The sequence below is a fragment of the Fukomys damarensis genome, unplaced genomic scaffold, assembly GCF_012274545.1.
Source record: "Fukomys damarensis isolate Sample0158 unplaced genomic scaffold, DMR_v1.0_HiC HiC_scaffold_37, whole genome shotgun sequence".
Taxonomy (NCBI): Eukaryota; Metazoa; Chordata; class Mammalia; order Rodentia; family Bathyergidae; genus Fukomys; species Fukomys damarensis.
The window spans coordinates 65,040,177-65,112,265 of NW_022900949.1; the positions used below are offsets into that span (position 1 = coordinate 65,040,177).

General features: G+C 36.6%; 1 long non-coding RNA gene across 4 annotated transcripts; it reads left to right on the forward strand.

Moving 5' to 3' along the window:
* Positions 1-24,231: 24,231 nt before the first annotated feature.
* Positions 24,232-39,418, forward strand: LOC104871060. 4 transcript variants are annotated; one of them, XR_004515573.1, is made up of 7 exons: positions 24,232-25,601; positions 25,971-26,154; positions 26,227-26,303; positions 27,097-27,287; positions 37,191-37,400; positions 38,494-38,670; positions 39,171-39,418. It is a non-coding gene; the product is annotated as an uncharacterized LOC104871060 (long non-coding RNA). The 4 variants fall into 4 exon arrangements; XR_002025779.2 differs by having other exon boundaries at positions 25,971-26,303; XR_002025780.2 differs by lacking the exon at positions 38,494-38,670 and having other exon boundaries at positions 25,971-26,303.
* Positions 39,419-72,089: the final 32,671 nt, after the last annotated feature.

Consider the following 72,089-nt stretch of genomic DNA (forward strand, 5'->3'; position numbering starts at 1 on the left):
ATGACTGAGTAGTATTCCATTTTATAGAAAAACCACATCTTCTTTATCCAGTCTCCAATTGATGGGCAAATGGCCTGTTTCCAAGTTTTAGCTATTACAAACTGTGCTGCTATATGTCACTGTGATATGATTCTTTTAATTCTTCTGGAAAGATACTCAGCAGAGCTATGGATGGGTCAAATAAAACCTCTAGTCCTACCTCTTTGAGGTATCTCCATATTGATAATGACATCTTGGCTCAATAATAGTGGATGATTTTGCTTGCAAGGGGAAATTTGGCAATGTTTACAGAGATTTTTTTAAAAAAATTATTTCTACAGGGACAGAGGGAGAGGGAGAAGGTGTTACTGCTCATATAGAGTAGGGATCAGGAATACTACTAAACATTCTGTAATGCCCCTGACCATCCTCAGGAATAAAGAATTCTTTGGACCCAATTGTCAGTAGCATTGATATTAAATCATCCTGCACTATAGGGTACTCCTTCGGGTTCAGACATTTAGTTGGAATAGACTTTAGATAGGATTAACAAAACTACTGACAGAAAAAATTAAAAATGTTGTTCACATTGGACCATAGAAAATTAAGTGCATTCTCTATAATTATACCAGCCTACATATTCACATTATAAACATTTATCTATGAATATTATTTTGTTGTTTCAGTTTTCCTTTTCATTCAGTAATTCTCATGTGATATATTTATGATCTAACTAGCCTGGCAGCTTTTCTGTGAGCTTCTAGAGGTCTTTGGTAACAGAACTTATGATTTAAAAGGACCTGCTTCAATGGGGTCATCACCCATATGATTTATATAGGTATATTGCACCTGTGATGTTGTGCTAGGGCTAAAAAGCTCAATTAAATATTGTTCTATAAAATCACATATTGTGATTTCTCATATATAAAGTCAGAGGGAAAGCTCTAACTCTACACATTAGACAGTACAGGTGTTTCTTTATGACAAAGTTTTCTGAGAGGTTTTCTAAATTAATTTCAGAAATGAATGTCAAACAGCAGCACCATTACAATTAAATCAGGTATTCAACTTTAATGATGCAGGTTCAGGGAAATAGAATGCAAGAACAAAACTTCTGATAAAGACTTTGATGTTCTCCAAAGCAATTTCTTATATTTAATTTTATGGGATTTGTTTTACTCATGTAATTTAAGATGAAAAAGTATCGCCTTGTCAGAAGGATCCTGTAGAAAGTTTTGAAAGCTGAAGCAATAAAGGTAATACCTTTTTCACCATCAAAAATAATCACATAAACTCACTAATAGATAACTTATGTGATTTAAAAATTTAAACCTTAGTGTATGCATAAACTGAATATAAAAATTTACTTCCTAGTTAATACCTGAGATAATTAAAAGTTAAAATGTAGTGTACTCATATTTTGTTTGTATGAAATATATTTTTGTTTTCTTCCAAGTGTCCAACGCTTTATCTTTATTAGTAGCAATTAAATTTAGCAGAAATAGGATAAAATCTTTTTCCCACTATGACACAGCAAAAGCACTTTGATACACTCAGAAGTAATAAAAGCATCTTTGACACTTATCCAATCTGAAAACTAATCAAATAAAAATTAAAATTTCTACTAGCATATTCGAATTAAAAAGCACTTTGAAGTTCAGGATTCATTTAATTTCTGTCACATATTCCCAAATGAAAAAAGAATTCTTCTGTAATCTTTTTTGCTGTTTTTAAAAAAAAGATCAACTTTATAAATAACAGCGAAAACTTTAGTAGCTCACATAATATTGTTAACAGTGCCAGTCCCCTATGGAGTAGTATATGTAGTAAAATATTCATACTTTACAACTCAAATCATGTCAGTTCTTAAGTGCTTTAAGCAAATAATTCTGCCGCTTTTATAGGTCAAAGTCCAAACTGGAATAAGCGTATTGTTCAATTTATCTTAATGAGACAGGTAGGAAAAATGTCATTTTTTAAAATGTTATGGGTGAAAAATTGAGATCAGAACCTTCCTTTGCTGAAGGTTTTCCACTGGGAAGGAGGAGAAAAGAGGGAAGATAATAAGACATGTATTAAATATAGAAGAATTCCATCACAGGGAGATGATCAGGAGATTTTAAAATAGATGTCGTTGAAACACTGCTTGAACACATTTGTTTATAGATACAATACCATGATTATATCTATTGATTTTGTTGTAGTTTTGTTAGTCTTTGCACACTTCGTAGGATGAAGTGGATCTGACTAGATGAAAGAAGGAGCTTACTTTCGCCAACTGGATCTGCATAGAAGCATCAATTATTCATCAGAAGAAAATGCATAAAACTCCCTAGCTGAATGCTTCCTAAGCTGTGCTATTCCGGTAGACCAATGGAGGAAGACAATGCAAGCGTGTTTTAGGCAATGTGGGCTTCATCCTGGTTCAGTCACTGCTTGCCTTCCGTTTTCTTGAAATATAAGATTATATTAAAAATACATTCAAATTTGCCATTCCACTTCATCAAATAGAAATGTTTTGGTGTCCCGGTTTAGAAAACATGGCTTACTAGTTAATGTCTTGGCAAAGCATGGCTGTTATGATTATAGATACTCTAAAAGGTATCTGGAACAGTAATTCAAAATGTTTTTGACAGGTTCAGGGTTTGTTCTTATCTTCCTTTGGTCTTTCTTTCTGTAGCACTGAATTATCCCACCACTCTGTGGCAATGAGTAAACCACTCAGTCTCTCTGGGCCTTTAATGTTACTTAATTATGAAACTAGGTGGTAGAATGGGGCAGCCATCCAGATCATGAATTCTGGCTCAAGCTTATGTATTATGCACTGTAATATTTCTTCATCATTGCAATTAGTTACAAAAAGCCTTATTGTAAGTAAAATATAATTTTTTTCCTCATTGCGTTTATTGGTACATTTTAGGTTGACAGTATAGTTACATTCATCATTGGGATCTGGTACCTTTACATGACAGGTCTTGTTTCTCATTTTTCCCCCTTGTCCCTACCCTCCCTTCACCCCTTCTTCCCCTCCCCTCTCATTTACAAACATTTTATTTCCATTTTTTCATTTTCTCACATTTTTTTTCTTTCCCTTATTACCTTTCCCCTACCCTTCCCTCTTTCCCTACACCTTTAGCCCTTTTCTTCCTATTTCACATTGTTAATTATCTCATTAGGATCTTATGTGTTATTATAGTTTTTCACACCAGAGAAACTATTCAGTATTTACATGTGTGACTTATTTATTTTACTTAGGAGTATATCCTCAATATGTATCCATTTTCTTATGAATGAATCTAATTTATCATTCTTTATGGCTGAGTAGTACTCCATTTTAAAGAAAAACCGCCACTTCTTTATCCAGTTTCCACCTGATAGGCAAATGGGCTGTTTCCAGGATTTAGCCATTAAAAACTGTGCCACTGTAAACACAGGTGCACATATATAACTGTGATATGATTGTTTTAATTCTTTTGGTAAGATTCCCAGCATGGGATGGCTGGGTCAAATGGAACTTCTAATCCCAGCTCTTTGGGAGCTTATGGGTATCTCCATAGTGATTTCCATAGTGATTGCACCAGTCTGCACTCCCACCAACAAGGGAAAAGGATCCTTTCTCCCCACAACCCCACCAACATTTGTTATTGTGTGATTTCTTGATGGTAGCTATTCTTTGTCGGGTGAGGTAGATTCTCAGCGTTGTTTTTATCTGCATCTCTCGAGTGACCAGTGATGTGGAACATTTTTTCATATATTTACTTGCTGCTTTTCCTACTTTGTCTGAGAAATGTCTGCTCATTTCCGATACCCCTTTTTGAATCAGGTCATTATATTTGGGGGGGGGGGCTGATTTCTTTGAGTTCTTTATATATTCTAGATAAGAGCCCTTTGTCTGAGGAGTGGCTGGTAAAGTTGTTTTTCCCACAGTGTAGGTTGTGTTTTAGTTCTGTTCATGGTTCCTTTTGCAGTGCAGAAGCTTTTTAATAAGATGAGATCCCAGTTAACACATGCACTAAAAGAGAAATTAGGAATACAATTCCTTTCACAATAGCATCCAAAAAATGAAGTATCTAGGAATCAATCTAATGAAAGAAGCAAAAGACCTCTTCACTGAAAACTACAGCACTCTGAAATAAGAGATCAAACAGGATACAAGAGAATGGAAAGATATCCCCTGCTCCTTGGTAGGAAGAATCAACATAGTGAAAATGGCCATACCACCAAAACTGCTATACAGATTCAATGCAAGGCAGATTGAATTTCCAACACTATATTTCACAGAACTAGAAAAAATAATCCAAAAATTCATTTGGAACCAGAGGAGACCTAGAATAGCATAAGCCATCCTAGGCAACAGAGACATGGCAGCGGGTACAACAATTCCCAATTTGAAACTATACTTCAAAGCCACTGTGATAAAAACAGCATGGTATTGGCAAAGAAACAGACCTGAGGATCAGTGGAATAGATTGGAAGATACAGAAACAACTCCAGACATGCTCAGCTACCTCATCTTTGACAAAGGAGCCAACCATCCTCAGTGTAGGAAAGATAGCCTCTTTAGTAAATGGTGTTGGAAAAACTGGATTTCAACCTCTCAAAGATTAAAACTAGATTCCCTATATTTCACTATGAACTAAACTAAAATCCAAGTGGATTAAAGATCTAAATATTAAAAAAGAGTCACTAAATTTGCTGGAAGATAAATTAGGCAGAACTCTTGAAGACTGGTATAGGGAAAGATTTTATGAACAAATCTGCAGTAGCACAGGAACTAGCAGAAAGGAAATGTTTTAGATGAAGAATCCCCAAAAGAAACTGAACAATGTCAAATACATTTTAAATCTCACCCTATATACTACGTCCTCAACTGCTTCATGGAGACATTAATTCCTATATTACAGAGACCCTCAGGAGCATATCAGATGCACAGACTGGTCCATTCCATAATATTTAAGGATTTTTTTTTATCTTAAGGTTGTTTCTTAGTCCCTAGAACATATTAAATATAGGTTAGAGATCGTATATAAGGAGTAGATTTTCTACTTTGAAGCCCTTGGAATAGCCCTAGAAATTGAGAATAATTTACGCAACATATTTTAAAACAAGCACCTACTAATATTCAGGTACTGATCTTGGTGGCAAGTACAGTAATAAAAAATTCTATCTCCGCGAAGTGAGGAATCATGTGCACGTGGCAAGAAAGAGGGCGCAAGGCAGAGTGAAGAGCAGGTCACGCTTTGTACATGGACAAATGACAATGAGAGTAGAGTATTTGCAATCGGGAGGTGGGAGGTAGGGAAGAAGGCACACACTGCTCAGATCTTCTGGTGTCTTTTAGGCTGCATTAGGAATCCACTGCTATACAACAAATCACACCAAATACCTAGTGTGTTTAAGCAGTGACTTATTGCTTAAAGATCTTGGACCAGGCAATGCTGCTGCTGCTCTCTCCCGGGCTTCCTCATGAGCTGCCACCAGCTCACAGCTCTTGTCCTCAAACGCTCAGGCCTCTATTGAGGTTTTTCCATCACGGGCTTCTTCTCATAGTGGCAGAAACAGGAGACTGAGTAGAATTCCAGCCCTCTTCAGATTTAGGTTCAGAGCTTGCTCAAGGTCCTTTCGAACACCTAATAATTGACGGAAGTCAGAATGTCAGCCCAGATTCAGGGGAAGGGGAATAGAATATTCTGTCCTCTTCAAAGTTGTATTTTTTTATCACTACATGTTTGCAATTCTTACAGTTTGATATCATGTTGGGTGTGGTTTCACGTACATAGCACACTTTTTTCTTTTTTTCTCATCCCTTTTTCCTTCCCTCTGCCTCCTGCCTTCCCCATTATCTCTCCATCCCCTTTTTCATACTTGTCGCTATTGCTTGTTATAGCATTTATAATAATTGCAGGTTCCTCTCCATGGTACATCTTCATTCTTCTCATTCCCCTTCCCCTCCTCTTCACCCTTGTTCCCTTAGATCACTTTTTCCTATTTCAAGAGATCCATCTCCTTGTCCCTTTCTGTGCATCTTATATCATCTTCTCTGTACTTTGCCTCGCTCAAATGAGAGGTACCATATTTGATTGTGTATCTGATGTATTTCACAACCTTAAGACTCCATCTTACTCTGGAAAGAATGGCAATCATCAGGAAATCAAACAATAGCAAATGCTGGTGTGGCTGTGGTAAAAATGGAACCCTCCTTCATTGTTGGGGGGAATATAAACTTGTACAACCGTTATGGAAATCAGTATGGAGATTTCTCAAAGAACTGAAATTACAAATTCCATCCAAGCCCACTATCATCCTGCTAGGTATCATTCCCAAAGAGCTTAAGTCATCATACAGTGATACTTGTATACCAATATTTATTGCAGCACAATTCGTAATAGCTAAATATTGGAAGTGGCCTGTATACCCACCAAGAGATGGTTGCACAAGCAAAATGTTCTATCTGTTTATAGTGGAGTACTACTCAGATGTAAAGAATGACAAATTTGAGATATTTGTAGGAAAATAGATACACCTGGGAAATATACCATGGCTCATTCTTTTGATGAGATGAAGATCAACGCACTTGTGGCTGTTTGAAAACCACCTCACACATATTAGTGTTAAGGTGCTTGCGTAGCATACACGAGGTCCTAGGTTCCTTATGAGAGTAGAGTTCAGAACTTACAAATAAATATAAAAGCAACAAAACCCAAACTACCTCCCTGAGAATTGTACAGCAAGAATCATGAGAAGTATTGGGAGTGTTAAAAGTAAGGCAATCATAGAGCAGACCTGTTTTCAAAGATCACACTGGTTTCTGTATGAAGAATACGCAAGAGACAAGTTAGCAGATCAACACTGAGTAGCATTCCTTCTGTAATCCATTCAAAATACAGAAAGAAGCCAACAGCTTTTCGTAGACAGAGTTGTTTTGGTCATAATCTGTGGTTTCCACGTGGTTCAATGTGCTTCAAAGTGCTACAAATCATTAAGGACACAAAACCAAAGCATTCTTTTCTAAACATGTACAATGGCTTCATGTGATGTATTTTCATCATATAGAAACTGCATTAAATCTCCTTTGTCACATTGGTATCACATCACTTAAAATAAGACTATCATGATTATCTCAGACAAAGTATTTGTGGTACTTCTTACTCCAGACATCTAACTCTCTAAAAGTACTTTGTGCAGGAAACAGCCCTGTGAATTAACTGGGCAAGTTCTTGAAATTTTGTGCACACTTCAGGAAAACACGTTATGCCTAACATCTGTAGTTACAGATTTCTACGTCAGAAGTTGTTAACATTTTGTGATTTCAAATTCATGTTTTGTTGTCTTGTTCTCATTACAGTAGTTTTCCATATTCTAAATGTAGGGAGGAAGGCTATATATTGAGTGTATGTTGTAAAGTGTGAATATAAGAAGGCCAGAAGGGATGTGAGTCAGAACAGAAGGGAGGACGGAGCTTGAGCCTCTCAAAAGGCTGCACCCCACTGCCCAGTTGTCTTAGCCATCATCTATTTCCATTTCTCCTTTAATAGGCAAGAAATGAGACATGGGAATATTAGGACCCCATCCTAAAGGTCTATGTGCACCACGCAGCTGCAAACTTGGTTTCTTTTTACCTTCAGTTTATTTCACATTTAGTTAAATTTAGTCTTCAACATTCTAAAAATAAGAAGCTTTCATATATGTTTTTTCTGCTAAAAAATTCTAGTTATTATAAAATATTAGATTTTTCACACTTTTCCCCACCAGACCTGCCTCACTCATTTTCAATTTCAGTATGAACTTTGGTGACGTCTTATTGCAAGTTGGGGCCATGCAAGACTTAGTGGTGGAGACGAGGCCATCAGATAAAGCTCTAATGCCACATTCCGACTAGTTTTTTCTTCTTTCCCTTCTTTCTGATTCTAATTTTAGTGATGCTTTTTTTTTAGGCAATCAATGTCCATTAAAATTCTGCTTCATTCTCTAAGTTGGATAACAAAGTGGATACTGTATTTTAATAAAGCTACTTCCCACTTCTTCAATTAAAGACAATGCTGTGACTCACTGAACAAAAGGCAGACCAACTCTGGCAAAGGGGGACCGCAGAGATCACCAGCTGACAGTGAAGGGGCAGAGCCCTGCCACATGAAGGCACAAGCAAGTGACTCTGGCTGAGAAACCCATGACAACCATGTCTCCCATCTTCTCATTTCAGATTCTACTCATTAGAAAGCGCCACATCCTCTTATTAATAAGCTATGAAAACCATCCACCTTCTTTGTGCAGAGGTAACTTGGGCACGATGAGGAATAAACATCCTGCTGCCAAGCAACACAATTAAAGCGAATAAAAGCCCCCCAGTAGAGCTTTAATTGTCTTCTAGAATACATATTAGACTTGATAAGTTATCGAATGCATTTTATGGACATAAGGATTCATTGTTGACTTTAAAATGCACCTCTTTTTAAGCAAAAGATCTGTAATAGAGTGTTGCAGATTAGATATCTTAACACTGAATACCTGCCAACTTTTTCCTTTTTGGAGATTTTAATTTTGTGTGAAATATACACATCTTACTACAGCCTCTCTACTTGTTATGGGATGATTTGTAATTAACAAACTGCATGCTGGGGGCCTATGTTTAGCAAAAACAATTTAAAGAGCAACTTCCCATTTTATGAAGAGAAAGTATGCAGAATAACAATACCCCACAGACTGTAGCTGCAGCAGTAAGTTGCCTGCTTCTCACTATAGCAAGACTAAGGAACATCATCAGCAAAATGACACACACTCGTCAAAACGACTGTCCCCATCATTCCTCCAGAACAGTCACTTACCACAACTGCAGAGCCATTAAAGCCTTACTGTTGACCAGAAAGAGCAGTCTGTGCTTTAAGAGATTTAGTCAATATGTATTCTGGCAAAAATGTTTGTCACTTCATTGAAATGCATATCCCTGTAAATGATGTTAGAATTAAAATGCTGTCAATCTGCGTTTGTCTTGCTATAATTGAAGGGACTAGTGGTTTGCAAACATCTGTCTCAGAGGATTTCTGAGATGTCTTTGGACAATTCCATTTGTTAAATTGAGCTTCTATTAGGCACACAATCAAACTCTGTTGTCCTGGAGACCTTACCCTGGAGCTTTCTTTGCCTGTATTCCTTGTCCTGCCAGATGTGAAGCTTATAGTGATCTTTTGTGCTCTGTTATCTGATTTTCTGTCGATTGGTTATTAAATTAATTTATCTGAGATTAACAGAATTATGTCTTTACTGTAAGTCCTCCAATAAATCCTAGATTATATTTAAGCACACAGAAAGTATCACTGAGTATATATAAGTTGAAGGAGAACAAACTTCTCCAAAGAAAGATGTGTCCCATACAATACCAATGTTCTCTTAAACCAGGCTCCTTCCGCCTTTAGAAACTGTTCTCTGTTTAAATCTCTGCTCTGGCCAAGCTGATCTATCTATAGCAGCCTAAGCATTCTTCAGCCTTCCTACTTTCTGAGACACTTCCTGGATTCCAAGCTGTGTCATTTCTACCTGCTGTTGCTCATTCTTTCAGACTCGGCTATGTCTTTACACGTGTATGAGATTGGCTTTTACCTTTGGACGGTCAAGCTAAACTCGAATGCTCATTTCCATGCCTGATAGGACCACTGGAATTCCAAAGGTGACAGCTATTTTCTGTTCCCAAGGATCTTGTGTCCAGTGGGAGAGATGATGGCCACCCTATGTATTCAGTGCCTTGAGAGAAAGTCAACAATTGTTAAGACAAATGGCTCATATTAATAAGAATTAAATCTCTTATTTTATGTTTTACTAGATTTCTTATGACAAGCCTACGAGGCAGGTATTCTTCATCCTTGTTTCAGAGACGAGAAATTGAGGCTCAAAGAAGACACTGTTAAAAGTCATACAGCTAAATATTGATCAACCTGGGATTTCGGTTGAAGTGCACTCACATCAAAGGGCTGAACCTTTTATCACCACAGCGTACTGATACTGTGTCAGCTATGAAAAGGGAAGTACTGTCCTTTGTGTTCTGGCCTCCTCCTGATGGAAAGGAGATAAGAGGCACAGACCCACCTGAAAGAGCCTAAGAACAGATATCAGAAAGGAAGTGAGCTGCAGCAGTTATGCTCAAAAGCACAAATCATGACATATTTTGTAGAGATTAAACTCTGGCCAGAAAAAAACATCTTTAACAGGCTAGGGAGCCTTGAGCATAGTAATGACTCAGTCAAAACATTAACTTGAACACTTGCTATACTGTTCCAGAAACAAAAATTTAATTGTCTTACCGTGTGACACTGCATTATCCAAATATTTCCTATTCCTGTCTTTTAAGTATAAACATAACGTGTACCATGCTATCTCCATAATTGCCTTCCCTTATCTCACCTGTTGATGATGTAAATCTGAGATGGGCTTCAGTATTTGCAAACTTATAGAGAAAGTGAGCTTCGAATTTAGGGCACCTTTAAGTTCTTTCCAAAGAATTCTGTCACTTCTTGATGATGGCTCCTCCTCTGTTGGCCAGGCCCCTCTGTGCCCTTACATTTCGCCTGTGTCATATTTTTCTTTGTAAATTCACAACCACTAAGCCCCAGTCCAGTATTCCCTCTACCTAGAGAGGCCCGTGCTTCAGAATTACTATCTGCCCTAACTTGGTCTGGAACTTACCTGGCCTACTCAGTAAGAAAAAAAAAAAAATAACACATTTTCTTTAAATTAACATAATTCACTTTATAGTGTGAATAACAAGCATTGTGGTTTTTTTGCACCTTTGAAACCAAAGGAGAAAAATCACACAGTGTGAGACAGTGCATCAAGCATCCTAGGAGAGACGGTCTATTCTGGATGAAAGGAGAGGCAGTCTTGGGAGAGTAGGGGGTGGTCTATGCATTACAAAGATGAGAGAAGTAGAAACTACTGAAGTGGTTTTGCTAATGCTGAGTGTTTGGAGGCCATGCAAGGAAGATATACTGGAAATCTGAGAACTGTGCATCAGTAATCACATTGTTTTCAAATCCAAAGAGGTTTAGATATGTATGTTAAGTAGTGATTCCCTGTAAACAGTTTGAAATAACAATATTTAGGGGTGTTTTCTGTTTTTTTTTAAACCAAAATAGCTAAAATAATAGCAAGGAACCATTTCTCTTGTGTTCCAAGTAAGTTTTGTTTCCAAGGAAACCTGAGAGGGGTAGGGAAGAAATCTTACCACAGATGAGCAGCTCCTTAGCCTGTGGCCGATTCCTGTTGGGCACAGTCCTCTTCGGCAGGTAAGATCTGTGGGGTGAACTTGGCTTACCACACACCTGCCAAGTCAGTTTCTCTGAATATCTATCTACCCTCCACTGCTGACATCATCCAGTTATTTGGGACCTCAGCCTGAAGAACTCTTTTCTTACCACTGCAAAGTGCAAAGTGCAGAGCCTGATGCCTAATTTGGAAGTCAGTGACGATCAGAACTTCAGGGTAGTTGTACAGCAGTGGCTGTAACTTCAAATGAAACTGGAAAATGCTTCCTCACAGTTTGCTGAAAGCCAATAAATAACTAGTCGAGCCATCACTCTGGAAAAGGAAAGGCATCGATTTTCATCTGCTTGTTCCAACTCTGCCTCTCCTTTTGAAGCCTCCTGCAAGTTTAAATCCTTAACAGCTAAGAAAAAAAAGAAACATACCCTTTCTGCCTCTGAGAACAAACAAACAAACAAACACCCTCACTGGATATTTTGATCCTTGTAAATTGCATACCCTATAATATACATTGTCTTCAGTAAAACATCACCTTCATGACTCCTCCTCTTCTCAGTGCCCTGTAAACTATGTTTGGATCCCTGGCTCTCTGCAAACTGAGAGGAAGTCATTCACAGGGTCTCTCATGATGACGCTGGCTCCTGGAAGTCTTAAAATTTTTCTATCAGCAGGGTAATTTACATTCTAATGACAAGTTTTCACTTTCAGAGTCTTTGTTTTTTATGCTATGGTGTCTGCTACAATTAACAGTGAGCTCAATTGTGTTCCGCTGACCAAGGATCGGGTTCTCTTCTGGTGACTTGCGGGCAAGTACAAATTGCTTTGCAATGAAATCTATGCCTGTTAATGCCCCATCTTTTGGGGAGAACAAGAGACTCTCCTTAGCACATTAAAATGATTGCACTGGCTTGAGTTTGTAAACAGCAACTTCTTTTTCTTTTCAACATTAACTACTTTCTTTTTTCATTTTCTTATTGTTATGCTAAAAATTCTGCACCAAGATACAGAGCTACTAGAAGCTGAACATTTTATGTGGTTACTTTGAAGTAAAAGATGACTCTTAGGACCTGTGTGATGATCTATTTTATCTTATGCACTGTAACTTGGGAAGGAGTATGACTTCAATTAAGATGATTTTGGTTCTGTCTGGTGTGCTGAGGACTCTCTGAGATGCTCTACAAGTATCTTGACTTGTGTAAGTGTGTAGTGGGTGAGTGAGCACAGGAGGCAGCACTGTGAGGGCACAGAACAAATAAATTCCTGGAGTTCTTAGGAAGAGATGTAGAAAGTACAAGTAAGGTGTCTGGACAGTCATGGGTGGCCTGTACAGTTACTGATATTTGTGAGACTTTTAAGTTCTGCCAACATCAAAATATATTTTTCACCTCAAAAGTAGAACTCGACTCTGTTTTTTTTTTGGTACTGGGGATCAAACTCAGTACGGTGTGCTTGCAAGGTAGGTATGGGCACCACTGAGCTAAATCCCCAGCAGTAATTTGATTCTTTTGAAAAGGACCAAATCTGGAAAGTTAGCAGAATAATTTTCTCATGTTTAAAGAGGTTTCTGATTTGTAATTAAAAAGCCTAGTAAATTTTTAGAATTTTAGAACTTTATAAAAATGAATTTTTAATAATTATTAATTGCTAAATGGTGCTAAGTTGCCTTCATCATGTTCTCACAAATTTATTTTGAGAGTTTTATTTTTTATTTCAACAATTTCCTGTTGAGACATAATGTCATATTAGCCAAATGTGCAAATACAATGTTTCATTCGAAAGGGATCAGTTCCTTTTCGTGTATGGGTTGACCTCTCTCTGTCAATAAGGTGGGTACAGATAGAACTGTGACATTGATCGTATCTGCAACAAAGTTCATCATTCTGCTTGCACATGTCCATTAGCAACTGAGTCTCTCAGAGTCCATTTTTTAATATATGTGCTTTCAAAGCAAGCACAGCATGTCCTCAATTTTATTTTGTTTTTGTTTTTGTTTTTTTTTGTGGTACCAGGGATCAAACTCAGGTCCTTGTGCTTGTGATGCAGGCCACCGAACCACTGAGCTAAATCCCCAGCCCATGTCCTCAATTTAAAAGACACCTTTACTTTTATCTTACAGCCAGTTTAAGCCATGTGAACAAAAAGTGCTTGGGCTATATCATGAGTGTGTAAACAAATGCTCAGGAACACAATTATTCTAAAGATTTCTTTTAAATGTATGACTTCTTACACAGTTTATATTTACAATCTCCTATTTCATTTTGACCTAGACTGACTGCTTTAAACAACATCCTCAAGTCATAGCAGACGAACCGAACTCTCATGAAAAAAAAAAAAATTCAACTTCCTTTTGAAAGTTAAGATTCAGAGCTCCACATGCCAGTAACCTGAAGACACTCCACCATTCAAACTGCGCGCCCTCCTAACAAGAAACATCATCACTCACCTTCTATTTCTATTCCTTCTTTAGAACTTACCTTGAAGAGTAACACTCCTGTTTGGGGTGGCTATGGAATTTGATCCTTGGCTTTTCTCCAACTGAGGAGTCAATGTTTTTATGTTCATCATCAATTAGAAAAAAGTTCTTGTAGATTTGACTGCTGCTAGATTTTCTTTTTTTCCCCCATCCCCTCTCGCTTACCCTTCACCCCTTTTCTTCCTATTCCATGTTGGCTATTATACCTTTTAGTTCTTATTTACATGTTCAGTTTCTCACCGCAGGGAAACTATTCAGTATTTATATGTGTGTCCAATTTATATCAAGGGTATGGCCTCAATGTGCATTCATTTAGCTATAAATTTATGCAATTTCTCATTTTCTCACACACACACACACACACACACACACACACACACACACACATATATTTTCTTTATCCAGTCTCCAGTTGATGGGCAATTGGGCTGCTTCCAAGTTTTAGCGACTACAAACTGTGCCACGATAAACATGGCTGCACACATATTGCTTTGCTATAATTGTTTTAATTCTTTGGGGAAGATACTCTGCAGAGGACTACCTGGGTCAAATGGGACTTCCAATACTAGTCAGAATCCAATCTTTGAGGTATCTCCATACTGATTTTCACAGCAGTTTCACCAGTCTACATTCCCACTGGCAGTGGAGCAGGGTTCCTCTTTCCCCACAGTTCTAGGAGCATTTGTGATTGGCTGATTTCATCGTTGTGTCCATTCTTTCTGTGGTGAGGTAGATTCGCAGCATTGTTTTCATTTATATCTCTCAAATGACCAGTGAGATTGAACATTTTTTCATATGTTTATTTTCTGTTTCTACTTCTTTGATGAGAAATGTCTGTTGACTTCAGATGCCCATTTTTAGATTGGGATGTTAAATTTGGGAGGTCTGATTTTTAAAAATTCTTTATATATTCTAGATAGTAAAACTTTGGGAAACAGCTAGTGAAATTTTTCCCCACATTTTGGGTTGTCTTTTCACTCTGTTGGTGGCCTCTTTTGCTGTGCAGAAGCTTTTCAATAAGAAGACAATTGTTGATTGTTTGTGCTAGTTCCCCTGTAACTGAGGTTTTCTTCATGAAATCTTTTCCTACACCAGTGTCTCCAGGAGTTCCACCTAGCCTCTCTTCCAGTCATTTTAGTATTTCTGCTTTACTATTTAGATCTTTAAACCATTTTAATTTTAGTTTAGTACATGGTGAAAGATAGGTCTAGTTTTAATCTTTGACAAGTTGAAACCCAGTTTTTCCCACAACATTTATTAAAGAGGCTGTCTTTCTCCTAGTGAGGGTGTTTGGCTCCTTTGTCAAAGATGAGGTGACTGAGTCTGTCTGGAGTTGTTTCTACATCTTCTAATCTGTTCCACTGGTCCTCAGATATGTTTGTTTGCCAGTTCCATGCTGTTTTGTTTTGTTTTTAAATCACAGTAGCTTTGTAGAATAATTTCAAGCTGGGGATTGTAATACCCCCTTACCTTGTCTTTGTAGCTTAGAATTGCTTTTGCTATTTTAAGTCTCTTCTAGTTCCAAATGGATTTTTGGATTGTTTTCTCTGCTGCTTGAATTTTAAGTGGGATTGCATGGAATCAACATAGGAGTTTTGGAAGTATGGCCATTTTCACTATGTTGATTCTTCCTCCCCAGGAGCAAGGGATGTCTTTCCATTTTCTAATATCATCTTCAATTTCTTTACAGAGTGCTATAGTTTTCAGAGCAGAGGTCTTTTGTTTCTTTGTTAGATTGGTTCCTAGACATTTCAAATTTTTTGGATGCTATTATGAAAGAAATTGTTTGCCCCATTTCTCTCTCAGTGAATCTGTCATTTGTAGAGGAAAGTTATTGACATTTGTGTGTTGACCTTGTATCCAGCTACTTTACTGAATTTGGTTATTAAGTTCAAAAGACTTGATGGAGTTCATGGGGTCTTCTAAATAGAGCATCATGTCATCTGCAAATCATGACAATTTGATGTCTTTATTTCTTATCTTTATTCCTTTTATTTTTATTTGTCTTTTCTAATCAGCAATTCTAAGTTTCTAAAACTATATTAAACAGGAGTGGTGATAGTGGACATCCTTGTCTTGTTCTTAATTTTAGTGTGAAGGATTTCAGTTTTGGACCATTTAGTATGGTATTGGATGTTGGTTTTTCATAGATGGCTTTTATCAGATTGAGATAAAGACCATTTATTCCAATTTTTTGTAGGTTTTTTTTTATCATGAATAAGTATTGGATTTTGTCAAATGCTTTTTATGTATCTATTGAGATAATCATATGGTTTCTATCCTTGATTCTGTTAATGTCATATATTACATTCATTGATTTACATATGTTGAGCCATCCCTGCATCCCTGGGATGAATCCCACTTGGATAGACTGTATGATCATCTTCATTCTGTTTGCCAGTATCTTACTGAAAAATTTTCATCTATGTTCATTAGTGAGATTGGCCTGTAATTCTATTTTCTGATTGGGTCTTTCTCTGCTTTGCCGGACAAAGGTGATGCTTGCTTCCAGGAATGAATTTGGGAGTATTGCTTCCCTTCCAATTTCACTGAAGAGTTTAAACAGTTGTAGCAGATGCAGCCTGCTCTGCCTTTGTGGAGGAAACTTTTTGCTCACTTAGTGGTCTTCACTTCTTAGCAAGCCACCAAGCAGCCTTTACTCTGATGCTCCCCAGTGTGCCAATTCCTGGATTGAGAATGGTGGCCTTCTATATCCTTGTGCTGACCTGTTGACTGGGTGGGCTTCTAGCTGGGATAGTATCTTGGCATGCCTCTCATGGGGACCCTTATGTAGCTGTTGTTGTCTGGGGCCTGTGATTCCCAGTTCCTGTTTTCTGCATAAGCTTCTGGCTAGGATCTCCATGCACTTGCTATTGATATCAGTGTAAGTCTTTGGCTATTGCTTGTTCACCTGCGAAGCTCTTTTCCAGGTGGACTCTTGGTTTTGGCCTGTGTGCCCAAGTGACTGGAAGTGGGATCTGCCTGCAGCTGTGCCACTCTGGTCCACACAACTGCTTTCCAGGATTTGTGTGCACTCACTGATGGTATGGGGCAGGCCTCTGGCTAATGCTGTGTGCCTGTGCAGCTCTTTTCTGGGCACGCCTCCGGCTGTATGCCTGAGCCTCTGGAATTTCCTTGCAGCTGTCCTGCACTGGTCCACACCATTGCTTGACAGGACCTGGGCGCACTTACTGATGGTATGGGGCAGGCCTGGTTTTTCTTTTCCCTAAATCATTCTAGGAAAAAGCCCATTTAGAGGAGTCTTGTCTTATTTGCATACCTAGGCAAATCCCCACATTGTGGCTATGTGGAAAGGGAAGGAAAACAATTATGTTTCATAAGCATCTGCTTTGAATTCCGCTCTGTGTTAGGCACCTTAAATAGAATATCACAGTCCTGACCATAATTGTACAAGGTAGAAAACTATGTTCCCAGCTTAAATATTTATAATTTATTTTAGGCATTAATTATTACATTATTAATAATTAGCAGTATTTTAGGCTTCAATACATTTAAGCAACATATGTAAGCTATCTCACTCAGTTCTGGCCATATCTGTACATTGCAAGGAATAATACTCCCATTGTGTATATTTATAGAACTGTAGTCCTAAGGGATTTAGTTCCTTCTCCAAAGCAAGAAGTAGTATCCACCTATTAAAGGAACTGTTTTCTTATTGTGGTACTAAGGAGGAGAGAAATCCTCTGCTCTACTTTTAGATTTAGGAGAAGGTAACTTGTGAAGAAGAAATGTGTCGACATTCAGAGAAGTGGTAAGTAGAGATTTAGGAAATGGAAGGATATTTTTTGCCCAAATATGGAATACAATAACAATGTTTATTTATTTACTTACTTAATTTTGCTTGTTAGTATCGCCCAAGGTAATGCTTCGGAGACTCAGAAGTCTTTTTAGTTAAAACGGACGCTGCTAGGACATGGTGTGTCACGGCATCAGAGGTGCCCTGCGTGGATTGGTCTGTAGCAATCATCTAGCACAGCCTTCCTCACTTCGGAGACGAGATCACTGAAATCCATGGACGCAAAGGGAACATTTGTCAGATTGGATATGCGTCAAATATATTCGTACTGTGAACAACTCTAAAAAATAATCGTGTGTTCCCATTCAATATGAGAGGAGTATTTAAACTCACTTACAGTTCTATTTAATGTTCTAATATTTTATGTAATATTGAATTATGGCTTATTTCTAGCTGAAGGTTGCTAGAAGTTGGAATGGAAGCTGTGGTAAAAAGAAAGTTGGCTTCTGCAACCTAACAATAAATAAACAAATAACTAGATTTAAAAAATGAGCAAAGGAAGAAGCTTTGCTTGAAGTTTGAGCCCAGCCTACGCAACACAGCAAGAACTTGTCTTAAAAAATTAAAATTGAATCTAAGATAATTAAACAATTTTTATAATCACTTCTCCAAAGATGATGTAATATGAAGAGCAAGTATATAAAAAGACACTCAACATTAGTAATTATTAAGGATATCCAAATAAAAACCACCATGAGATATCACTTCACCTATACTAAAAAGGCTACCATTCAAACGACAAAGTAAAAAAAAAAGTAACAAACACGATGAGTATAAAAATAAACATTTCCATGCATTCTTGGTGGAAATGTCAAGGGCAGCAGCTACTATGAAAGGTAGAGTGGTGGTTCTTCAAAAGTTGCAAAATACAGTCACCATACCACTCGGCATGTCTACATCTGTATATGCTCAACAGAACTGGAATCAAAATTTGAAGAGATCTGTGTTCATAGGATGATGCTATGTTCATAACAATATTATTCATAATAGCTCAAATGATGGAAGCAACTAAGTGCCCATTGACAGATTAAGGGATAAACAAAATGTGTTGTGTACATACAGTGGAATGCTGTGCAGCCTTAAAAAGGAAGGAAATTAAACAAAGGCTGCAACATGGGTGAACCTTGAGGATATTATATTAAGTGAGATGTTCCAGTCACAAAAAGCTAAATAAGATTTCATTTATAAGAGGTATTGACAGTAGTCACATTAACAGAAACTAGAATGATGATTGTTAAGGGCCAGAGGGAAGGAGGAAATTGGGAATTGTTTAATTGGTACAGTTTGTTTTAGTTTTACAAATTAAAAAAAATGTTCCGGGACTGATTGTACAGCAATGCAATTATATGAACAATGCCACTGACCTGTATACTCTGATATAAAGTAGAAAAATTATATATAAATTTTTTCTGTTATGACAGAACTATGGTTCTGCTTTTTTTCTTTCTTTCTTGCTTTTTGCTACTCGGGTCCTTGCCTTTGTGAGGCAGGCAGTGGCACCACTAAGTTAAATCCCCAGCCCACTATGGTTCTGCTTAATGACAAGGAAATGCATCGAACCTTCCTGGGGGCTCTCAGCATTCTGAGATTGAGCTGAAATATTTCTGTCAATCAAATTATCTATTATAATTTAAATAGTTTCTTCCCATACTCGTATATTTAAAAAGGTGTTCGTTAGCTTTCATTGTTATCTTTACAGAAAGCTTCATTTTCCATCAGTATTAACAATTTGATTATGGATCATCAATGTAGGAAATGGTAAGGCATTGAAATCAAACTTATATTTATGGCCTTTTATCTTGAAAATTGTGGCTAAGCCATTTGAGGTTTCTCAAACTCTGTTTATTCCAGTGTAAAATGGAGATGATCGCATTACCTGCCAAAGTTGTTGTGAGGACTACTGAAGATGGCATTTTCAAAGAGTTTTTCTGCAGTCCTTAGAACAGGATGAACTTGATAAATGACTTCTGTTATTATCAGACATGGCCAGATGTTTATGCTCCAATTATTTGCACAGTTTCAGGTCTGAATTTATAAATCCCCACCATTTTAATGCATTATCTTCTAGAATACATCTCTGAAGGATGGTATTTATGAAGGGATGAACACAATAGTAATCCAGATGGGTAATTCTAAGAGTTTCTGTCATGAAGGAAACAGTGATATCTAGAGCATTACTAATAATAGTATTACATGCATTGAGCAGCACTCGGTGCATAAAGTTCTTTAATCTTGAATGATGCCAATAACCAATGAGAACCATAACATGAAATGCAGCTCTTAATGGAATAATTTAACACTAGAGCCCCAGATCCCAAACTTTCAGGCTCTGAATTCCTATGGGCTCCTTTTGTGGATCTTCGATTTGTAGAAGTCCCTGGCCTTTAACATTTATGGACTTGCAAGTTCTGTGCTAGGTGTTAAGGCTGTAAAATAACCAGCACAAAACTACGAAGTTCATGAGATGTATTGAGAGCTGTGTGTTCAAAGAAGTCAAATATTATCTGAGAGAGAAATAGAAACTTAGGACTGGTTCATGAAACATGCATTTATGAACATTTAGACAATAAGGACTGTAATGCATAGAGACTACTTTAAAACCCTAGTCATCTAGTAAAGAAAACTAGAACCATCTCCACGGCAGTTTAAAAGCATTATTCCACAAGAAATAAGCCCCTTCATTCAAATATCTATACATGAAGGTGAGTGATGACATTTTCTAAGAATGAAGTTATCTGTTTAAAAAAAATATATATATATATGGCAAATATTCCTATAAGTAGATAAGACAAATGACCTTATGGTTCATTCTAATTCTGTATTCGTATAACTCTAAAAAAACCATTGTGGACATTTTTGTAATAATAATTCTCTAAATTCATGAATCTTTTAAGTATAGGTAAGTTTTTGGGCAATGATATAGAATCATTGAAAGCCTTAGGCTCTATGTACTCAAGAGGGAAATCTATCCCATGAATTTTTAATAAACCAAACAGTGCTATTTCCATGAAGAAATAAGGTATGCTAAATAAGAATGACAGGAATTCCAAGGGGAAAGACTGAAAAAAGATCACGTTTGACACTTTCATCTTTCAGTGGAGCTGGGGGAAAAGTGTGGGGGCTTTCGGTAAGAGAAGCAGGTTTTACGACATCAAAATTGAAGAAGCTTGTGATTTGCATGCCTTGCATACATTTACATTATAATTTGGAAACCCTTTCTACAAATATTAAAAAGATGTTTAACTAATATAAATTCTTCCGGTTGCATCTCATTTTAATAGTCAAGTACGGTACATAAAATAAAGATTATATGAAGTGTGATTGAAATATACAATGCATGTTTAAACTTTAAAAATCTGCAATAAAAGGGTGCCGTGAATCCCCCTTAAAATACCCCTCCCCTTTTGATCTGAGCAATTATCCCACTTGCTGCTTTCTTGCCTCTTTCTTTTTTCTTTTTTTTGAAAATCTTTTTTTTTTTTTTTTTTTTTTTTTTTTTTTTTTTTTTTTTTTTTTTTTTTTTTTTTTTTTTTTTGGTTTTTTGAGACAGGGTCTCACTATGTAGTTGAGACTGACGTAGAACTCGCTACGTCGTAGCCCAGGCTGGTCTTGAACTCACAGCGATCCTCCTGCCTCAGCCCCCCAAGTGCTGGGATTACAGGTATGCACCACCATGCTAGGCTTCCTGCCTCTTTCCGAAGCAGTTTTGGAAGTTCTTTCTTGAGTGTCTTTATGAGCTCTGATAAAAAATACAGTGAATGTGGCTGCCAAATGCCATCTCACGGAGAGACAGGCTTGCCAAAACACGCTATGTGTCCTCACTCCACTTTATGTACTCGACGTGACACTGTGCAACTTCTGGCTCTTCTCCGAAGTCAAAATGACCATGAAAGAGAAATGTTTTGGACCGATTCAGTACATCAGAGCAGCCAAAATAGTGCAACAAAAGACGTTCATGAAAGAGAACTTCCAGAATTGCTTCGGAAAGTGGCAAGGTTGATAAATGTGTTGTTAAGGAGGAATATACAGATGGGGGTGGGTGGCAATGTGCCTTTTACAGTAATACATTTTAAAATCAAATATCACTGTAAGTTTCTATTATGGCTTATATTTTAAAAAGCAATTTTGCCTCGTACCATTTGTGCTAGATTGCCAAGGTACGATGTAGAGACAAGATTTCAAATGGAGAAACACACAGACATCTAGAGACTTCGATGGATATAGAAAATAAAGCAGAAGATAAGGTTTCCTCTTTTCTAGTCTCCCTTCTGTGTCTACTTTCTCCTTCCTCCTCCTTCCGGTTTAATTTTTACCCATGCTATTTTGTTCTTTCAAATCCATTCTCAGAGAAGACACTTATCTTGTAAATAGTTGAAAGCAAAATAAAAATTTTGTAAATCTGTTGTTTCTATTTAAATATTTTAAATATTTAAGGGAGACAGGGGGGTGACAAGGGAGCAAGAGAGTTTACTCCTTTGTAAACCCAGAAGTCCTCAGGGACCTGCACAGCTTGGAGAAAGGAGAAGGGAAGGGAATTGGTGAAGCCACAGGCTATGCCTTACACCTACTCATAAATTATTCAATAATTCATGAGTGTCTTAATTCTTGCATCTTGTGGGAAAAGTGCTTGTGGCTGGAGTCAGTGCTTTTTAATTGAGACAAACAGACAAGGGCATCAAATTGTTCTCCTTTTAAAAACTTAGGTGCAGGGTTTAAGATAAGGTTTCTGGAGGAAGCAAGACCACATAGAAGGGTTATCACCGGCAGCTTCTCCCAGCATTAAACCTTGTAAGGGAAGCATACTTATCACAAAGGCTAAAGAAGAATTATTTGGATCTTGTGCTTGGGAAGTTGTTAAGTGACAATTACAGAGAATACTTAAGGCACTTCTAAAAGCCTAGACTCTGCCCCCAGACTGAAATATACTAGAGCCACATGAAATATAAGCAGCTATTCTCAGGAAAAGATCATGATAAATGCTCTTCAAGATTAATAAATGGCCCTAGAGTACAATTAGGTCATGGTTTTTTACTTCCCCCGTTTTCTAAGAGAGGTACATTGATTTTTATCTGAGTAGTGCCATTATTTGAGTTATTTTTTGCTAGAAATGTAAATTATTAACACTTTTCTATTATTTTGATAAAAGTTGTTTCTGCAGAAAAAATGACCAACCAGTCTGATTCTTCCAGGATCAAAGGGGTTCTCTGAAAGCAGATACTTTATTTCTAATACCAGGACAGTTGTTTATCCTACTAAAAAAATGTACATTTGGTCAACTGACTTCTCATTTGATATTTAATACCTATAAATTTAAGTGCTCTGTGGAAGACATGAATGTATAAACTGTCTATAGCAATTAAGATAGAAAGATGGGGAATATTGAGTATCCATAGATATCATACCTCTCACAAAGAGACATTCCAATTCAGATTTTAGAAAGGAGGAGGAGCTAAAGAAACCTTCACATATTGTGGCCCTGTACTCTGCAACTCTACCTGTAAAGATCTTAACACCATTGTAGATACTAAGGGTTTCATGACAAATTGGATCCCAGTGCTACCTTCAAGCCTTTTGTAGTCTGGTAGGGGCAGAAAGATACCAGAATGTAAGGGACCAAAACTGCTAGGTATAAAATGCCTGAAGGCAAAAGAGGACATCTACAAGTAGGAGTCTTATACTCTAGTTTGAATTACATGGCAAGAATTTGAAGACCTTTCCTCTGCAAGTCTGGTTTTCTCTGGTAGGTGTCAGCGAAATAGCTGGAAGAAGAGGAGAGACCAAGGCACACTGATGTCTAAGGACTCTTCCAGGTAACAATCATGGCATAACATCCTTATAGTTCTTCTAGTCCATGCAGATAGTTTACTAAGAAAACAAATGAAGTTTACTGAGAAAATGGAAATGGCCATTCATCAACCATTTCTTGTTTCTTTTTTAAAGTTTGGGACCTCAGGGTAAAAATATTACCTTACGCGACTAGATTAAAGTACAGTAGTACATTTTAAATGGAAATTTACTGTATAGATTTTTTAAACATGGAAATTTCACAAAAACATTAGTATTATTAGCTTGTCCATAATAACTTTAGGATCTTTAGCACTAGGACTAAATCCAACCTGACAGCAGTGCCTTGAGGGGAGGCGGAGCACTGCCCTCTCCAGTCTCTCTATTGTTTTACAACTGCCTCGCTTGAGTGCCCTTCCTGATCCTGTGCAGGCAGTTGAGCATGTGCCTTCTTGCTTGGTACAGCTACTCACCTCTTTTCAGTGAATAATCTCCCCTTAGAATTACTTCTTTTGCCTGCACAGTGAGATTACGAACAATCCTCTAACTGGTATTTGAAGTCGTATGATAAGAACTAGTTCTTATCTCCCTGAAAAAAAATGCACTTTCCTGAAAAATTAATTTTGATGTGAGATTGGGATTCAAATTTTTAAAAATGGATAAGCAAATACACACACACACACACACACACACACACACATGGCGAATAAAACTAATGCCATGTGTTTATTTAAATTACAGTGCACTTAAAATACTATTAGATTTAAAGAATTTCTCTTCTCTTTTCATTAATGTAAAACTGGTTGGTGGTATGGGCAAGGGTTCCAAGGAATGTGGTACTTATTTCAGAAAGATATCAGGCTTTTGAATCATCTGAAAAATTATGTAATTTTTCTCCTAACCCCAAACAAAACATTATAAAATCAATTATCTGATTGCTTTAAAAAACTTTATTTCACGAAAACTGCAGTAGCAATTTACATTTCTCTTACACTTCACAGAGTGGTTTCTAGACATAATCCAACTACCTTTCACTTATAATCTGCCTCGAGGTAGGCAGATGCGCTTACATATTGAAAACATAAGCCTTGGAGGTCGTGGACACTAAGGCACTTACTGAAGTTACAGGGCAGATCGCTTTGAAAAGTCAGACCACACATTGGGTTATGATATTCATCTTTCAGAAAGTTAGCAGACATTCTAATGTAATATTTTTAAATGAATGGAAGATCACTTAGAAACTTTTATGCCTTAGAATAAAATTCATTTTAAGCAAATTTATAACTGTGATTTTGAGAATAATCTAATCTTCCAGAAGGCCTGTAATACAGCACATGTAACATCCTAGTGAATGAACAGGAAAGTCATACTCTTAAGCACCAGTTTTTGAGGTGCAAGAGAGATTAAATGCAGGGCCATATGTATTGCTTTACTATTGAGCTACAGCCCCAACCCCTATACTTCATTTAATGTAGCGGGCACTTCCCACAGATTACTGCATCAGGCATCATATATCACAATAATATAAGGTTTCCCAGCTTGGTAACATGAACACTTTGGAAGGCATGATTTTTTGTTGTGGGAGATTGTTTTGTGCATTATAGAATGTTGAGTAACTTCCTTGGCCTCTACTCACTAGATTCCAGTAGCAACACCTCAGTAATGTCAAGTAAAAACAGTCTCCAAATATTGTAAACATTCAGATGAGAAGGTAAGCAAAATAATTTCTTGTTGAGAATCATGGCTGTGATTTCACTAACTACCTGAGACAAATGGTAAGACAGAGGTTAATTATCATCTCCTCAATAAATTTAGCACTAACACTAGACCTTGAAAAGCTAAGATTAGAATGAAGTTTCTAGAACCTAATGTGAACAAAGAGTTAGTGAGAAGACTCCCTTTCCCTGACTTTTAGGGTCACAACTAATCTTAGCAAGAGAGAGAGAGAGAAATCTCAATATAAAACTAAAATGTCTTTTCTGTGTTTTGGTAATGACTAACACATGTAAAGATACCAGAGCTACCATCAAGTGGAAGACGTTAAGAAGAAAAATCTTATTTTTGTAGCATTGGATAAAAAACAAAACAGCAAAAATGAATACAGAGAAATTTTTATATCTTCCTATGGAGTAGCAATTCTTGAATAAAAATAGTAACTGGTAGTCTGATATTTTTATATCTCCTCTTTAGAAGTTCATGCAAACCTGCTGGATATGGTGGTACACATCTATAATTCCAGCACTAAGGAGGCTGAAGCAGGAGGATTTCCACGAGTTTGATGCCACCCCAGGTTACCTAGTGAGTGCAAGACCATCCTGGACTACATAATGAGAAAAGGAAAGAAAGAAAAAGAGAGAGAGAGAGAGAGAGAGAGAGAGAGAGAGAGAGAGAGAGAGAGAGAGAAAGGAAAGGAAGGAAGAGAAAATAAATTGGATTAAGAAACTCTGTTCTGTTTTTGACAGAATTTAACTGCCTGTGTTTTCAAGCTGTACTGAACTTTTGATGTTCTACTTGGGGTGTGCCCAGGAATCTTTTCATCAGAACAAAACTTCCACTTAAATAAAATGAAGTTCCCAGATTTATTAGTTAGCTTTTCCATTGCTGGTAACGATACCTGACACCCACAATTTAAAGAAAGAGAGGCTTAATTGGGCTCATTTTTTATAGGTTTGAGTCTATGGTTGACTGGCTCCAAGGCAGGAACATCAGTGAAAGGATGTGTGGAACAAAGCTGCTGAATTCACGTTGGCCAGGAAGTAAAACAGGAGAACAACGCCATAGAGGAAGTGGTGAGGAGTTAGACATAGACTTCAAAGCCACACTTCCATCATCCACCTAGATACGCCCAAAGGTGTGCTCCATCGGCTCCCTGGGAGGTTCACAGAACCAATGAAGTCAACGCTTTTCCCTATCCACCTCCCAGCCTCTGCTTACAGTTTCTAGCAATGGAAATACTAATGTGGGACTTCCTTCAAACTGCTCCGCCGCACGCTACTCTCAGTAAGTCCTTCCTCTAGACATATCAATGTTCTACAATTTTTGTTCTGTGCTCCCACGACTTTGGTTAGAGCCTTATACACCTGCTTCTCTGACAGGAGGACTGACTGCTAGGTTTCGGGCTGATCTACAAGGTCTAGATAAAAACATATATGTTAATATTACCATTTTATAGAGAAACTACAGATTAGAAACATAGTTGGGATTCAAGTGGAGAGCTGTCTGATCTCAAAACTTCTTTTCCGTAGGGCCTGGGACTTAGCTCAGTGGTGCTGTGCCTGCCTTGCAAGTGAACGGTCTCCAGTTTGATCCCTGGTACCAAAAAACCCCCACAACCTTATATTCCATTGTATTACAAATTATTCCTGTCTTGCTGTCCTGCCACCCATGAAAGGATGTAGCAACATTTGTTTATTCACTTTTATGCCATTTACACGTACATGTCCATATGTATATATGTACACGTATACTTACATGTGTGTATATGGATCTGTATGCATTATGTGTGTTTATTTATATCTATTTATCCAGATGCAGATATAGATATAGAATCATAGCAATATGCTTGGGAGAGAATAGGCAGTTGAATAAATTTGGCACAAGCAGGGAAGGTCAGAAGGTAAAAGAATGATCCCCAGCATAGGTCAATATTGTGTTTAGAAGGAAAACCCATCATTATTCATTAATGCACTCATATATTTATTCAGTAATTTATTCATGCATTCAACTCCTGCATATTAAACTAAGTAGGTGTTAACCCATTGCTCTTGGACTGAAATGGCTCCCTTCTCTTCAGGATGGGAACAGCACGGAGTCGGTTTATGGGAGGAGACCAGGAACATCGGGGGAAGAGAGAAGTCAAGTGTCACTGAACACAGAGAGATGGTCTGAAAAATGTGTCATTGCATAATAAATAATGGTCTTCATCTCCTAGGACCAAATGGAGATTAAATCAGAACAAGAAAAATAATACAATCAAGTGGTGTGGTAAGCAAGAGATGTGTGAGAATTCTGCTGGCATATATGGTATACTGTTTTACCGTAGCCTTTTATAAATATATAAGCCAAAGAAATACACTCTAAAATGACATAAAATACAGTAAGATATATACACCAACTAGTGACACAATCATTTATTATCATGCTCAAGTATTACATGCTGTATGAAATTATATTTGCTACTCTTTATAATCTGGGCAGTGGTAGGTTTGTTTATTCTAGAATCACCACAAACACATGAGTGATGTAGTGAGCTTAATTATTGTTCCTAGGGTGGCATTCCCATCTCTATGACTCTACAAGCAGTTGCAAGTATATTAAAGTACTTGTATCATTGCAATGTTTTTGGTACTGTAGATACTTACGATAGCAAAAGAAAAATAAAAACTGGCCCCAGATTCAGTCAGAAAACATCTATTTACCTTAATTAGACTTTGGTTGATATTATTGGTTCTTGTATTGAGGTCAATCCACGTATCTTTGTAGAAAAATTGGAGTTACTCTGTAACCACTCTATGAATACTTGGGGAAAACTCTTCAGGACCTTGGTATAAACAGTGGTCTTCTGATAGAACTCCCAAAGTACAGAAAACAAAAACAATAATTGACCAATGTGATTACATTAAACTAAAATGCGTCTGCATAGCAAAGGAAATAGAGTGAAGAGATAAAGGAGGGTTAATATCCACAGTGTGTAAAGGATTGAGATAACTTCAAAATTAACTGCTCATGGAGTTCAATTTAATAATGGGCAAATGACACAAAGAAACACCTCTCAAAAGAATGTCCAATAAATATATGAAAAGTGCTCAATATCTTTAGCTATCAGGAGATAACCATTTCACCCCAGTTAGAATAACTACTATTAAACAAAACTCAAAAAGTAAATGCTAATGAGCACATGGAAAAAAAAGCAGCTAATGCACTAATAATATGTACACAAATTAGTATAGATGCTATGGCGAACAACACACAGGTTCCTTAAAAAACTAAAAATAGTTCTACCACATGACTCACTTCTAGACAGACAAACAAAGGAAAAGAAATCGGGATGCCAAGAGATGCTTGCAAGCTTATGTACGTTATTCTACTATTCCCACTAGCGGAGACAGGGATCAATGCCTCTCAATAGATGAACAGATACAAATAAATGTGGCATGCATACTCAGGGGAATATGGTTCAGGTACAAAGGAGAATGCAATTCTGTCATTTGCAGGCAAATGAGTGGAAGAAGAAGACACGTTACATGAAATAAATCAGGTACAGAAATAAAAATTCTGCGAGGATCTTTCTCCTATGTAGAAACTAAAAATAAGTGGGAGCGGCTGACATGAAATAGAACAGGTATTACTAGGGGTTAGGCTGGGTGGTGGATAAAAAGTTGAAAATGAACAATAACATTGTGTGCATGCCAGGAAATATCACATGGAACTCCGTTTAATATAGGAGATTAACATGTCCTAAAGTATTTAAAAAATCTGAATTAAAAAGTTAGGTTTTTCTTTTTTTTTAATTGAGTTTATTGGTACATTCTAGGGATACAGTACAGTTACATTCATCACTGGGATCTTGTACCTTTACATGACAGGTCTTGGTTCTCATTTTTTCCCCTTGTCCCTGCCCTCCCTTCACCCCCTCCTCTCCTCCCCATTTACAAACATTTTATTTCCATCTTTTCATTTTCTCACATTTTTTTCTTTTCCCTTATTACCTTTCCCCTACCCTTCCCACTTTCCCTACAACTTTAGCCCTTTTTTTCCCATTACACAATGTCAGTTATCTCATTAGGATCTTATATACTATTACAGTTTATTCATACCAGAGAAACTATTCGGTATTTACACATGTGTGACTTATTTATTTCACTTAAGAATTTATCCTTACTATGTATCCATTTTCCTATGAATGACTCTAGTTTCTCATTCTTTATGGCTGAGTAGTACTCTGTTTTATAGAAAAAACACATTTTCTTTATCCAGTCTCCAACTGACAGGCATTTGGGTTGGTTCCAAGTTTTAGCTATTACAAACCATGCTGCTGTGAGCATGGGTGCACATATATCTCTTTGATATGGTTTCTTTAATTCTTTTGGAATAAGATATATAGACATAGAATTCAATTTATCCTGGAAATATTATTTTAGTAACTCTTAAAATTTATAAGAGGAAGAATTTGTAACACAATAAAACAAACATTGTTATGACGGACTATTAAAATGGGCTGCATGATACAGCATATATGGGAACTTTTATTGTAATCACATGTAAATTATTTGTGTGACTAATAAGTTATTTTTTCTAAATTCTCTTAATAAGTTTAGGAGTTATAAATACTGTTAGCATCAAGTGACATCAACTATATGGGCTTCTCTGGCCTGGGAATTTACAACAAATTAAGTGTAACTAGTAATTCAAGCTCTTTTTTTTCTCCACAGTAGTAGGGTTCATTTGATTAAATGTAAGTTCTATAAAGTAGGAAGGGGTATGAAAAGTTTTGTAATTTAAAAGGACTATAGCACACATAAGCATGATATTGTTTCTTGCAAAGTATGAAATGCCTGTTTATAGTAATAAGGTATTACAGTGATCTCTGAGTCATAGGTGTCTCTTATGGAAGATGCTGTAATTTTTAAACTTTTTCTCAGTTGCTGTTACCATGGAAACCAGAATTGTAATGATGAGTGACAACCCAGGGATAATGCCAGTCCTCCCACCCCAAGCTCTCTAAATACGCATATTGGAGTCCAATTGCCAGCTACATAATTCTCATTTAGAATAAATGCCACACCGTTTCAGCCCTTCCCTTGTTTCTGGTTATAAAACATGTTCTCATGTCAGAAAGCCAACCTGATTCTGCAAGGGTGAGGCACTGGTTTTGTCTGTACTTGAGCTTTTCCGACTTCATTTGCCAATAGGACAAAGGAATAACTTTGGATGTGGATGATAGGATGGAGAGGAAGGAATATCTGGCTTCATTGGTAACACACAGTTTCCACCAATGGCAGGCAAGCTTTTCAAGCTGAAATTGATGAGAATTAGGTTTGTTTGCCAGTTTCTCTGTTTAAGTCCTTCTGAAATTGAATTTGCTGGCCTTTGGTTATAAATAAGACCAGATTATCCATGATGTTCTAGCCTTCGTGTTTCATTGCCCTTGACTGCAACACAGGGCTTTGGCCCTCATCCCCAGACTTTCCAGGTGTGCCCTGAATATTTCTCACATGCGGTCCCCTGCAGGGCACTCCCACTTTATCACCAGGCTCCTTCAATGAGTTCTGGTGTTTTCTAATTACACTCCCATGTCTGCTGGTATGAGCTGTAGCCATTTGTTATCGTTCCCGGGGCAAATCACCAAAAACTTCATGATTTGAAATAATGCCACCCATTTTCTTTATCATTCTAGAGGTCAAAAGTACACATTGAATATTCTGGGCCTAAAGTTAAGATGTTGGCAGATCTGTGTTCCTTCTGGGAGCTCGAGGGTAGAATTTGTCTATTTACCTTTGATAGTTTGGGGAATTGATCAGTGTTCTTTGGCGCCTGGGCTCCTCTATCCTCTCGGTCCACAGCTCAACCTCTCCTTCCAATATCCCATATCCACATTCTTTTCTGATGATTACCCTTCCTTTTTTCTTATAAAAACCCTCATATGCAACAACTCCTCACCCCAAGTTCCTCAACTAAATCACACCAGCAAAGTCCCTTTACTATGTACAAGAATAAAATTTGACTGATTAGAGTTGATGAAGAAACAGAGGAGAGTGCAAACGACTTAAAATAAAAAACTGTTCACAGAAGTAATGGCATAAAATTTCCCAAGTAGGGGAAAAGAACTTGATAAACAGATAAATAAGGCATACAGTATTCCAACTAGCCATGATAAAAAAAAAACTACATATAGGAATATAATAATTAAGATTCCAGATAAACAGAGGAACAAATCCTTAGAGAAAAGAAACAAATCACAAAAAAAGGAAACTCCATCAGAATCACAGCAGACTTCTCAATATAGACCAATGAGGCAAGAAAAGCTTGGAATGATGGACTTAAATCCCTACAGGAAAACAACCTCCAACCCAGACTGAGGTACCCTGCAAAAATATCTTTCAAAATTGACAGAGAAATAAGTTACTTTCCTGAAAAAGAGCACCTGAGGAAATTCATGAATACCAAACCAGTACTCCAAAAATATTTTAAACAATATCCTAGGAAAAGACAATGAGGATAACAGCCCCAGGAAGCCAAGCAGAATGGATCCATCAGACAAGCCAAGAAATTAAATGCAAAGGGGGAGAATCCAACACCAGGAAAAGATCTTGACAAAGATAAATCAATAAATATCAGTTATAACTATCAATGTTAATGGTTTCAATTCACCAATCAAAAGAAATAGACTGGCAGAATGAGTCAAGAAGTAAGATCTAACAATATGCTGCATACAAGAAACACACTTCATTCAAAAAGAAAATCATAGACTGAAATTTAAAGGGTGGAAAACAATATTCCATGCAACAGAAAGCAGGAAAAAAAAGCAGGAGTAGCTATGCTTTTTGCAGTTAAAATGTATTTCAAAACAACAGTAATGAAGAGAGACACAGAAAGGCACTACATCTTTATAAAGAGAAAAATACAAGAGGAAGAGATGACAATCATAAATATACATGAACCAAATATTGGTGCAGCCAATTATACAAAATGAATACTAACAGGTATGAAAAACTAAATAAGCACTAATACATTAGTAGTGGGAGACCTCAATACCCCAGTGTCACACACACACACACACATTTTTTTTAGTTAGAAAAAAAATAATGAAACTCAAGCTCTTCTTTACATCTTTATTAAATGTATTGGTACATTTTAGGTATACAATACAGTTGCATTCATCATTGGGATCTTGTACTTTTACGTGACATATCTTGGTTCTTATTTTTCCCCCTTCCCCAGCCCTCCCTTCACCCCCTCCACCCTTCTCTGTTTACAAAGACATTCTTCATATGTTTTCCTTTTCATATATTTTTTCTTTTCCCTTTTTACCTTTCCCTACTCCTCCCAATTCCTATACTTTTAGACTTTGCTTCCTATTATGCAATATCATTTATACATTTGATCCTTATTTATACTTTTACTTTTTCACACCAGAGAAACTATTTGGTATTTGCACATATTTGACTTATTAATTTCACTTGAGTATGGCCTTAATGTACATCCACTTACCGAAAAAATTTCTCTAGTTTCTCATTCATTATGGTTGAATATCTCCAGTTGATGGGCAAGTGGGCTGTTTCCAAACTTCAGCTATTACAAACTGTGCTGCTATAAATATGGTTGAGCATACATCACTGTGGCATGATTCTTTTAATTTGTTTTGGAAGATACCCTGCAGAAGAATAGCTTGGTCAAATGGGAACTCTAATCCTAGTTGTTTTAGGTATCTCTATATTGATTTCCATAGGGTTGCATCATTCTGGACTCCCACCAACAATGAAGAAGCATTCCCATCTCCCCACAACCCTGCCAGCCTTTGTTGTGGGTTGATTTCTTGATAACAGCCATTCTTACTAGGGTGAGATGAAATCTCAGTATTGTTTTCAAACAGCCATTCTTACTAGGGTGAGATGAAATCTCAGTATTGTTTTCAAACAGCCATTCTTACTAGGGTGAGATGAAATCTCAGTATTGTTTTCAAACAGCCATTCTTACTAGGGTGAGATGAAATCTCAGTATTGTTTTCAAACAGCCATTCTTACTAGGGTGAGATGAAATCTCAGTATTGTTTTCATCTGCACCTCTTGAAAAACCAATGATGTTGAACATATTTTCATATGAATATTTGCAGCTTACCTTCTTTGAGAAATGTCTGTTCATTTCAGATGACCATTTTGAATTGGGTATTTATATTTGGCGGGTCTGATTTGTTTTTTTGAGTTCTTTATATATTCCAGGTAGTAGACCACTGTTGAGGAATAGCTGATAAAAATTTTTTCCCACATTGTGGGTTGTCTCTTAGATCTGCTTGTAATTTCTCTGGCAGTGCAGAAGATTTTTAAAAAGATGAGATCTGAATTGCTGAATCTTTGTGCTAGGTCCCATATGACTGAGGATTTGTTCATAAAGTTTTTTGCTGTACCGATATCTTTAAGAGTTCTACCTAATATATCTTCTAGCAAGTTTAGTGTTTCTGTTTTAATGTTTGTATTTTCCATCCACTTGTATTTTAATTTAGTGTCCAGTGAAAGATACAGGACTAGTTTTAATATTTGACAAGTTGAAATACCGTCTTTACAACCACATTTATTACAGAGGCTATCTTTCCTTTAGTGAGGGTGTTTGGCTCCTTTGTCAAAGTTATGGTAAGAATAAGAAGCCACGATGTCATTATATTGTATGACTAAAACGTACCAATAAAATTTTAAAATATTGCTTCCTTATTCTAAGTTGTTACAGGATGAAAGCCTATGTTTAAAGCATCTATTAATGCTAAGGTCAGGGATATCAAGACAAAAGAAACAAAATCCCAGTAATAAGGAGGTTCACTGTGTGTAGAGCCATCAGGAAGTGTCAAAACTACGGAAAGAAATGGAGACATTAATATGATTATCAGAAAATATTGTTGAACACCTTATTTTTTTCATTCACTATGTTGAATTTTAAGTAGAACACAGTGAATTTGTATAACTTTTATAAGTACAAATTTTTGTACTTTATTCTTATGCTATCTGATTGGTACACGTTAACAGCTATAATTAAACCTTTGGTTACATAAAATAGTGATCTTACTTAAGAAGTTATCTCTTACAACTCAGAATTGGCATTGTATAATTATAAGTAGTATCTTTGATTTACAGCTGCTGGGTTCTATTGGCTCAAGCTCAGGCCTACCTCTTCTGATCTTTAGGTTTTCCTCAAGAAGAGATAATTTTAGTCAGCTCAGAAGTTCTTATAAACTCTTTGGTATTCCTAAGAGAGTTACAGAACATTGAATCAGAAAGACGTTAGAGCTTAAAAGTAACTTACCATATTGCAACTGGGAAAATGGAGGTGTGGGTTATTGAAATGACCTTTGCAATAATGTGAATTATTGGCACCGTAACAGGGCATAAACTCCTCATGTGCTTCTCTTAAATAAGGAACCAACTTGGGCTTCATCTGACCTACTGCCAGAAATGCTAAGATTTCTAGCACTGCTGCACCCAAAATCTAAATTAATGTAACAACCAAAATGTAGCAACTTCTTACTGAATTGTCTACGTCTGTCTCACACTCTCTGCCAAGGTCAGTACCACTAAGCTAAAGAACACAACCTCATCTATGGTGCTCCCTGTAAACACCATTCCTATGTATTTCTGAGCACACCGGCACCTCCGGGCATGGCCACATCCTTCTGACATCTCACGCTAGACGCCTGATCAGAATATGTGATACAGATAGCGCATGTCCTCCTTAGAAGTCTTGGTTGCTCAGTTCGTAGTTCCTCTTCACAAATCACTTTCATCTGGGGTTGAAAGTGTTTTTCGTGGCTTCTTATTCTACAACTTTCTCCAGCTTAGACTTGCCTCTAGGCCTGTTCTCTCCCCCAAGGCAGAGACTGATGAAACCATCTAAAAGCATAACTCTTGGTACTTTTCTCTCCTCTGCCGCACTTCTTCATTTCCCCAATGTGTTGCATCCCTCTGTGCCTCTGTACCAATGAGTTCACATACTCTTTCTCCACCTCAGTATGACAGTCCTAGTTCTCTCTTCCAAGATTAAGATGGTGAATAGTGCACCTGACAGCTTCTTCTTTGCAGGACTGTACATTTTAATGTACACAGTAACTGCAGCTCAAACCTATGTTAAAATGCCAGTTCACTTAACTAACAATGCACCTTTGTGATCTTACACACATCTTTAATTTTGCCTTCTGTAAAATAAAGATGGAAATGGGGCAGAATTATTGCAAATCATTGTAAATCCCCTAGAGAGGCACCCAGAGTTTAGTAAGGGCTCAAGAAGCAGTTGCTCTGAATGTTCCTTTTTTTTTTTTTTACTAATTTCCAGAATGCCACACCGGACACTCACTCTCGGGACCTTTGTACAATGCGCACATTCAGTTTGCTCAAAAACACTTTGTAATGGATAATTGGATTTTGACATTTATAATATTGCATTGGTATCATTGTGTAGTTTTCATATTAATGGAATACTTAATTGCTATTGTTGGTTAATTTCCCTAATTTTACTGTGGTCAGAAGGCAGTTATTTAAATAATAATTTTTCTTCTTGCCTAGAAGGTCTCCTAAATTATTTTTCTACATGTGGTATAGTCTCTTGAGTCTTTTCTCTAAACATAAATAGCAACTTAGCTTGTTAATAAAACATGATGCTGAAAACTGCCCCGGTATTCAGGACAAATCTGCAGTGTGTGTTATTTATTTTATTTACTTACAAAAGGTGACAAAATTGACTGCTTTCTTTTCTTTTTTTTTTTTCTTCTTCTTTTTGTCTTTTTCTTAATCTTGAAAATTCAATTGAGTAAAACTCTGGTGATTCAGTCAAACCTTTCCATGGCCTTCTGGTTGTAAATAAATAATTTGATTTCTATTTAGCTAGTATTGATTTCTTTTATTAATTTTTTCATTTCTCCTAATGCAAACTCTAATGTGATCCCCCACATTTTAAGCAAAAGAACTAACCAATTAGCCCCCTTTCAGTAGTTTTGGCCGTATGAGCCTGCCCTGGTGAAAGACAATGTATTACTTGTCAAAGGAAGACGAATAGCCTTGAACATTTTGAACAATGTTAAGTTGAACAGAAATGAGACTATCTGACATCTTAGGTCAAATTATTTTTTGGAAAAAGAAATATGACTAAAGTATTTCATAGTGTAAATCAGCATTGATTTTTTAAAAAAAATCAGTAGCTGACAAGATCAAATTTTTTGCATTTCAATCATGGTGTATATAAGTAATTCAAGGCCTTATTTCAAAAATATTGGTCTATCTATATTTTTACTGACATTACCTTTACTCTAAAATAAATCATTTCAGTTGGTTCTTAGTTGACTGGATGATATTAAAAGTCATCCATTCTGAGATTTAATCTAGTATAAATTGAAAATCTTTTCTGTTAGTCCTACCTTGCCTAGTAAAATCTGTTTGAAAAAGGCCTTTAATGTTGATTATTGAGTTCGTGCTGCCCTGGATTCAGGGTTTCCTTTAACTCCTTGCTTCCTGGAATATTTATTTGCTTCACTTTTCTTTGTAGCTGGTTTTTCCTCATCACCTTGTGCAGGAAAGCTGAGAGCTAACTCTACTGAGTGCCTTTGTTGCCATGGTGAAGAAAATAGTCCAATTCCACAGTTAATAAAGAGTATCAGGGTGAGGGAGATACTTCTTCCAAGCTAGCATGATTTTCATTTCATTATAGTGGAACTAAGGAGCATCGACAGGCCCACTGATGCAAAATCTCACGTCAGATATAGTTCATAGTGTCATGCTATTCACTCAGAATACAGTACTTTCCTTTGAGAAATTATTTAAAATGCTTGCACTGGAGGAATGCTTTCAAAGGGGCTTCATGCAATCATTTCCCCCCAAATAAAAAGGAACTGACATTCTATCAATTTCCATTTTGAAAACTGAACAGTCACAGAGAAATATTGTCACAAAGATGGTTATAATTCATGCTTAAAAAATTTGTGGGCTTTTCTAAAGGAAGAATATCCTCATTTAGCCACCCCATCCGAATTTGGGTGTGAAAAACATAAAGGACCCTTCATTTTACTTTAGGCTCAAAGAGTGATACATTATTAGTCATTTATGTGGCTCTTAATTAAAACCTCTCCTAATCCTTTCCGTCTCATTTCTTTCCCTTACTCTTTCTACTTCTTTGTCTCCTCAACCTCCCTTCCAGACACACACAGATTCACGAGAGCTATGTGTGTTGGGAATTCTCTTCTGAAGAGAGATGAGGCAGCAGCTAAGATCCAACAGTGCTCTAGAAAGTCTTTGCTCCATGAATTTCAGTTCTTAGGAGGTGCTGAGCCATAATTTGGAAGCGCTATTCAAAACGCCATGGGGAACACGCTGTGTAAACTCTTGTCAATCTTTCACTAAAATGGAAGTAAGTGAAAAGCTTTTGTAACTAATTTTTTCATACTTCTCCAAGTCTAATTTACTATGGTGAAATGTACTCTGCTGAGTGATAATTTCAGTAAAGAGAGACTACGAAAATAACTTTTAAAAACCTACACTAAGTGAGAATATTTGGAAATAACAAATGTCTGACTTTTAATTGCATTGTTACGATGCCAAAACCTTTGTGAATACAGATTGTTAGAACTCCAAGTAAAGTAGACTAAAAGGTTAAAGTGACTTATAGTGAAGTCTGCTGATAGGAAACACAGTGGTTTGTTATGTAAGGATTCTTCTGCTTAAATATAGTTCAAATAACAGGAAAAAAAAAGTTGGAAAAGAAAGCTGAATGCAAGTAGGAATTTCCTTAGAGGAAATCAGTAGTAGACATTCTGACAAGAAATTGTTTTATAGTAGGCACTATTGAGATGGATGTGTGGGAAAGTGGAAGAAGTAATAATTGTAGAGTGCTCAAGTTGTGTTATGCAGTTTAATTTATACAATTTCTCTGTGTAATCTTTATTTATATCAAGCGGAGTGGGTGGGTGACAATGTGAACATTTTTACAAGGAAATAAGAGTTTTTTTTTTTTTTTCCACAAGCTGTACTGTAAAACACTTTAAGTCGGTTCTGTGAGATCCACATCTCATCATCTGTCTTTTGCTCATAAGGGAAGCAGAACTTTCTAGCATTTGGAACAGTGGGCATTGGGGGAAAAATTGCAGAAAGGGAAAATTCACAAATTTTATCTGGTTGCTTTTATCATTTCTTAGATAAGAAAATAGATATTTCAATAATTATGTAATGATGGAATTTTATTTTTTAGTTGGATGTTATAACTATTTGTTCACTCTTCAAATCTCATGATATTTGCACTATTTAAATATAATGTATTAATAGTATGTTTTTATGTTATGTACAATAAAAATTATTTTCATTCATAAAAATACAGATCTAAGCATTTAAAAATTACATTAAATTTTGTGAGAAAATACTGTATTAAGATAGAGAAGAAGTGGAAGATATGAAACTGCCTCATTTTATTTGACCCAGCAACTTCCTTTTCTTTGGTATCTTCCCAGGAGCCCTGAAAACATCATACCATAGCTATATATGCACGCCCATGTTTATACAAGCACAATTTGTAATAGCTAAATCTTCGAAACAAAACAAATTCCCAACAACTAAAGAAGATGTAGCTTATTATACAATGGAGGACAACTATGCAATAGCAAAGGATAAACTTGAGACATGTATAGGTAAATAGATGCACTTTGAGACCATATTATTAACTGAAAAAAAAGGACACATATGTTTAAATATCATATTATTTCTCCAGGGTGAGAAACTGAAAGGGTAAATGAGGACCGAATATATAATAGATATTGACAAATAGGGAAAAAAAGTTCAAATGGAAGGAGAACAAGGAAAGAGAACAAGGGGGAAGGGAAAAGGAAAAAAGAGAGAAGAAAAAGAGAACAGAAAGGAAAAATGGAAAGAGAGCTTTGTAAAAATAAGGAAGGAAAGAGGGGTTGAAGTGAGGAGAGGGGATTGAAGAAAAAAGAATTTTGATATCTTATTATTCCCAATGATGAATGTGATCATTATGTATATCTAAAATGTACCAATCAAATTAATTTTAAGAAAGAACATAAAATCTAAATTTTGAGCCAGGTCAGAATGATAAATATAAGTAAATTAAGGCTCAAAAAATAAAGCCAAACACAAAAATTGCAGATCAACATGTTTTGTTTTTCAGTTAAGGTCCAAGGGCTCAGACTCGTGATCAGCTTCAAGATCTTTGAGGACAACCACCGCAGAAGTCTATGACAAAAATCTACATAACAAATGAACATATGAAAAAATATTCAACATCACTGGTCATTTGAGAGGCGCAGATAAAAAAGAACATTGAGATTCCATCTGACCCTGGAAAGAGTAGCTGCTATTCAAGAAAACAACCAATAACAAATGCTGGCAGGGACGTGGAGAAAAATGAACCCTTCTCCATTGTTGGTGGGAGTGCAGACTGGTGCAACCACTGTGGAAATCAATATGGAGATACCTGCAACAACTAGGATTAGAGGTCCCATTTGACCCAGTTATTCCCTTTCTGGGTATATTCCCAAAAGAATTAAAGGCATCATACCACAGTGATGTACACACACTCACATTTAGAATAGCAGAGTTTGTAATAGCTAAATATTGGAAACAGTCAAGATATGTGTCTTTTTTTTTATATATAAAATGTAGTACTAGTCAGCCATAAAGAAAGATAAATTAGAGACATTTCTAGCTAAATAGATGTACCTTGAGGCCATACTCTTAAGTGAAATAAATAGGACACACATGTATAAATAGTGCATTAGTTTTCAGGTGTGAGGAACTGAAAATGTAAATGAGAACCAAAATGAATAACAGATATTATGAAATACGAAGAAAAGTTTCAAAAGAGAAGGGGAAGTTGGAGGGGTAAGATAGGGGAAAGGAAAGAAGGGAAAGAAAAAAATGAAAAATGAAGGAAAAATGGAAACAAAGCTTATGTAAATAGGGAAGGGTCAAGGAGTTGAAAGGAGGGCATGGGAACAGGAAAAATGAGAACCAAGATATATCATGTACAGGTACAAATTCTCAATGATAATGGTGATGAAAATCTGTACCTAAAATGTACCAATAAACTCAATAAATAAATAAATAAAATCTGCATTAGAAACCTCAGGATTTTTACTAGATTTATAGAACTAAGAGGCTTTATTGGTTTTTTTCATAGGCAGTGTGTTATACAATAGAAGTAGGCAAATGTTTTTGTTCTGAAGATATTAGCTTATGGTTTACCTCAATCATGAGACAGAAGCAGTGGTTTACTGGAAGGGACCGTAATACTGATTATGCCCAAATCTATGCAGAATTAGCCCCACAATTGGCTTATTTATAGAAGTAAATCCGGCTGAAGCCTACACATGGAGGTCAAAGTAACTTGCACACAAATTCCATTCCCACAAGTAAAACCTTCTTACTGGAGGACAGTATTCTAATTGCAACCATAGATTTTGTCTATTGTGTCCCTAATTCAAAAATGCTTTGTCTTGTCCTTTATGAGCCCTGTTCCCATTAATTTCACTGGAAACTACATGTCATGCTCTTGCACATAGCTTGGCTTTATCCCGGTTGATTGCCAGTAAAAATTAGTGCCTGGGTCTGGCCAGGGTCTTTGTCGGTTGCAGCAGCATTGGTCGTCCCGGTACCCCATTTTCTCTCCTAGTGTTCTATCTTTTAGTTTTATTTCTCAAGCCTGTTTTGTATATGGAGCAGGATCCTGGAACCTAACGGTAGAGGTCTCCAGTGTTTACTACAGACATCATATACACCCTGTGTGAGCATTTTTATAATAAATAATATCTTGATTCATTTATTTTTATTGAAAGAGAGCTATTTTATGTACATTGTTTACAAGGCACAAAGTGTGGAATATTTATGTTTTCATATTGGACATGATAGTCAAAGACGAGGCAACAGAATTCTAGACTACATTTTTCCAAAGTAGTTCTTAAGGCAGAGATCCTGCACAATGTTCGCCAACCCCACAGGTCTCCACGGATATGGAATTTGGTTAACACTGCTTTACACGTCATAGTTCTGTCTTGGAGAGAGTTCACATTACTCTAAGACAGAAAACCTACAGGAACGAAATCCCTTTGACTCTGTGAATCATCTTGAGTGCGGAACACGGGACATCCTAGAAGAGACATCCGTTCAGAGTGGGGCCTATTCTGTAGCGTGACTTCAGCAAGTCAGAGATCTGACGAGGCAAACAAGCAGATGCCATACATTGGAAGAGCAAACAGAAGAGCAGAGAAACTTAGAAACTACGCTGTAACTGGAGTGAAACCAGCCCTGGCAGCGGATCTTACCACATTGTTTTGAAATTACAGGAACTTTTCCCTCCCTCTCTCCCTTGCCCTTCTTCCTCCTTCTTTCCCTCTCCTCCTTTACTCCTTCTCTCCTTCCACTGTGGTCATAAGTATAGGAAGCAAAGAGCTTGGTTTTCGTAAATAATTCTTTTACAGAAGGTACCGAATAGTAAAGATTTTCAGGATTTCCATGTCTTTTTAACCTTTACAGATGAAAGAAAATTGCTTAGGATAGAATTCTAGATTTGTATTTTTTTCATCCAACATTGGCTGTATTACTGCATTTTCTTTTGGCATTTGGTGCTGGTGATGCGAAGTCTGAAACTGAGCTCTTTCCTTTCCTTTCTTTTCTTCAAATAGCAACTTCTTTTTCTCTTTGGAAGTTTTAGAGTTTTCTAGATTCCCATTATATATTTCTGGATTTCTGATTATTTTCAAAACTGTATTTCACTTATTTTCATATTCTTTCTTTTACCTTGTTGGATTTTGGTAGTGCTTTATGATATTTACTATCTTTAAAAAGTTTAAAGTGGCCAAAAACTTAATGAACACGTAATGAGACTTACCATCAGTCATCACAGAAATTCGACTAATTTAGAATGAACTATTATCGAAGGCTGTCAGAATGATAAAGTATGGGCAATGCCGTGTCGACAAAGATGAACAGATGAGGACCTCCGCCCTTTAGATGGAAGTGCAGGCTGCCCGGTCCTCTGGAGGGCAGCGTGGCGCGGGGCAGGCAAAGTCAGCACACACGTATTCATGAGGTAGCGCTTCCTCCTGGGGGCATGCACTGCTCCACACACATTTAGACATGGAAATGGAGATGGAGATAGAGAAATGTTGAGAAAGAGTTTGATAGAGATAAAGATGGATAAGGTAGAGAAGAGAGTGAGAGAGAGAGAGAGAGAGAGAGAGAGAGAGAGAGAGACAGAGTCTCCATCACAGACTAAGGATTTTCATTGCATTGATATTTGTGTAGGAAGAGGAGAGCAACAAAGGATAATATTGATTTAGTGCGGTGGACCCACATTCATAGAGCTAATATTTATTTCATCATGTGGGTTTCAAAGCTCACATCCTCTTGCTCTTTCCAAATTGCTTATATCAATTCTATTATATAATATAAATATATCATGGAATATATGAGTATATAATTATGTGTGCCATTGCTTTTAATTCTAAATTATATTAAAACATTTTATGTATTGCGCTTTGAAAATAGGTAAAATTGTAAATTGTGTTAAATCTTTATGCAAAAGCTTTCTTAATAGCAAAAAGTATACAAATGGAAAGTGAATTATTACCAGATAAGACTGGGCATATTTATGGTGGTATGACAGGAGATAAAAAGTAAATTATTAAGAATTCATCAGAATATCAAGAATTCCCAGATGACACTGATTATGAATGAAGATGTTAAAACTAACAGAGAAAATTTAATAGATAAGAACTCTAAAATTAAAATTGAAAAGGCCCTAAGGAAAATAAAATATGTCATTCTCGAACTCTCAGGTAAAATTTGTAGGAATGTGAAACTACATAGCTAATTGGCAAAGGAATCTAGAAATGATTTTTGAAATTCTATTTGAGCATGCTTAATGACCTAGTATATTTATCAGCCCCCCAAATTCCATCCACTTCCTTCTTCCTAATATTTAGACTCTTGTATAATCCCTCCCACACTGTAGCAGAAAAGATCAACAACTTCCCAAGTATGCTCGAGACTTACTCAATTTTAAAACTTCAAATTCACATTTTAAAACTTGACCAATCCCTAAACCCCAGAGAAAGAAGACAATTAGTTAAAATGATACCATTTGGTCTTTATGACCAGTAGAATACTGCAAAAATAGTGGCGGTATCACCTGACAGCAGATCAGAAAAGACTGTGGCTTCTATGTTGGGCACTCATATACTTTCAGGTCACTACTCACCCTGGAGGAACTTGACAGCCATTAACAACACCCAGATGGGGTGGAACACATGGTAGAGAATTGAAGCCTCTGGACAACAGTCATATAGGTTAACCTGTAAATGCAAACTTCCTTATCCTAAAGCTAAGGGAACTGCAGTCATAGGATTGGAGCTGTAGTTTAATGGTGGAGTGCTCTGGGTTCCAGTCTTGGTACCATGAAAACAAAAAACAACACTGCTACCAAGCTAGCAGCTGGAGTACAGTCTTAACCAGACCCTAAACCAAAGCCAACTAGCTAATTTCTATAAAATTTCAGACCTATTTCTAGAAACCAGTGAGTAGAATCTGGGCAGAGGAAATGAATGTAAAAAGAAAAGGACTATGGTGCAACAGTCCCAGGGCTTCTGAAATGCATAGATAAAGTTCAGAGCAGATCTGCAGAGGCAAGAGCCAACCAGAATCAACAATGTTATTCACAGACATGGTTGCTCTGGCTATTGTGTCCCTCCGCCCTGATGAGGATGCTTAATCATTTAACTGTTTACCTTGACTGCCACATGGGCAGTGCATTTGTTTATATGGGGTTTCTTTTTTTTTAGTTAATTGTATTGGTACATTTAAGGTATACAGTAAAATCACATTCATCATTGGAAATTTGCACCTTTATATAATCCATCTTGGTTCTTATTTTTCCCAATTCCTCTGCCCTACCTTCAAACCCCTCCACCCCTCCCTATTTACAAAGACTTTGTTTCCGTTTTTCATTTTCTCACATTAATTCCATTCCCTTCTTTCTTTTCCCCTACCCCTCCACTTCCCCTACTGCCCCTTTTCTTCCTATTTCACATTACCTATTATACCTTTTAGTCCTTATTTAGCTTTCAGTTTCTCACACTAGAGAAACTATTTGGTATTCACATGTGTGTGTTCTATTTATTTCACTTAAGAGTATCACCCTAATATATGTGCACCCATGTTCATCACAGCATAATTCGTGACAGCTAAAACTTGGAAGCAGCCCAACTGCCCATCAACTGGAGACTGGATAAAGAAATATTTTTTCCATGAATGGAATACTACACAGCCACAAAGAATGAGAAACTAGAGACATTTAGGCCTCTTGGTGGTCTAACTGAATCGTGACTCCAAGTGATCTTTCATCCTCTGTACTACTGTGATCATACACTGTGATAAATGATGGCTCATGTGAGACATTTTTGAAACTCACTGTGTGAAATCAAACAGAACAGTGAGGAAAAAATTGTGAGGTAGGAAACTGAAATGCAACTTTCAATTACAAATCAGCATAGAGGCTCAGCCTCCCAAAGCCTGAAAAGGAAAAAGGATAAGGATATACAATTCTTCATCTTAATCCTGGAGATACATAAATATATATATAGTGAGGTCTATAGTGAGATCTGAGGCTAGTTCTTTTCAGGTTAGAGGTCTTTTAGCTGATCAGTTGCTAAGTGAGAGGGAGTATGTTTTGTTTCTTTTTGCTCTTTTCTTTTCATTTTGAGGTTTACAAAAATAATCATCTCAATAATGATGATTAACCAAAGACAAAAATCTCTGAATCAAGGGAAACAAAGATAGGGAAAAGAAATTCTTCCTGGGGCCTCATGGATTGGCCTGGGAAAGCAAGAACTTAGAAAAGAGTGAACATTGGCCTCTAGACCCCCGGATCCTGGAGTGTGAGGGCTTCCACTGCTTTTTCCGCACGTCCCGCTATTGAGAATCTCATCTTCCCCCCGGAAGGAATAGGATACGGATGAAACTCCTGGTGATTTTTCATCCAAGGCCCATGGACAACAGGGGACCAGCAGCTAGTCTTAGAGCAGGTACACTTTCATCTCTAACTACTACCATTCTGGAGATGAGGAAAATGTAGCACAGAGCGGTGAGGAGACTTGTGTGAAGACGCATAGCTTGTGCCTGGCAGCGTCAGGGCTCCGCAGGGGAACACGTGGTCTCTAGGAGCCTCTGCATGACCAAGAGGACAGAGTCGTGTCTGGGGTGTGGGGCTCATCTTACACCTGCTCTCTCAGCTACACCATGATCCGCATCTAGATAAATCACCTCCCTGGAACCTTTGAACACATCTGTTTTGCTATCTTTGGGAAAATCTCCGGACTGGAAGGGCGACATGTTAGTTGGAAATATGTCCTCCCTGCTGGGCTGGTATGCCATCATTTCCTCTTCCCCTCCTGCTGAATCAGTCCTTGAAGTCAACATAGGTCAAGACCCGTACTCCGAGTCCCTCCCCAAACTGCCTCAGGAGAGGGTTTCTGCTGGGACTTTCTAAGCTTCCATCCCAGAGAAGCCCACTCATCCAGTGAGGAGCAGGGCCAGTTACAGGCTGTTACTGCGCATGTGAAGGAGCTTGGATCAATGATCGACAGCGGAGGTGGGCGTTGGCTCAACTGGCCCAGGCACGGAGTCACAGAAGGGAGTGCAGATCTTGCGGGAGTGCACATCTCACTGGCAGGAGACCCATCTTGGGAGCAGAGCTGTGGGATGCACCAGTTCAAACACAAACAATAAACTTTCACAAGTGTTTGAAGCCGTGGTGAGGACCGAAAAGTGCTCTTAGTCCATTCCAGTGTCACCCCGCAAGGTCCCCAGGGAATCCTACAGTGGAGACCCCAGCTCTGTGCGGTGGCAGATTCAGGGGCTTACAACACTTGGCCAAATGTAGTTCTGTCTCTTGGCTGGCATCTGTTAGTGCTGTCCCCTATGCAGGAAGAGATGGCCATGGTGTACGTGGAGCAGCGCCCACAGCCTGGGCTTTTCTTCAGCTTGGTGACCTTCTTTTCCTCTGCTGGCATCTTCTGTGCCCAGGAAATGTAGTGAGAAAGCTCTTGCTCCTAGGATGTGAGGGGATTTCTGAGGGCAGATACGAAGGGTGCAGCTCTACCAATGAGCAGGTTTGTGCTCAGGCACGGTAAGGTCTCCTCACATGCACAGAAGAGACCTGAGCCTTCCACCTAGGATGGGACAAAGACTGTGCTGGTGGCTGCCCTGTGACAAGCTGGGGAAAGGAATAAGGCTGTGCTCTGTGTGGAACTCACATCTGACCCAAAAGGCTCACCATTCTGTCCCTGCCCTTATAAGATTTTCTCTGAAAGTGCACATATATCATGAAATGATTTTTTTACTGTGTGGCTATGAATTATCAATCCTGATAAAGTAAGCAATAATTATTTTGATAATATTAATGTGATTACATTCATCTGTAAGGGCCTTGAAATATCAGTGGGGAAGTCTTTACACTTATCACTAATCTATGATAAACATGTTGATCTTAATGCAAATCTAGCCTAAGGGCAATTCAATCTAATAGAGAGGGATTGGCTTTACTATCCCGAATAGTTGAAAATTAAAAATTTTTTCATACATATTGGTATGTATAAATAAAGTGCTGTCCTGTTTTCCATAAGAAAGAAAGAAAGAAAGAAAGAAAGAAAGAAAGAAAGAAAGAAAGAAAGAAAGAAAGAAAGAAAGAAAGAAAGAAAAGGAAGGAAGGAAGGAAGGAAGGGATTCTTCCTGGGATATTTCCCCAGATGATCTACTGGATGTAAATTTACAAGAGCCCATTGTTATGAATCTTAGCTGATTGATAAATTATGAAAGAAAGAAAGAAAGAAAGAAAGAAAAGGAAGGAAGGAAGGAAGGAAGGGATTCTTCCTGGGGTATTTCCCCAGATGATTTACTGTCTACTGGACGTAAATTTACAAGAGCCCATTGTTATGAATCTTAGCTGATTGATAAATTTACTTTTGGCTTCCAGTTTGAGTTGGTATTTTTTGTTTAATTGATATGCTTAAAGCATTTCTTCTACAGTGTAAGTTCTTAGACTAAAATTACAGGGTTAGTTTGCTCTTCTGCTACTTTGGAAAAGATAAGATTACTTATTCAAGGCTCCATGGACATTTGTTGGCAGCCAGCCAAATCTAAAATGTAACAACCTGAAAACAAAGAGACAAAACAAGAAGGAAAAAAATACTTTTGCCAAGTTTGGGGACATCCAGTTAACTTTCTGTGTATTCACATAAAATATGTAATTATTAATTCTGTTTATTTTTAAATAGCATATTAACTTAATGTGACTTTTTTACTTAGTGATAGAAACTCGAAGAGTCCCCCACAAACATCACTGTATATAGGATTTCCTCATTCTTTTTTTTTAAAGAGTTGCCTCATTTTCATTGAGTGAACAAAAGATATTTCATTAAATCTCCATGTGGATAAACACTTAGGGCAGTTATTTTTCCCCCCTCTGTAACAGGAGTTACAGAAAACAGCTATGGATATACATCTTTGCACACATGTGACACTATTTCTTTAAGATATGTTCTTACAAGGCAATTATTAGAAAATAATAGAAGGCCAACTGTGGAATGAGAAAAATATATAAATATGAATATCATTATGAAAATCAAATTCTACAATAAATGCTCCAGACCGAGCTGACATTTTTCTCCTAAGCATCAGTTCAATTTGTAGCACTCACATCCTATACCCTCCTTGCTCATTATCCTTCTATACAGTTGGTTTCTCCTCACCATAGTCAAGCTTGAAATTTTCTGAGAGTTGCTTTATCCCGCATTGTTTCCGCCCTCTTTGGAGCAGTTCTCAGCATATGGTCTGAACTAAAAATATACTTGAGTCAATTCTGTTTCCTGCCAGTGCTTGCCTCATGTACTAATTAATACATTTCCCATTACAGTAAATGTCGGGTGGGAACTCCTGTTTCCTTCTGAAGAGAACAACTCAGAATGGCTAACCCTACACTTTTATTTATATTGTGACTTGCTAAAATCATTTGACCAAATTCAGTAGCTATCAAAAAATACTTCATTAGCTGTCTTGCTGAAACAAGAAAGAAACGAATGTGTGGAATAGATGTAGACTTGTTCTTTCTGTCCCCAAATGGGATCCCCAGAATCTCAGAACCCCAGAACAGCATCTCTTTTTTTCCAAATGCAAGAAGACATCATTGAGGATGTTTGCTATGAACTTTAAAATACACAGAGTGACCAGAGGAAATATTAAAATAGCAATCGGTGATGCTTAAATTAGTGCCAGAAGGTTTTACTTTTATTTTCTCTTGGAAAAATTTTGTTGTCAATGTAGACTTTGTGTACAGAAGACTGATGAACGCATGCGTTTTAAGCAAAAGGCTTCTACAGTTAAATTTCTTCTAGAAAATTTAGCACAAGTTAGCTCTGCTCACTTATATGGGTTGAATTTTTGGCAACATCATTCATGGTCTGTGTTTTAAGAGGTCTTGGGGATTATTGATTTCAAAATCTTGGAACTTATAATTGCAATGATAAAAAAATTGAAGACAGCTTAATGTGAACACACCACTTGCGGTGTTTTATTTAGCACATTCTTCTTTTACTCAAGGTTTTGTAATAATCCTTTGTATTTTGGATTAATTCATTATTATTCATATTTCAAATATTTTTAATGAGTTTGTTTTCTCTCTTAAAATTTATGTATGGCATTTTCCCTACAGAACATTTCAAATTTTTTGTGTAGTCATGCCATGCAACTTTTAATGTGTTGTTCTTGTTTTTTTCTTGAATTTCATATTGAGAAATATTTCCAAACCCCAAATAATTAAAGTAATGAACTGTATTTCCTTCTATTGATTTTATGTTTTTATTATTAAATATTTGATACATCTAAAATTTATATTAGTCTATGGTAAGAGGTAGTGGTCAATTTTGTTTCAAAGTGATTTTTTTTTCAATAGTGTTTATTAAACTATGTTACTAAAATAAAATTCAGCCTTTATTGATTTTCTAAATGGATATGTATATTCTTGAATTTTTAAATGAACCCATTAGTCCATTTGTTTCATCTTTGCCAAGCATACTATTTTAGTATCTGGTAGGAAAATCCATGTCTGCTTCACTGCTATTTATTTTCAGGAATGTTGTGGACGTTTTTACATGTTTATTCTTCCAGGTGAGCTTTTAATTAGTTTTAAAGGGTAATAATATGAATACATTCTTCTTGTCAACATTTAAAACTGGATTAGAGTGAAACAGAACAACCTCATCTTACTACTTCATTTCTACTGTTATTCAGAGATGATGCACATCTGCACATGGTGGTGGCCTTTAAACAATAATCTGACATTTACTTTATCCTGCGCATAGCCAGCCTATTTATTTTATTTACCACTTTCATATTTACCCTTTTCCCACATTGCATACTTGTTTCTGTTATGATTTTGGCAAGGCCACAAGGTAAGCCTAGCTAAAATTAATTTTTAAACAATTACTGGAGAGCCTCTTTAAAAATCAGGAAAGACCAAATGTTGAGACAGCAGAAGACTCTAAAATGAAAAGATTTGAAAGAAAATACCAACAGTCTTACCTACATTATGATTCATTGTAATAGGTGATTTACATTCTCCAAGCTTGCTTTATATAATATGTGGTGATCAGCTATCAAATGTAGCCATGAAACCTTCCAAACTTTTTTGCCACATGGAGACTAAACACCTTGCATTGAAAGACAAGCTGTCGAAGATTTTCCACAGGAAAAAGGTGAACACGAAGAATAGAAGCAATTATTGAAGACCTACACGCATTAAATATGTTTGCATAGAGAGAATCCTTTTAAGTCACTAACTGCCTTGCTCAAGCTGAGAAGCTATTTGTTATTGGTAAAGAGTTGAACCTACCTGCTTCTAAGAACATTTGTTGTGAACTTTTAGGAGCGGATACAGTTGAAAAGATGGCATGTGTTTCTTATTTGGCTAGATGAATTGATGAAATAGAGGATATTGAGGCACAATTGTTAGAGAGGATTAATGAGTCATTATGGTACCCAGTCCTTGTAAAGACAGATCAGTGTCCACGGTTATTCAGTTCTGAAAGCCATTCCAGAGATTTTGTTTAGAAAAACAGTCACCACTGGCAGCACAATTTAGTGACACAAAATGGATCACAAAACTTCCTTACCTGTGTAACATGTTCAGCCTAGTTAATGAACTCAGGCTGTCCCTTCAGCAGAGGGAAAACTGTGTCCAAGACAGCAGATGAAGTGACTATATTCAAAACCAAACTTGAATTATGAGAATGATGAGTGAACACAGGAATTTTTGATGTGTTAAAAAAATAGCAGACATTTTGAAAGACACTGAACCATGGCCTTTTCTTACTCTCTCATTGTCGGGACAAAATACTCAACATCCAGAATTTAAAAGAAGAAAGGTGTATTTTGATGCACAGTTCATAGTGGTTTCAGCCTGTAGCTGGCTGACTCCAACACAGGGCATCACAGGAGAGGTGGCATGGCAGAGGTGAAAGTTTACGGCAGGGAGACTTCCTTCTGCTTTCCCTTTTTATTCCACAAAGGCTATAAGCCTATAGATTGGTGCCATCCACACCCAGGGTGGATCTTCCCTCTTCTGTAATCCATCATTTATACCCAGAACTGCACTGGGTGTAATTAGTCCAATCAGTGCACTAATCTAATATCACGCATCCATGATCCATTACCACCCAACCACAATCCAGTCACTTTCAAGAGCCCCACCTAAGAGTGCATAAGGCTGTGGGAAGGTCATCTAGATATAAACCTTAATAAGCTTATTTCTTCCAGCTCATACATGATTACCCATGTTATCTTTCAAAAGAATTTGGGACAAGACCCCCAAACTAGGAAGGAATGGATCCATGAACTACTTGTGAAAATGAAGGTGAAATAATTTTGTCCACGGCAGAAGAGCACCAACTGTTTAAGATTGCAAATGACAGTAGCTTTACAACTGGGATCTCATCTTAGTAAAAAGCTTCTGCGCTGCAAAAGAAACCATCAACAGAACTAACAGACAACCTATAATGTGTAAAAAACAATTTTACCAGCTGAGCCTCAGGGCTCTTATTTGGAATATATAAAGAACTCAAAACAATCAGCCCCCCCCAAATATAAAGACCTAATTCAAAAATGGGCATCCGAAATGAACAGACATTTCTCAGACAAACAAATAAAAGCAGCAAGTAAATATATGAAAAAATGTTCCACATCACTGGTCATTCGAGAGATGCAGATGAAAACAACACTGAGATTCCACCTCACCCCAAAAAGAATGGCTGCTATTAAGAAATCAAACAGTAACAAATGTTGGCGGGTTTGTGGGGAGAAAGGAACCCTTCTCCATTGTTGGTGGGAGTGCAGACTAGTGCAACCACTATGAAATCAATATGGAGACACCTCAAAGAGATTGGACTGGAGGTTCCATTTGACCCAGCCATCCCTCTGCTGGGTATCTTTCCAAAAGAAATAAAAGAATCATATCATAGTGATATATGCGCACCTATGTTTATAGCTGCACAGTTTGTAATGGCTAAAACTTGGAACCAGCCCATTTACCCATCAGTTGGAGCCTGGATAAAGAAGATGTGATTTTTCTATAAAATGGAATATTATTCAGCCACAAAGAATGAGAAATTAGATTCATTCATAGGAATATGGACACATATTGAGTATATACTCCTAAGTATAATAAATAAGTCACACATGTGTAAATACCAAATAGTTTTTCTGGTGTGAAAAACTATAATAGTAATAAGATCCTAATGAAATAATTGACAATGTGAAATAGGAAGAAAGGGGCTAAAGTGTAGGGAAAGTGGGAAGGGTAGGGGAATGGTAATAAGGGAAAAGTAAAAAAAATGACAAAATGAAAAAATGGAAATAAAGTGTTAGTAAATGGGGAGGTTAGGAGGGGGTGAAGGGAGGGCAGGGACAAGGGGAAAAATTGAGAACCAAGACCTGTCATGTAAAGGTACAAGATCCCAATGATGAATGTAACTGTACTGTATACCTAAAATGCACCAATAAACTCAATGAAAATAAAGCAACTTCAAGTTTCCATAAGTTCTGGATTAAAGTCAAGGTAGAATATCACAGAAAAGTGTGCTTCTAGTTCCAGTATCTTTTTTTTTGTACCAAGGTTTCAATTCTCTTAGCGGCAATGGAACCACTAAGCTAAATCCCCAGCCCTATTTCCCATATCTTGTCTTTGTGAAGCTGGGTTTTTGCAATGACATAAATTGAACTGAGCCTGCTAATAAACTGAATGTAAGCAACACACAAGGTGTCACTGTCTCCCATAACTCCCAGATGAGAACATCTAATTGCAAGAAAACAACCTCAGGAGTTCCACTGACTCTGCATTAGAGAAGATTATATGACTATTTCATTATATTTTACAATGCATAATAATAAAATGCACAATAAATGCAAAGTACTTGAATCATCTCACCCAGAAGTCCATGGAAATATTGTCTTCAGCAAAACTGGAGCCTAGGGCCAAAAACGCTTGGGTATGCTGAGTCAATCCATTAATGAGCTCATAGCTGAATGGGCAGCTGGGTTGTGGGACTAGATTTAGAATGTAGAACCTTGTTTCTTGGCCCTTTTCTTTCTGGCTTTTCCCCTGCTCCCTGATTTACAGATATCATGAGTTGAGCAGCTTTCCTCAAACTGCCATCAGCTGAGATGTTTCTCCACCTTTTAGTCAGCAAGCATGAGCGTAAACCTCTGAAACTGCAAGCCGAAATAAATCTCTCTTTTAAATAGTGGGTGTTAGGTACTAGTCCCAGTAGCAGAAAAGCTGAGCTGTCATGAGGCTTCTGTCACAAAGCCTTGGGCAGTTGATCGAGAGTTCCTCATACAGGTAGTTTCAGACTGATAAATGTCTTCTTGTAGCAGGAGGGCTGGATGTTATGTTTCCTATCCTAATTACTTAGTCATGAAGTATTCTCTTCAGTTGCGAATAGTTTCAAAAATGAAGATCCTTAATTCTTTACTACAGTTTAGTTATGCATTACACAGTAGACAGGCAAAAGGTAGAGATGACTGTCCACTGAGTATCCCTCGTGGCAATGACTAGCACTGGTTTCTTGTATTAGTTATATATTAACTACAAACTCTGTATGCACAGAACCCCCCCCCGCTAGATTTCAAGCCCTCAAATGATATGGATTTAGATGACTTTAAAAATTTTTTTTTTTTGCCATGACATGCTAGGCTGTTTAAGATGGAATCATCATTGCACAAACACCTTTGTCCCCCTGTACTTCCTTTAGATACTTATAAGCAGAGTTGTTGAGCTTTAGGATATAGACGTTTGATAAACTATCAGATTGTCCTACAAAGGGGCATTGAACTCTTACACTTCTATGAAAAGTAGATAAAAGTGCTTATTTCTTCCTTTATTACCAATATTTGAAAATCGTTTGCTGATGTATGTTTTCTGTTTTGAATGTCTACGGGCAGAGACAACAGAATAGGCCCTTCAGAAGTAAATCAATTTGAGAAAAATTAGGTGGAAATATGTCACTATGATTATAAAATCAATGAATAGTTGCAAAAAATACGAGAAGTAAAAGTCTTGGAAAAGATAGAGAGCTCTGATTGAACCAGACTTGCCAGCTTCCAACATCTGAACTTTTACATTAAAATGAACCAATGCATTCTCTTTATTGTTTGTGCTTTGAGTTAGGTTTTCTCTCCCTTGCAACTGAAATAAAATAGAGAAAGAAATTGACTAAGACTGCACTGCATTGTCCAGTATTGCTATTTTAAATTATCTTTATATTTTAACTTTACTTTTAATTGCTGTGTAAAATATAAATAATGTAGCTATTAATGGGGGCTTCATGTCATGTTCTGATACATTATCACTCGTGAAATGTTTAAGGCTGATTAACCACATTTATCTCTTCAAATATTTATCAATTCTTTATGATGAAAACTTTTACAATATATTTTTCTAATTTATGAAAGTACATAGTAAGTTGATTTTGTTAAGCTGTAGCATACCATTGTAATCTTTTCTGACTATAACTTAATGCCCATTGGTCAACTTTGTCAAGTTCTTCCTCCCTCCCCACTCCTCTAAACATATTGCTATTTAAATTAAAATTAATTTAAATAATGAGAATGAAAAATTCACTTGCTCAGTTCCACTATCCAGGTGTGTATGTGGAGATTGGCTTATGTCCACCCTTCCAGAATGATCTTTGTATGAAAGATCTTCAGTAATTTGTCCCTAGTCACACAGCTGTTTAGTTGTAAAACTGTTACTTAAATCTGTATTTTACATGACTGGAGAAATGCTCTTCATACTATATTCCATAAAGTGCCTATGAACCGGCGTATTTAAGGAGATATTATTATCTAATGTAATGTAACCCATTGTCATGTATTTATATTCTGGCCTTGTGAATATAGCATCAGTTAATGTTTTTTGACAGATTATCTCAGGCCCTGGCTTGCCTCATTCATACTATATAAATCCTTATCTATACTGGTTGTAACCTGAGCTTCTGATACTTTTATCATCAATATTTGTATTTTGTATTTTTTTCCAAAATTCATATCAGTGGTTAAACCTTTGTCTAATACTTTCATTGTTGCTGTTTTAATTCATCTCAAGATTCTTCAAGGATTTCCTTTCCCTCGTGAATATGCTAAATATATGTCTTGGCCTTTTTCTTTTCACATACTTGCACATTAGGAAGCATTCCCCAAGGTGTCTGATCTCTCCTCTTGACAGAAACTGTGACATGAACAGAGAAATAGTACAACTCCTCCATGCATGTCTGAAAATGAATTTGACAAAGCTTATTAATACCAGTGGCCCTCTGGCCATTTTAAAACTCAAGTATTTTTCTCATTGGCAGTAAAGCTTATTTCTTCTTGATTTGCTTTTAAATAAACAACTTTTTGAATATTTGATGTACTTTGTGGTTATCAAATTTAGAATTAATTGCACTACATTTCTCAAGGCAGATTAATGAAGCTACCTATTTTAGCAGAATTCTTTCCTAATGGATATTTTGTAGTACTGTTAGAAATAATGCTGAACATAAATGAAATAAAGTATTAGTGTCAAGCATGACTAGGTTCAGAGGCATGTTAACTAATGGATAGTATGAAATTTTAATCTATTAATCTTTAAAAGTTCACTGTATTTTATTATAAATGATACATTCTAGTTGCTTTTAAAGAACTATGAAATGAGGATACATATGTTGTAAAAAATGCTTTCCTAAATCATTTTATTATGCAAATTTTATACATAATTATATCAATTTTTGTTCTATAAGTTTTAAACTTTTATAGAAGATAAAAAATTATGATGGTGGAGTTCATTAGGTATTGGTATTCAAGAATAGAAAGTAATGGGTCAGGGATTTAGCTCAGTGGTTCTGTGTCCTGCCTTGCAAGCGCAAGAACCTGAGTTCCATCCCCGGTACCAAAAAAAAAAAAAAAAAAAAAAAAAAAAAAAAAAAAAAAAGAATAGAAAGTAATGCTAATCCTGGGTTTTACCATGCTCTGTTATTTTGGTATCATTAGTAAATTGCTTCACTGGAAATGGTGCTTCTGTAACAGAGAGCTCAATTAAGGTTAATTAGCAGAAAAGACTTGACACTCATGATTAATAACACAACTGGTACGCTGCTAATGTACCCAAGCCTTCAAACCATACTCAGGTGTGATCCTGCTGGAGTAATGGAGGTACCAAAGTGAGGCTTTTCTATATTCTTATTCATCAGAAATAATCCCTTAAGTGAACATTAGTTGTATTTAAAATGATTTTCTAAGATTTTCAATTTTATCAGTACAAATTTATGAAACATGAAGTTTATATGTATCTTAAGGAGTAGCTATATGGAAATAACATATCTTGATTCTTTTTGACTCTCTTTTCCAACTACAGTCACATTTACTTCATATTATATTGCTGTAGTGAAATGAGTATAAGAACATGTTCAGAATTATTGTTGTGAGAGAAGATATATGTGTATTTTTTTATATTGCTTAAATCATAGTTCTTTTTCTTCTTGCACTCAACCTTTCTATATTAAAGACAGAACATAATAAGAGCCAGAGAAAGAACAAAATGCAGCTGAATATATACTTCTTTGGTTATACAACTATGGAAACAAAATAGGAACAGTTATTGTCCTGGACAATTTTTCTTGTCATGATAATCTTGATGATTTTTCTTATATTTAAAGTATGCTTTGGAGATTTCACTTTAGAAATACTTTTTTTCATTTGCCCTAGATCAAAATGAATTCCTCAATTAGCGCCAAAAGTATTTATCCAAATATATAGGTGGATTTGGAGTTAGGATTGTGAAAAAAACACAAATTGGAAATTATCAGATCTGGGTTTTTTACAACTGTAAACTATGGGCAAATATTTATTGAAAGGTGGAAAGCAATCTATCTCCTTAACTACTGTTTGCTTGTAACTGGAAACAGTGTCTAACAAAAACTAAGAAAAAACAAACCACAAAAACACAATCCAGACTATGTAACATTGTTTATAGTGTCTCCCAGTTAAATTCTGCACTTAAGATCCCTTTCTGTTCCTATCTAGATTCTACTGAGCATTGCGAGTGCTCAGTGTATCGTTAGTGAAGGTAGAATGAATGAACGAATGGGTGAATACCAAGAGAAGTACAGATATTCTTCTCTGAAGTCTAATCGTAATGTCTTCTGCACCTGTCCTACTGAGGTAGGGAATTAGGGTGTGGCACGTCACCTGCCAATCATGGCCGGGACACTCCTGCATCCTCTAACCACTGCACCAGACAACAGTCAGAAGAATCTTCTATTCTTCTGGCAGAATATCAAGCAATGTTTTGCTACAACAGCCCAGATCTGACGTCAGAGTGGATGTATAAAAGGCAGCAGTCATTAAACTAGCTCGTGGCCACTGTGAACCTTTTCATCAGCCAGCCTTGCAGCCTGCAGGGCACACTTCTCCTACCTTAACTGCCCCTGACTCATCTGCAGAGCACTTTCTTTTCGTAACATTTCTTCTCCCTTCTTTTCCTCCTACTTTTACCTTCCATAAGCACAAAGCCTGTACATTCTTTCCTTGTTTTGTCCAACGATTTGAACAGGACAAGAGCCTGGAAGGGACCCTTGGGTACCTCTGTTCCCAGTAACATTGTTGTTTATGATGACAGTGGTAATCATACTTAATAGACAGTAAAATAGCCTTTCTTATCTTAACAGTTTTTTTTTACAAGGAAAGATAATAAAGCCTGTACTATGAAGTTTTAAGACAAATAAATGCTTGAAATATATGTGAAATGATCGTAAAATTAAAATCACCATACTGGGATTGTTATTATGCCATCCATCTGGATCTCTCTCTCTTCATCATCCTGCATTTCCTACCATTTGGGGACAGTGGTGAAAGATGTTTTGCTAAGAAAGATTATAACTAGAGATGATAGTCGGGAAGCAGATGCTTAGAGGGATGAAAATGCAAATACAATGGTAATAAATTTATTTTGTTGTGATCAAATGAAAGTATTTGCTCATTAAGTAAATCTACTTGAATGTTTCCAGCTCCAACACTGAAATGTCTACACAACAACCAAATGTTAGTCTAATATCAGCATGTATCAAAAACACATGAAGAATCTAAGTGGCAAGTTTACTACTAGTTTTCCCAGCATGAATCCTCAACCAACAAAAACTAGAAACAAACAAACAAATAACGGTACAATACAGACTATATAACACTGTTCGGAGTCTGTCTCTCAGAAGTCAAATTCTCCACTTGTGGCCTCATTCGGTTACAATCTAGGTTCTGTATTTGAACACGGGACTAGAGCTTCATCTCTCTGGTGAAATCTTTCCTCAGTCCTTTCTGCTAGCCGTTACTGCTGTCCCAAAATGATTGCAGCATTTGGTTATCTAGCCCAGTTCATTTTTTTAGAGTGAGCAAGACTTTTTGGTTGGTTAGTATGGCTTCCCTGAGTTATTTGAAGTACCGGGTCTTTATCTTGTTGCCTCTTCTGTTTTATTTCTGTAATTAAATTGTATCTATCAAAGGCCAAAGTTATTTCTCATGTACTTAGCTTGTCCTTCTCATTGTAAGAGTTACCTAAAAATATGTAGTGATCATCTCCTCCTGAGAACTCAAAAGCAGAAAACGTTGGGACTAGAAGGAATGCTTCCATTAATACATTTCAAAATTCCTTCAGGACTGACATGAAGTCTCCAGTTTACCAGTGTCCCTACCACGTTCATCTGAACCTCGACATTTTATATTTCCTCGGTCCATGGTATGTGCAGGTGCTGTCCTGGGCTAATGTTCTTAAGGATTTCTGCTGCAGAGGACTTAAGGGAGTGGCCTGGAGTGCCATGAACTGCCTCACTGACAAAGTCAAACCTAATCAGAAGGACTTATTTGTATTTAATTCATTTTTCTGTGCTTTTAAAATCTAACTACTTTGCCTTCTCAATTGGTTTTTAATCTAATGATTGTTTTTAAAGTCCCACCTATGACCTGCTCCCAAATTTAGTTGAAATAAAGGTCAATGTGAATTAATTTGACACTAGAGATTTTATCAGAATGTGAATAGACATCTACATATATATAATTTATATCGTAACATAAATTTGTTTACAATAGATATAGCTTGGAATATTAACATTCCAAAGATATATTCTTAGTAAAGCAGAAGAATAAAGCTGAACTTACTAAATATTTAGGTATTAATAACAATAAGCTTAGAGATAGCTATCAGCAAAAAACATTTTAAGTCAGACTTTTAAAATTCAAAACCAAATGGAGATCTTTAACTCCACTCTGTGGAAAACGTCCCTAGATGCTGCCTTAAGATAGTATGAAAAGCTCAACAATCCTTATGAAAGGTTTCTATGTCATTACTATTTCCTTTCATCTTTTTTGGAATTTTAATAAATCAAAAAATACATGCTGTATTGGATACACTATAATTAAAATATTGTCCAACACACACACACACACACACACACACCCACATTCTAGTCTCACTTTTTAAAAATTGAAAAATTTATATAAGACCATTTTGTCTATCCCATATCTAATAAAAATCTTGAGAAGAATTTTTATAGTTTGAGAATCTATTTTACAGTTTTAAGAATTTCTATTGTTTAAATAGTGTATTTCTTGTACTTATAAAATTCTTTATTTTGTTCAACAAAATGTTCCATGGATTAATGGAAAAATCCAAATTAATTCATTACCTTGTCCACAATAAACAATTTTTTAATTTATCATTTTAAAAAATTAGCTAATACATAAAAACATATTTGACCTCTAACAGATGTTGAGGAAGCAGACAGAATCTTTGTTCATGTCTAGGTTAGAAGCAGATGCAGTTATCAGGCGAAAAAAAGATAAATAATACGTCATTGATAGAGTTAATGTGTTTATGAAAATAAAAACATACAAGCAAATGTTCTTAAACAGAAAAATACATATAAGCAAAAATAATTTTGAAGAAAAAAATGTTTATGGACTAAAAAGAATAGAAATGAAACTCTCTTAGAACTATTTTTAGCAGAAGATTCACCAATGGGGAAATTTCAAGTAATTCAATCTTGCAGTGCACTTAACAGCTTGAAGAAGTACAAAAAAAAAAGCCAGAAAAACCACAAAGTAAAAGATACAGATTAAGGGGGTAGAGGAGTGACTATAGGTAGAGAAAATAGGCTCTGCATAAAACCTTTGAAACATAACGGGCATTGTGATATACAAGAGTCTTGATCAGAGAAGACACATTCCTCTCTCTCTCTCTGTGTGTCTCTCTCTCTCCTTCTGCACATGGATCTTATATATTTTTCTAGCAATTCCCACTATATTCTGTGCAGTCAGCTTTGTTTTTCTTAATAACTTTATATCAGTCCTCACCACCTGACATACTTTATTTATGGCTCATTTAAATTTTCCTACTATAATATTGTCTTTATAAGATCCAGTTTTGCCAATGTGTCTTTGATACCTAGAGCAATTTCTGACATGAAGGATGGTCAGTAAGCATCTGTTGAAAGAATACTAGTTTAACACTGGTAAGTACTTTTTGTGTTTGGTTCTATCTTTAAACAATGCTGTATATTAATTGATTTTATCATTGAATGATGGACAAATATTATAAAGTATATAATTGGATATAGTATTTAGTTTTCAATTGCAGAAATGTATACCCATATACAGTCCATCTAAAAGAAATGCGAGCTCACTGAAGTCCCCCTGGGATGGACTCTACATCTGATTACCAGGAACTGGACTAATCATGAAAAGATGAAAACCTCATCTACTTAAAGGTATAACTGAACTTCTGATGTACTAGTTTAATTGTATGTGAGGTACAATTAGATCTTTGAATTTTGAGAGAACATTTATTATTAAATGTTTAAACTATAGGATCAGAATCATGAGTATCAAATATATGAAACAAATCAGCAAAGAAAATCCCTAGCTTAGTACTAAATGATGAGTTAAAGAATGAGAAATTTGATTCATCCATAGGGAAATGGATACATATTAAGGATACACTCCTAAGTGAAATAAATAAGTTACACATGTAAATACTGAATAGTTTCTCTGGTATGAATAAACTATAATAGTACATAAGATCCTAATGAGATAATTGACCATGTGAAATAGGAAGAAAAGGGCTAAAGGTGCAGGGAAAGTGGGAAGGGTAAGGGGAAGGTAATAAGGGAAAAGAAAAAAATATGCAAAATGAAAAAAATGGAAATAAAGTGTTTGTAAATGGGGAAGGGAGGAGGGGGTGAAGGGAGGGCAGGGACAAGGGGAAAAATGAGAACCAAGACCTGTCATGGAAAGGTACAAGATCCCAGCGATGAATGTAACTGTGCTGTATACCTGAAATGGACCAATAAACTCAGTGAGGGGAAAATGATGAGTGTGCTTAATGAGGGGTGGGTAGGAGATAGGCATACAAATCAGGAAGGTGAATTCCACAAATGGGGAACATGAATTCCAGATACCATCTTAAAAGGAGATATTTCTGGCAGGTATCTTTTGTTTCTTATTTTTGCCGCAGACAGTTTAGCTTAGAAAAATCTTATACAAGGGGCCCAAATCCAAACAAATAAAAATGTTTTATTTATGTTGTTTCGTTTTGTTTCTTCATACCAGGGATTGAACTTGAGCTGCACTTGCAGCACCACCACTGAGCTAAATCCCCAGCCCTAGAAGCCACTTTTGAGGCTCAAACATCTATTCACTCAGCATGTCCTCTGCTCCACCAGCTTCAAAGGCACACTTCGATCCTGAGGGTTTCACAAAACCAGTTTAAAAACCAGGCAAAAAGTCTAAAACTTACTTTATGAGTTATTTCAGTTCATTGTTGCTGTCATGATGAGCTCAAACTTTGCTGCTTTCTGTTGGTGCCCTAGTCACAAACACCAAGTCACTTACAATTTCTATCTCAAACCGAATTGGATTCCTATTTCTGCCCACTACTGGAGCAAACTGAAAGAAGTCACACCCTACATTTATTGTTCACTCTCACTCACTTTCACCTAAGCATCCTCTTTTGCTCCTGGCACTCATAGTGTTAAACAGTTCGAGTTTTACCTACCACCTTAGCCATTTTCACTTGCTTACACTCCAGTTTGATACCCATCTTCTATAAAGTGTATCACAGGTGAAGTTCTGAGACATTTAGACATCGCAATGCAGTCACCTCCCTTGTATTTCTGCTAATGCAGAGCAGGATCAGCTTTTATGAAATTGCATGGCCCAAACCTTCTGCCCCTTTGGGCATGTTGTGACAGTCAATGACACATCCATTTTGTTCTTCAGGTGAGAGTTTTCCCTTAAAAACTGAACTTTTTGTATTTTGCTGTAAGCCTCCAATTATTAACTTTGCCTGCTATTTGAGACTGGTGAGAATTGTTAGCTTCAGATTCTGTCAATGAATGGATGAGGTAGCCACTTCCATTTTCTATAGATTGCCAATCAAAAAATGCCTAAGCCAGAGTTCAGTTTTTTTCCCTAGTCTTCCTTCAGAATTGACATCTGTTACTTAACATTTAAAAATTTTGATGTTCAATCATTTATGAATCTGCCAAATTCTGCTATTGCCAGTCCTTTGTAATGTGAAGAAGAGGAGTAGTGGTAGAACATTTTCAAGTTGAAATCCAGGCAGCTATCACTATTATTTTTATCTTATCACAACTCTAATACTCTTAGCAATTTGTGACTTTTCTGCTGCTTTCTATTGAGCTTGTTTCTCTTGTACAGTGAGAAAAAACTCTATTTTAAAAAGCTGTAGGATTTTACTCAGGATTAATGGCAACAGTACTACCCTACTGATAATGAAATTTTTGTATGTGTTACGGTTGTTTCTTAATAACACCAAAAGTTGGAATTAATTCTAATATCATTTTCTTCTGAAGAATTCAAAATTCAAGGGGCCAGGGATTTAACTCAGTGGTGATGCCACCTACCTCACAAGCACAAGGTCCTGAGTTCAATCCCCAATGCCCACCCCCTTCAAAAAAAAAGAAGCATTTGAAACTCAAATGTATTATTGCTCCTGTTCTCATTTTCCTTGAGGGTGATATTTAAATTATGACAAATTTTATTACATTCTAGAGTTATAAAAGTTCCTAAAATTATCTCAATTATTTGGAAAAATGTAAAGAGCAATTTTCAGAACAAGATCCAAAACAATGAGTAGGATTAAAATGTCAGAAGAATATCATCAATAAAATCACAGAATGATTTTTTTTATTGAGTATATTTATTTCACTCAATCTCAGTCGAGGATAAGCCTATATATTGTAGGATGATATAATGTTTAACAATGAGTTCTTTTCACCAGGTATGTGTGTGTGTGTGTATATATATATATATATATATATATACACACACACACACATACCTGGTGAAAAGAACTCATTGTTAAACATTATATCATCCTACAATATATAGGCTTATCCTCGATTATCTTATCACAGCAAAAATGTCACTGTCTGCTTCACTTCTTAGACATTTAGTAATCTCATGTGAAGCCAAAGTGTCCCTCTCTGTTCCTCTTATGTTTTCCCAAGAGAGAGTTTGCAAAGTTTCATCTGTAAAATCCCAATTCTGAGGACATTTGTCTCTGACTTATTTAATAGTAGCATTAATAGAATATTTTTCTTAGTATAATTCACCTGTGTTTATACATTTCATTTTTTAAAACCAAGCAACAAGCAATAGGTTCTTAAGCACCTTTTATTTTATTGCTGTCAAAGAGAGCATTAAATTGCTGGGGATTTAGCTCAGTGGTTCCACAGCCTGCCTTGTAAGCTTAAGGTCCTGAGTTTGATGCCTAGTACCCACCTCAAAAAAGAGAGAGAGAACATTAAATTTGAAAGAAAGACAGCACTAAAATTAGAAAAGAGAGTACTACAAAGTAGTTTATAAAACAGAAACTTCCTTAAATATATGTATATTATGTCATACATGTCAAATATCTTAAATAAGGAATAACTCTCCTAATCCCAAGGTGGTTGTTATTTAAAATGAACTTTGGAGTTTCTCTGGGACCTAACTCTGAGGACCAAGTATTCTTATTCATACCATCACATTGAATGCATTTATTTGTAAATGAATCATCTGTAAAATATACTTGTAAAATAGTTATTTTCATACACCCACCCAAACATTATTTTAAAGCTTGGGATTTGATATATTGGAATATCTTGTCATAGAGTAGGAGAGATGACTGAAATTGGCAGTTGCATGTGATTTTTTTTCTACCTTCTCCCAGAGGGAAATTATGGTGGTTCTAAAGAGCCAGCCTGGAAATACCCCAATGTTTAGTCCTACAACGGGGCTTTTTCTACAATAAAGACCAAAAGCACAACTGGTGTGATGCTTGAAAAGTGCAAAGCACCCTCCTCATCAATAGCTGTTGATAGTGGTATTTGTTGGTACAACTTCCAAGACAGGCCACCTATGTGTCAGAGGCAAGTGATGGCCCATTTCTTTACTTCATAAGTAACTCATGAGTGCTGTGAGGAGAAAAGATTGTGCCAAGCATAGTCTCTTTCCTCAAGAATTCGAAGAATTTTTAGTATAGATGAATTAAAGCATTTGTTTCTATATGGCAGAGAGTTAAACTTTCTGAGTGGTCTCACTCTTCTTCTTGTGCAGCATTTGGAGAAATTCACTTCCAGGGAACTTCTGAAATACCAAGTCCTGTGTCTTCTCAGCTTGAATATCTTATCTGTTCTTCTAAGAGTCAAGAGGTGCTTCTCAGAAATTTGGAAGACTTCAGTAAAATCTTCTTTTTTTTTTTTTCTTTCACCTTTAAGCACTTCAGATATTAGGCATTGCCTCTCATACTTTTTCTTCCTGTAACTTACCCAATCAGAAAATCTACTTGCTTTATACTACTACTGTATTATCAACAGGTAGAGGAAAAAAAATACTGCATTGCACTTTTAGATTAACAATTTAATCTAAGATTTTTTCCTTAAACAGATTTTTAGACATCCTGTTATTTTCTTCATGTTATATTTCTGAGTCTTTTTCAGAATGAAAAAAACTCCACATTAATCTATGCCTATATCCAAAATAATTTAGTGAGCTTTCCAATTGCTATCCACAAGATGTTCTGAACAGAGTTATTTTCAATTTTTCAGTGGTAGAAAGGACAAACTGTGAAGAACGTACTTATGTAAGTTGAAAGCATAATTTAAAAGCTAATTTAATAAATATATATAAACATGAAATGTACATTAACCTAAATTAAAACAAAATAGAACATTTTATTGATTATTTTTTTTGAATTTACTTAGCAGCTTTTTAAAACTTTCTGTTGTTGTTGGAGAAAACCATAATTTTTTTTTTTTTCAGAACTGGAGATTGAACCCAGAGCCTTTACACTGAGCTACATCCCCGGCCCTTTTTTATTTTGCGACAGGGTCTTACCAAGTTACTAATGTTATCCAGATTAGGCTCAAACCCTCATTCCTCTAGCCTCAGCCTCCCAGACTGCTAGGAATACTGTTCATGTATTGCTAAGCCATTCTTTTTGTTTGTTTGGGGTTTTTTTGGGGATAGGGTCTCACTATGTAGTTGAGACTGACCTGGAACTCACTATGTAGCTGAGGCTGGTCTTGAACTCACAGTGATCCTCCTGCCTCAGCCTCCTAAGTGCTGGGATTACAGGCGTGCGCCACCATGCCCTGCGTGCTAAACCATTCTTAGTACTGCTATGGCTATGAGAATCTAATAAATATCACAAAATGTTGGAAACAGTAGAAGTGAATGTATACTTTCCCCTCTTAATTTTCTTAAGCTCCAACTCACTCATCTGGAAGACAAAAATAATATTACTACTTAGTTTGTGTGCTTATAATAAAGACTGAACAAGATAAAGCAATCAGAGTCTTCTACATCGTAAGCATTAATGACTTTCTTCTAGAAGTCTTTTTGTAACCGAAATATTTATTGCTATATACACTTTTAGTTAAACCGGTGATAGTATGAGTGGCATTATGAAAAGTGAATTTTTATGCTTATTTCACAAGTAAAAAAACAACAACTGAGAAACAGAGAACTGAGGGTCGTTATCGAACATCACACGGTACAAGGTTGTTCAGCTGGGAATGGACGTCAGGAGTCTACGGCTTTATGCGTATAATTCTTTAGTTGTTGTTGTTACCTGTGGCGGTCCAGCCGTCACAACACGAACGTACCTGAGTTGGGGAGTGAGGATTGAGAAAGGACAGCACACTCAGTACTGTGGAGACAAGAGGTCCGATTTATTTCACAGAAAGAGCTCCTTTTAAAGGTACGCCAACAGGAAGCACCAAGCAACTATTACGGAGGAGATCAGATCTTTGGCTGAGTTCCTCCCATCACAAGGTCAAATTTAACAAAGACCTTGAGCCTAGCGAGGTGGTGCATGCCTGTAATCCCATAAAACCAGTCTGGATTCCACGGTGAGCTCCAGGTCAATCTCATCTGTATAGCTGAGACCCTTGCCTCAGAAAAGCCAAATAGAGTCATAGATTGTGTCAATGCCTCAATGGCAGAAGTTACTTTTCCAATGTCAAATGCCAGCGGGCTCCCACAGTTACCGGGGATTGAATCCAGGACTTTGTGCTTACAAGGCAGGCACAGTGTCACTGAGCTAAACCCTGAGCCCTAATTCTTGTAATTTTTATACTACATTACACTGTATCTTCTTGGACTCCAATACAGATGTTATTAAAAATTGTTGAAATTTTGAAAATTTATTGAATCTTACGTGCCAGAATAATACTTTTCAAAATGATTTATTTCAGGAGAACTCTCAGGTTTTCCCATTGTCTGTAGTATTTTATTACTGTCCTCTTGCTAGTGGCTAAGGTCATTTGCTCTCATCTCTTCCTTTTTTTCTTTTTTTAAAGAAAATATTGCTCTATCCAATTAGTTCACTTATCTAATTATCTTTTGGCTATTTCAAAAGAAGGGAACATTCTAAAGGATTAATGCTCAGTGACTTTGAAAATATTAACAGAATTTACATACACTGAAACTGAAACTGTAAATGAGGATCAAAATGTATGATAGATATTGTGAAATAGGGAAAAAAAAAAAGGTCCAAAGGAAAAGGGGAGGGGGAAGTGAAGGGGTTAGGGAGGAAGAGAGAAAGGAAGGAAAAAATATATGAGAAAAAGTGGAAACAAAATCTTTGCAAATAGCAAAGGGTCAAGGGGCTGAAGGGAAGTCTTAAAAAAATAAGAACCAAGGTAAATAGGGAAGGGAGGAGCGGGTGAAGGGAGGGCAGGGACAAGGGGAAAAATGAGAACCAAGACTTGTCATGGAAAGGCAAAAGATCCCAATGATGAATGTAACTGTACTGTATACCTACAATGTACCAATAAACTTAATGAATTTTTAAAAAGTATACCTAGATGAATAGTAATATTATTTTGAGTTATGGCACAGTTTGTAATAGATGCAGAAAGCTTTCTCCTTCCTTCTGCCTTACATGCCTCTATTTATTTTGAAAAGGACATGTCATTGAATTTAAAAACTTGGACCTAGCCTATTTGTTGAAAATATTTATTTCAAAAATATTTATTAAATATCTTCTAAGTGTCAGACTTTTTTTAGTTCTTAGGACAAAGCAAAATGAATTCCTGCTCTTGAGGAGCTTATATTCTGAGTACGGGAGATAAAAACAAATAAACAATTATATAATTTATCTACCTTATTGGAAATTAGTAAGTGCTATGGAAAAAGAGAAAAAATGGAGGTTACTATTAGATACGGGGCACACTGTAACAGAAAATACAGTGTTTACAGTTGGCCTCAGTATAAAATTAATAGTTTTTCAATAACTTGAAAGAGGTAGGGAGATTAGAAAATATCTAGAGGATGAGGGTCTCAGAAAAAAATGATCGCTAGGACACAGGCCCTCAGTCAGGGGCAAAACTGAGAGGACTGAGATACAACAAGGTCAGGGTAGTTGGAATAGCGTGAGCTCTATGGGGAAGCAGAAAATAGAGAGAAAGGGCTGATGGTGCTGACTTTGTATGGCAGTTGTCAGTGTGTAGTCATCAGCTTTTTCTCAAAGTTTAAGGTGCACCGTTGCAGAGTTTTGAGATGAGATGTCCCTTGGCCAATACACTCTTTCAAGTCCATTCTTTGGTTGTGACATTGAGAGTAGAATGAAGGGGCTGGGGGAAAATGAGGGGCCACTTTGGAGGCAAAAGAGATGACAGAACCGGAAGGCAGCAGTCACAGTAGGGACCAAGGGTTAGGTATAAAACCTTACATCTTCTAATACGGTGCTTAGCTTCAACCTCACTTCTGGAGTAGGCAGGACCTCGTCTGGTGTGACCACACTTGTACTTCTGATTACCCTGTTTAAAAGCAGATGCACAAAGTACGCATTCAGTAAATATTATATTTATATATGAAATGAGATACTAGAACCAAGATTAGTTATTTTGTATGTAGTGTGTACTCTTACTATTTTGTAAATGTCTCACATGAAACTTATCACATCCCTATAGGTTTAGTGCTGTTATCTCCTCCACATTACTGGTGAGGAAACTGGGACACGAAAGGTTTGTATCACCTACCCAAGCTTGGTCGGTGGAAGAGCTAAGTGTCTCAGCAGTCTGATTGCAAAGCATCTGCTCTTAACACCACGAAGTACTGCCTTAAAGAACTACACATCACAACACATCACATTTCATAGATTCTAAAATGCGAGGTCTTATGCTTGGCATTTGTTCCTTTTCGTAACTGTAGAAACACGGTAGGCAAGCTACACAGATACTAAGATAAAATGTATTTTCTTTGTGATGTTAAATCACCCACATTAAGAAAAGCTAAAATGTGCTTTTAAAAGAAGCAAATTGTTAGTGATAGCAATCAAAACTGTACCTTTTATTTTTATGCAGTTCTAAAATATGTTAGAGCAGAAAATGTCACCAAGAGCAATTTGTTGTCTGAAAAACTAAAATGGCTTTCTGGCAATATATCTCCTTCGTATAATATTGTATGTGAATGCATAGAATGGTTCCATTTAAACTTAGTAAGGCTGCATTTTTCCAACTCGGTTGGTGGTGCATATTTTAAGATATATGACTGAAGAATCCAATTATATACCTAGTGGAAAGGGCACAGTGAACATCTAAAAAGAGGGATTATTTAGAAATAAAGCACACTGAATTTTTACTTCTCAAAGAAAAAAAAATAAAGCCACAAGATAGAAGATTAATGAACCATATGCAAAAATACAGTGATCATTTATTTGGCAAAATAGAAGGAGCACATTAAAGGGGTGTGTGAAAAATTACCATTGTCATTTCTGGAGTGTTTAATATTGTAGTAAAATTGAAATACAACAGAACATGTAGTCCTGGTTAAGATAGACCATCTTATCAGCAGAAAGTAATGATGCAGACATACTGATGTGTTTTTGATAGCACAGGGCTGTCATGAACTTCCTCAGGTCCATTGAATGTTAAAAAATTCCTACATTGAAGGCTTCTGAAAGCTTCTTTGTCTAGAAATCAAGTTAAAAATAGACACATGGCACAAAAGAGGCATATAAAGGTCTTGATAACATTTGAGAATTTAGAATTTTTGATTTTAAAATACATAGCTTCTTTTTACATTATTTAATCAAGAATATATATATATCCCATATATATATATATCATATATATATGTATATCTGTATCTGTATTAAAATTTCAATGATTTCTCAAAGCTGTGTCTCAAGAGAACACATTTCTGCCATTGATCTATTATCACTGAAACTTGCATCTAAAATATAAAAACTGGTTTATTCTAAATGGTTCATATAAGTTATCAAATGACTTGGCAAAAGTTTTGATCAAGTTTGCATACTTATCAAAACAAAACATACCCTACTGAAGAAGCCCTGTCATCAACAGAAACACTGAACATTCAGAACTGGTAGGCACTGAAGAAGAGTAGAAATTAGAAATACTGCTATCCAGAAATCACTGAAATTTGTTTTTACATACTGCCCGATCAAAACTTTAGTCAAAAGATGACATCATCAGAAGTTGTTATGATTTCCAGACCTGATTACAGCATGTTCACAAATAGTATTTGACTATCTGATCTGTACCAAGAAATATTCAAAGCTGTGGGTGGAGGAATGCATAGATGAATAAACTCAACGGCTTTAAGGAATCAACGAATACAGATTTTCTTCTGGCACTGTTATGTGTGACTGGGGACATGGTCATGAACAAGACGAAATACTTAGCCTTGAAGAGTTTAAGTCATAAGGGAGCTGATAATAAACTACCAATTAAATAAATAAACATATACTCAACATGTAATTTCGTGTGATGAAAAACAGATTATCTTAGGGGAAACAGGCAGGATTCTAGTAGAAATCCTGTTGTAGATGTGGCTGGACAGGTAAGACCTTGCTGAGGTCATGACATTTTCCCTAAAATCTGAATGACTTTTATGAATGATACATGAAAAATAGCAGAAAAGAGAGTTTCTTCTGTGAGACAGAGATATGGTTGGGAAGCCAGACTCCACAAAGAAAGCCAGTGTCACTAGAACACAATGTGTAAAAAGGAATAGGAAGTCCATAAGGTTGGAGTCATGAGGAGTCAGACTGGGTAGCATCCTAATACGGGTTTTAGATTTTGCTGAAAGACATGATGTGAATGAAAGGTCATTCACAGGCTGAGCATGCAGATTGATATTATGTGACTTACATTTTATAAGCTAGAAATCTTTTCGAAGGTAGAGTTGATGCTTGCTGAATGTCAGGGAGAAAAACAGGATCAAAGTTAATGCCTATGATGCTTCTCTTTTTAGCAACTTGTTTATTCTGGGTGCCTTTTACTATGATTGGGAAAACAAGATTTGGAGCTTTAGTGTAGGAGATCATAGATTCGGTTTCAATGTTCTAAGTTGGAGATCCTTATTAAAATGGAGGTAGCTAGGAGCCTTTGGATATATGAGTCTGAATTTCTTGAGAGAAGTGCAGATAAAACTTGGGGAATCATAAGTTTAGGGTTATGGTTTATTTGGTATATGAGTATGTATTTCTTTCTGTGGTAGGGATAAAACAGTCTTTAGCACATGCTAGGTAAGTCCTCAACTACTGAGCATCTCCAGCCCCCTCTAAATGAAATTTAAAGCCTGAACATAAAAGGAAATATTCCCCCATGAGTACAGATACACAAGGTTTGCAAGTACTAGAGTTTTCAGTGTTTAAATAATAAGAAAGTTACAGGAGATCATAGAGGTCAAAGAAGGAGAGCTAAGAAAATACACATAGATATTGAAGGTTATTCTAATTATTTCTTCTTAACAGTTCAAAAGTTTAGGGCCATAAAACGACAACTCTTTTTCTATATTTATGATTCTGAGCCAACATTCAGACAGGACAAAGTAATAATGGTTTGTTGTGTCTGAGACCTGAGCTAAGGTGACTCAAATAGTTGAGGATTGCTGAATCACATACCGAGGGCTTTAGCTCTTCTCTATCTCGTGTACTACTTTGGACTCCATGAAAGCTTAGTGCTCTCAGAGCAGTCAAACATAGTAGTGTGTTTTAGGACTCTAAGGAACCAAAGTAAAAGTTGCTATTCACTAATATGCTATGCCAAGAGTAGCACAAAATCTTCTCATCCATAAACTGTTGATTAAATTAGTGTTCACGTTCATTCTATAGTTGATTAAAGAGGAAATAGGTGAATCCTAACAATCTTCCCTTTCCCCCATAGCACAGTGGTTAGCTATTAACAATTAGCCAATTTACAATGTGATCACCACTAAAATAGAAATGTATAGCAAGCAGTTGTGAGAATAAGAAAGCTGTGCCTGAAGCAATAGGAGGCTCCACAGCAGGCCCTATTTTTGAGCTTTAAAGATAAGATGGAGTTTATTGGCTAGAAAAGCAGGGATAGCAGGGATTCTGGTTTCCCTGAAGACCAGATTGTGCTGAAAAAATGGAAATGTGCCTGAGCGTTGCCATGCTAGAAACAACTTCATCCAGTAGATACTGGGTATTATTGGATATTTTAATTAAAAATTCCCCCTATCATTGTGAGGAACAAATGAAAACAGAAAGATCAGAGGCTGAAAGGTCATATAGCACCATATTGCAATCAATTTGGGGAATAATTCTCTGAAGTGCTGGACAGTGTATGGGAATCCCTCTAGGAGAGGACTGACTTGACAAGATTTAGTAGGTATCAGACATTGCCTCTGGTGTGTGTGTGTGAAAAAGATTAAGGGGTTAAGAATAACTTTAATTGAGCTACTCAGGCACTCAAGCAACAGCAAGAGGGCTGCCCAGATATCATCTGTAAGCGTGCTCAGATCCTAGAGAGAAGCTGGTGTGAACCAGAGCAGTGCAGGTGCAGCCAGGGCTCCACTCAGACACCAGCTGCTTGGGCCTACAAGCCTCAGAAAAGGCCCTTCTGAAAAAGAGCTACACAGACTCCCAAGCAACAGCCAGAGGCCTACCCAGAACCATCAG